We start from the raw sequence: 72,089 nt of genomic DNA on the forward strand, positions 1-72,089 counted from the left end.
GCCCCAGAAGTAAAGAACAAATGCAAAGTACAAAGAGCTTTTTGACAGCACAAAGCTCATCAGACACCCTCATTCCTTCATGCAACCCTCTCTTGGAAGGAGATGGGCTGGGAACCAGGTTGTCCTTATCTAACTCAAATATTTCCTCTTCTCTTTGGTTTTCCTTCAAACCTATGTATGTTTATCAGAGCAACTATAGGGCAGAAGCAGCCTGGTCCTCCTAGGACATGTATTCAAATTTCCAGTTGCACTGAGTAAGGAGCTGGACCAAAGCTGTATGTTCACACCTCTATGCAGACCTACAGCAGTTCCAGTCTTACCAGCAGCATTGGGTGCTGTTTAGTTCAGAGAATAAAAGGTGTCTCCAGTTTCACTCAGTCCTGATGCTGGGACAGATCACTATCCACTGCCCTGGAGGGCAGAAAACAGTGAAGTCACAGGCTCAGCATCCTCACTTTCCCAAGACCCCATATCCAGCAACTAACTTGGTCACTGCTGATTGGGGCAGGAGTTGAGCTGCATCACTTTGAAATGACTGAAAGCATCACTTCACACAGCCCTGCTGGAAAGATGCTTTACAGAAGAAATCCTTTTGAACAGACAACCTGACCCAAGCAAGCAATCAGCTTCATTTATGGCCAAATGCAAATACTCTGCTGGGCTGGACCTGCAATATTTGGGCATTCCCATGGGATAGATCATGACCTTGATCAAATTCCCCTACTGCTCCCCCCCCTCATCTCTTGGGATCACATTTTTGAGAGAATAAATTTGGGAGGATGAGGCCTTCTCACCTACTCATAGGCTCACCACAAGGAAGTGTCACAGAATCACAGAAACATCCAGGTTGGAAAAGACCTTCAGGATCATCAAGTCCAAATTATAACCCTACTCAACAAGATTCACCTTAAATCATAGCCCCAAGCACCACATCCAAATGACCCTTAAACACAACCAGCATGGGAGACTCAGCTACTTCCCTGGGCAGCTCATTCCAGTCCCTGACCACTCTCTCTGTGAAAAACTTTTTCCTAATGTTCAATCTAAACTTACTCAGTCTCAGCTTGAGGCCATTCCCCCTTGGTCTGTCTCCAGTTACCTGTGAGAGAGCAGCCTCTCCACAACGTCCCTTCAGGTAGCTGTAGATGGCAATGAGGTTTCCCCTCAGCCTCCTCAAACTAACCATCCCCAGCTCCCTCAGTCACTCCTCATAAGATTTATTTTCTAGGCCCCTCTGCAGCTTCATTGCCCTCCTCTGGACTCACTTCTGCACCTCCACCTCTCTCTTGTGCTGTGGTACCCAAAACTGAACATGATACTCAAGATATGGCCTCACCAAAGCTGAGTACAAGGGGACACTTGCCTCCCTACCCCTGTTTGCCACAGCATTTTAAATAGAAGGCAGGATGCCTTTGGTCCTGGCCCCTGCAGCATCCCTGCCGGCCAGCAGCCCCAGCTGCAGCCACACGCCTGCCGCCTCCCTGTGGCGCAGCTGCCATGGCCACCAAACCCTTAGGTAGGTCCAAACTTTGCGGGGGCTGAACCATGCCAGCCAGGAGCCTGGCTTGGAGCAGCACCAGCTGAGCCCACCAGCAGGATGACAACTGATTGTTCTCTGTTGTTTAATTCTTTATTTTATTTCCAAGGGGTTGGGCTCTATTTCTCCAGGGCACTCAGAGCTCTGCTCACCTGTCTTCTGCACTTCAAGAAACCATCTAAGGCTGTATATCCCCGATGATAAACTCCACCTAGCAATTTTCTCCTTTTCATTAAAATTACTTACACCAGAAGAACTTAACCCAAAAATCGATTTCAGCAGAAACAAAGAGGACCAGACCAAGGACTCCTGCTTTCCACTGCTATTTTTTTCTCTTCCGAAAGGCACATGCTACGTTTATGAGCTTGAGCACCACATAGATTTTAAAAGGTAACAGCACAAAACACTTGTAACAGCATCCATCATTTTTTCCCTTGACCTTACAAAAAACAGAGCTCATCAGCTCAACAGCATTTCTGACATTTTGGAGATGTTTTCTTTCACCTTCGGGACAGAAATAAAATCTTTAAGCATTTTGTGGATTGAGCTTTCAGGAGTGTGACTCCAGAGACACTTAACCAAGCCAAATGTTAGATAAGGTTGAAACCATACAAGACTTTCCACCAGCTCTAAAAAAAAAAACCCAACCCTTCTGATTTTAATTCTAATCCTCCTAAGTTATCACTTCCTCAGAGCATTTCTAATTAAATGCAACTGTTCTTTTCCCCCAGATGAAACCTCTGGCGCTGGGGTGGGGCTGAGGATGGTTTTGATGGTTCTCCCAAGAGCCACTTGCAGGCTCTTGGAAACATTAATCTCAAATCAGAAGGAAGTTGTTTACTTCTTTCCAGGACTATTGATTTTTAGACACATATCTGAAACAGCTCATATCTAGCTGTCACAAGAGGGGTCTGTAGGAATGAAAGACACGAACATATGACTGGCTCTTGAAGTCCCAGAGAGGAGGTTTGGAGAGGCATTTCCCTGCATGCTAGGACTCACCACAGTGCACAGCCTCTGCAGCTGACACCAAACCTCAGCCAGCAAATGTTTAAACCCTCGGCTGAGCGTCAGGTACGGCAGGAGAGCAAACAACTTGTAGCCTTCACAGTCTTTTCCTGGGTCACCAACAACCAGATTTTTAAACAAGGCTAACTTCAAGTGATTTGAGTCAAACATTTACATGTGATTCTCAAAAAACAACTTCTCTCTCAAGCTGAACACAACAGCAGGCACCAAGGCAAGAACAGTGTAACCTATTACCTAAACAAACAGAGGTGCTGCTTTTGCTCCTCAGTTGGCACAGTCTCAGGGATTTCCAACGGGTTGCAAAAGCAGAAAGCAGAATTCTTGACTTTTAAGATACACTTTAAACATCACATCAGTCTTTAGACTGTAACAAGGGATGAACTGATAAGCTTCAGTGTAAAAATCACTGTAAAAGCTCACCAACCTTCTCTGTTCCAGTTTGTAGCTGTTGCTCCTTGGCTTACTGCTGCTCACCATCAAAAAGAGATTGGCCCCATCCAATCTAGCCCTATCCAGACTCTTTCTAGCATTGCCCTTCATTGATTTCCATCTGACCAGCTTAGCACTGTGGAGCTACGTGCCAGACACCGTTGCTGCAGTTGCTGTGTGTGGTGAAGCTGCCTGAGAAAGGTAAATGGTTCTTAGCTGCAAATAAGAGTGGCACATCTCAGGGGTGACCTTGTTGCTGTCTACAACTACCTGAAGGGAAGTTGCAGCCAGGTGGGGTTGGTCTCTTCCCCCAGGCAACCACCAACAGAACAGGGGGGGACAGTGTCAAGTTGTGCCAGGGGAGGTCTAGGCTGGACGTTAGGAGGAAGTTCTTGATTGGTATTGGAATGGCCTGCCCAGGGAGGTGGTGGAGTCACTGTCCCTGGAGGTGTTGAAGTGCCTGGATGAGGCACTTAGTGCCATGGTCTGATTGTTTGGATAGGGCTGGGTGATAGGTTGGACTAGATGATCTTGGGGGTCTCTTCCAACCTGGTTGATTCTATGATCTCCTAGTGTTACCAGTCTCTAGTCCAGCTACAAAGTGCAGGGCAAGGTGACCTTCAGCCAGCTCAGCTCAGAAGGAACTGGGAAACCAGGGAGTCTTCCCATCCTTGTTCATCCAGCAAATTTAACTCTTGAGGGTAACAGCTACAAATTCTAGAACTTCATAGAAAAACAAACAACCAAAGACAAGCATTTAAAAAAAAGCTGTAGGTACTACACCAGTAAATGGCTCTCAGAAGTGACTTTTGCACATTCTCTCCACGGTTGCAGAGGCCCTGGATAAAAATAGTTGCAGAATCACAGAAACATTCTGGCTGGAAAAGACCCTCAGGATCATCAAGTCCAACTGTTATCCCTACTCTACAAAGTTCACCCTTAAACCATATCCTCAACCACCACATCCACATGCAGGACTCTACAAAGTTCACCCTTAAACATATCCTCAACCACCACATCCACATGCAGGACTTTTAAACACATGCAGGGTTGGTGACTCAACCACCTCCCTGGGCAGCCCATTCTAGTGCCTGACCACTCTGCAAAAAAAACGTTTCCTAATGTCCAGTCTAAATCTCCCCAGTTGCAGCTTGAGGCCATTCCCTCTTGTTCTATCACTAATTACCTGTGAGAAGAGCCCAGCAGCAGCCTCTCCACAACATCCTTTCAGGTAGCTGTAGACACAGGAATGAGGTCTCCTCTTCAAACATTGTCCTGTTGTGACCAGAATCTGTCCCATGCATTACCTTTTTACTCAAGCCCTTGGAAATGCAGAACGTGGTTTGACTGGCTCCGTTTCTGTGTGTAACCAGCTTTAAAAGTAAACTGTTTATTTTAATTGCATACCATTCTTCAGCCAAGAGCAGCTCAACCAATTCAAGTTAAAAAGCATCTGAAGGTTCCCTTCACTCTTTTTTAAAAGTGAAAAAGCGAAGCATTTGAACACAAAAACTGAGCCATGTAATTGTTTAAATGAGCATTCCTCTCCCATATCATCCTCCCTAGGAAGAAGTAGTGCCATATTTAATGCAAACAGCTATATTTGGTTACAAATCATGTTTTAGCAATTATACTACACAGCAAGAATGAACAACTCTGTAGTTTTTAATAAAACACACATGAGAAACAGGATCTTTAATTTACATTTATTTTTATCTTGCTCGTCCATGAAAAGCCAGGCTCAAAAACAACTTTGCCTTGTCTTTTCATCAGAGCAATGCAATGTGACTCCAGCACCAGGCAAGACGAGACTGGCCAGCTCAGCTCAGGACTGAGCAGGAGGTCTCCATGCAGATGTTACACCTCCATGGTCTGCCATGAGAAGAGAACATCAATAGTGCAAGGTGGAAGCACTCCTGAAATGTTGGGCTGGAAGGTACTTACATCATAGCTGAGAGATGGCAGAACCACCATCCTTGGAGGGCAACATCCTGCTCTCAGATGTGCTTTGAACTAACTTCTCCAGAGGGTTTGGGAGTTCTCAGCCAAGCAGGTCCCTGCAAATTCACACAAGTGGTACCTACCAAGGTGAGAGGTACACCACACCAAGACCTCACCATCTTCTTCCTTGATGTGTCTGATGGACAAACCAAGTTCTTCTGGTACTAAAATGGGACTGTAGAGCTAAAATTTCTCTCCTTTTGAAGGCTACCAAAGGCTCCAATTAATTCCCATTGGCAGCAGAAAGGAATCTTAAATCCACTGTGCTTCAGCCCTTAATTGACTGATCTAATCATTAATGCTAAGAGGAGGAGGAAGGCAGGCAAGTAAGGGCAGAAGAATGTAAAACAACAGAGCTACCTGGGAAACAAATGAACAAATTTCCACCAAAACACCCAAGCAATGGAAGTAGCTCACTATTGTCCAGAGCACCTTGCTCTCTCAGCACCTCCATGGTTGGTCAGACACTGGGAAGGATCCCCACCTCAACACACTTGGCTCCCACTCTAAGAGAAGCAAAACTTCACCAACACTGCTCCAGCTACCCCACATATCAAATCACAGAATCAACCAGGTTGGAAGAGACCTCCAAGATTATCCAGTCCAACCTAGCATCCAGCCCTAGCCAGTCACCTACACCATGGCACTAAGTGCCTCATCCAGGCTTTTCTTGAACACCTCCAGGGATGGTGCCTCCACCACCTCCCTGGGCAGTCCATTCCAATGCCAATCACTCTCTCTGTGAAGAACTTCCTCCTAACATCCAGCCTATACTTCCCCTGGCACAACTTGAGACTGTGTCCCCTTGTTCTATTGCTGGTTGTCTGGGAGAAGAGACCAACCCCCCCACCTGCCTACAACCTCCCTTCAGGTAGTTGTAGACAGCAATGAGGTCCTCCCTGAGACTCCTCTTACTTTAATGTTTTTCAGCAAAGATGATAAACCTGGTGAATAACTTGAGGTGGGCAATGACTGGTGGATTTGGGACCAGAGAGCTGGCCAGTAACAGCAAGGGCACTGTGTTCAGTATTATTGCAATGGCCTCTTTGGAGTTTTGCAAGCCAAAGCCCTTCCTACACTCAGAACCTCAACAACAGGGATGAGGATGCTGCAGGTCTGCTAACCCAAGAAAACTCATCAGCTGATGGAATACAGCAGACAGAAGGGCAAAGCTGTCGCGGTGCAGTTCACTTTCAGTCCACCTCGTGGATTAGCATAATTAACGAAGTATTTCGAAGCTTTTAGACTAGGAAGTGATGCCACCTAGTGAACAGGACAGCATGTGACAGACAGGAGAGACCTCAAGGCTGGTCCCAGGGTGAGGAGCCGATGCAGCAAGCTCCCACTGCTGCCGTGGGGCTCGGCAAACCACCCGAGCAGCGCATCTGTATGGCATCAGTGCAAGGACCAACCAGGTATCCTATCATCTCCACTCCCCCCACCCCTGTCTCAACAAACACAAGTTCAAAGATATTTTAACCAATGAATAATTTAAAGAAAAATGCATTTTCAGTAGGCCCTGAATTTAAATTTGCCTTCAACAAGACCTTTGAAAGCTGGAAAATATAGGGCTCAAAAATGACGGATGGCTTCAAAAGTAGAGAGCAGATTATGAGGGAACTTAGAAAGGTATTGCAGAGAATAAGCAGCACTGAATGCTGCTAAATTTGAGGTGAAGACTGAGCAAACACCAGCAATTAAACAACCCAAACAACTCGTGGCCCAGAGGCTGTCACAGCATTCAGTGGTGGCTGATAGCCATGGCAAAGCCTCAGCTGCCTAAGAGAGGGCAATGGGTTCCCGTTCCTGCTCTAACCCATTTCCCATCAAAAGATCCAAATCGTGAGCAAGAGAAGAGACTCTCCACACAAGACACTCCATGCAGCAGTTCTTTCAGAGCTCTGTTCCCCCACCTCTCAAATGAATTCCTGGTTTTGTTTAGTTATTTGCAAAACCATGTCAAGTTATAAGCATACGACCACAAATCAGACAGAAGTTACTACTGATGTGGTTTCCTCCCCTTACCCCAGCATTTGCCATGGTAATACAGTTATAAAAATAACAGTCATGATCTATGGCAGTGCAGCAGTTTGATCAGAGCAAAGACTTCTGGTATGCAAGGCTTCTCCACCAAGAAATGTTTCGGCCAATTTGTAGAATTGATGGGGCTCTGGAGTGAGCGCGCCGGAGCCAAGCACTTACACGTTGGATACAGAAGGATTTTCAGTGGGCTTGAGGGTGGGTGGAAGGGGGGGGGTGTGGGCTGGGCTGCTTTCACATACACATTCTTCTTGCAAGTGCGGTGCAGACGCTGCCCAGAAACGTGTGAGAAGATAACCACCAACGTGGCAGGCAACACACAAGCAGGAGACATCACGGCTTGGTCAATCCAAGAGCAGGGAGTTGGAGCGTGCACCAGCAGGAGCTACTCCGATGGTCCTTGTGTGACATCTGGCGGTCAAAAAGTACCCCAGAAGAGCCATCTGACTCGGGCTGCACCTGGGGTACCCCCACAGCCACGGGAAAGACCATGAGCTGCAGCTCTGGCAAGAACTTCACCAGGACCTACACGCTTGGATGTGGTAAAGTGATCCAACAGCTACTTTGGGAACTGAACTCTCTGATTTCAAAATAGGGCTGACCTCCTCAAAATAAGTCCTGGTCCCTACTATAGACTGGGCAGCCTGCCTGGACACAATCGAATGTCTACAGGAACTAAGTGGACATAAATTTAAGGCATTGCATTTCATTAGCCCTAAGCTTTTCAGAGTATTTTAGCTACATTTATGTCCTAAAGGAAAAAAAAACCCAAACACTCATCTGAAGTGCAACCCACCTGAGGACAGATGCCAGAAATGAAGCCCTGAAATCTCTTTCTGCCCATTAATAGCAGCATTTAAAGACTGTCACCTTCTACTAATTGCATGAGAAACAGAAACACTTCAGGACACAACCCTGAAACCAGATCTCCAAAGACAAGTTCCATGAATGAGAAGGGAATATTTTTTATGGAAAGATACACCTTAAAACTTCTCTGTACTTCAGACTTCTTTAAAAACAGAAAACCCTCAAACCCTGAAAGCCCAAAGAAGGCAGGAACAGAAAGGTGAGCTGGAATCAACTCAATCTGCAGGAGCCTTTGGGCAGCCCTGCTGTTTGCGGCAGAGCAGAAGCACGTTTGTCTTCTTTTCAATAGGCTGGAGCTGTCAGAGATGCTGAGGATAAATTGTCAAGCCTTGACTGTCCTAAACAAACAAGTGATGTTCAGCTCAGCACTCTGGAAGGATTTTCTTCCTCTGCTGCAGTTTCTGCCTGCATTAAGCGGATCTAAAATGCACAGGCTCGGAACAAGGCATAGTGTCCCTATGTGCACAGCAGAGCAATCATCCCTGCAGAAGGCAGCTCTTTCCCACATTTCACTCCCACTCATTCCAAGGGCTTCCATAAACAAGATGGCTTCTTGTCTGTATCAAGCTCATGCACCATAAACATGACCTGACCCACATTACCCAGTTAAATACATCTTATTTACAGCTCAGTTTCCCCCTGCCCTTCCACCCACATCATATTTATCACAAGGCGATGCAAACATTCCCCAATGCATTCTTGATCCCTTCTCCTCTCAGGCACTTCCCAGAGTTGCCCATAAAGAATCTCAAGCAACCTAAGCAGTAGGTGATGTCTGCAACCTCAAAGTGCTGCATTAGGAGAGATGGGTTGCCAGGAGTCCTGAAATCAAACAAGAATCATACAATGCTTTAGGTAGGAAGGGACCTTTAAAGGTCATCTAGTCCAACTCCCCGCTGCAGTGAGTAGACATCTTCAACCCATCCAATCTGACCTTGAAATTTCCAGGGATGGGGCTTTTACTACCTCTCTGGGCAACCTGTGTAAGTATTTTACCACCCTCATTGCAAAAAGAATCTTCCTTCTACCTTGTCTGCATCAGCTCTTGTCCTAGTGCAACAAGCCCTGCTAAAAAGACTGTCCTCATCTTTCTTATGGGTCCCCTTTAAGTAGTGAGAGACCACAGTAAGGTCCCCCCACAGCCTCCTCCAGGCAGAACAGCCTCAACTCTCTCAGCCTGTCCTCACAGGAGTGGTGCTCCAGCCCTAGGAGCATTTTTTGCAGGCCTCCACTGGACCCACTTTAACAGGTTAATGTCCTCCATGTGCCAAAGGCTTCAGAGCTGGACACAGTACTCCAGATAAGGTCTCCCCAGAGCAGAGCAGCAGACTCACCTCCCTCGACCTGCGAGCCATGCTTCTTTTTTGATGTAGCCCAGGGTGCGATTGGCCTTCTGGGCTGCAAGCACACATCGTTGGCTCACAGCCAGCTCTTCATCCACCCATACCCCCAAGTCCTTCTCCACAGGGCTGCTCTCAATCACATCATCCCCTCAACCTGTATTGATACTGAGAGTTTGAATTAAGAACTCATCAGAATTTCAGGCAGGAGCCGGAGCTGCTTTGCATATGTTCTGCTTGCTTGTGCTGAGACAAGAAATCAGTTGATTTCTCAAGATATTTCACTCAGCAGCAGTTTTTAGCTCTATAGTTTGTAATATTACATACAGCGAAAACGAAATTCAATCCCCAAATCCTTCTAGTTGGTTACTCATAAAATCCATTAAGTTCAGGCACAAGCAAACCAGACTCATCTCTTTTCCCTCCCAGTGCCTATTACATATAAATAGTAATTATTGTTCCTGGCAAGGCTCTAGTGTCTTTTATGATTCTGTACTTTAATGATCTGATTTCTTAGTACTTTCCACTGAAGAATATATTTAACAAGCATCCATGTTCCCTCCTCCATGATAGGATTTTTAAATTATGAATGTAATAAAGACAATGATGTTGCCAGTCTCATGATTAATAGCTTAAAGAGACATTTGCTCAGCCTTCATTCCCCCCATTATCACAAATTCACAAGCTGTATGGCTTTGTAGAATTCAGCAAAGACGAGATTTAACTCTGTAGTCACACCGCTAAATCAAAAAGCAATACAAAAAGGAGAATTAGTTTAGTTTGATCTAGAAAAGCAACTTAAATCCTACCTGTTCTGTTGACAGATTTGTGTTTTTTAAATGCCACCTGCGTAGAAAACGTTTATGCACCCTTATTTATGCAGTATGTGACATCTCAAATCTTGTATGTTGTCACGGCTCAAACCACAGCAAGTTTTATCACTGTGCTGCTATGGAACAGAGAGCATCATCAGCATACAGTTCAGAGTTATTGAACTAATCAACTGGAGAGGCTTCTCCTAATAACACAGATTCCAAAACAAGCTGCTACAAACACTCCTTCAAACATCACATCAGCTGCTTTCAGAACTAAAACGCAAGCAAACTGCTGGGAGAAAGCAGGGTTTATGGCAAAACTCACTTTTATTACTTCACAGGAACACGGGCTTCGCTCGACGCAGGAACACACCCACTGAACGCAGTTGCTGCGCAGCGGGGTTAAGCTTCCGCCGCTTCCCAAGGTTGACATTTTCACATCAGCTTGGATAAATGCTACAGCAGGTGAAGCCAACCAAAACTCTGAGGAAGCAAAGGCAGGTTAAGCATTATGCCAGAGATCCAACACAAGCAAGCCTGTGTGGTTTAGTAACCAATGTAAGGGAGGCATTCAAAATATCACCTTCACGCTCGGGAGGGCCAGGGAAGAACAGGGCAACAGTGCCTTAGAAAGAGCAAGGGTCTGGTCTCCCTTCTGCAAGTATCCAACAGCTCAGCAATAGGCATCTCTCTACTTACCTTGCAGGATCAAGGCCACATTTTGTCCTTTTCCCCCCTTTTTTAAAAGATTTGAATCAGCTGCAGAGTCATTTTAAAGTATAAATGAAAGAAAATGGAAACTAATCATTTATTTCCAATTGTGTTTAAGGTCTATTACAAGTCAGGTAGCTTAAATTTGTCACACTCAAGATGGAGGTTTCACCAGGTCTGGGACTATTTGTATAAATCAGCACAGCGAGAAAAATCTCTTTGGAACAAGTTGTGAAATTTAAGCATCAGCCAAACCAGTTCAGAGTGATTTATGGAATTCTGAAGATCGCATTAATGCAATTCCTAACAGCCCTAAGTACATCCCCATAAATGTGCCTCTCATAATAAAAACACTCTGCATAGTTCTGAATGTTTTAAGAACTGGTAAAACGACTACAGATTATGGAGTCCATCTCCTTTAAGGCATCAAAGACATTCTCAAGGAGGAGTTAATTAGTCCAGTTTCACAGGATACACCATTACAGAGCCTGAGATTCTGACTGCCTGTGATTAATTTCAACCCTGCACCAACAGACTTTGCTTACATTAGCTCTGTTTTCAATTTCCCCTCGTTGTTGTTTTTTTTTTTTCCCAGAGGCCTCTCATTGATGTGTTCACAGCTGGAGACTCAAGTGCAGCTCCTCTGTACTGCCCCATAACCAACTGGAACACTTGTCAGCAAACCGCTAGATGACAAGAAAGCACAGAAATACTTTCCAACATGACTCTTTCCCCACCCTGTTCCCCAATTCACAAGACAACAGACTCAAATGTAAGCCCCTTCCCCTCAAACGATCTGGTAGACACATGCACTTCCTCCCAAGCATCCCTGTTCCCATTGAACACAAAGTTCACAGGAATACTGTGCTTCTACCGATGCCATCAATAAAGGGATCATCACTGAAGTCTCCTCCCAACCTCTCATACAGGGGAAGAAGAACCTCTACCAACTAGTAGTAGGCACCAAGTTTCAGGAAAGGGCTACCTGTGGTCCAGTGCTCCAGCACATTGCTATCCAATGAGAGATTTGCATCAAGGAAGCAACTTCCCCAAAACCTAAGGATTTTCCTCAGAAGTACCGAGTCTCCCCTGCTGGTCGACTGTCACAATACACCTTCCAAGCTTCCTCACCAAATAGCTTAACTTCTGCAAATAAAGGCAACTGGCTCATGCAGTTCCCTTTCTGCATTTCACTCCCTTCCAGCAGGGAGTCATGCTTGAGAACGTAGCTTCACTTACATGCACCCAAAGCTGGCGCTGCTTTCATGTCTCCTTCAGGCCACCCAACTCTGCCTCTTTGGTCATGCTGGTATACACATTCAGCGATGAGTTACAGTGAAGTGAGAACTCCTCTGTCCTCTGGGTTAAGAGCAATCTTTTTGGTGAGTCACTTTTAATCTGGATCAGCTCAGCATGGCAGCATGGGGACCATTCACGTGATAGCAGTGCAGAGAGAAGACAAAAAGCAGTGCTGACTCACAGGTTCTACCCTGGCACACGAGAAATGACATCTCAAGTTAAACATTTCTTGGAAGTCCCCCCCTGCTGCTCACGGTCATTACCCTAACAAGGTGCTGCTGTTCACATCAGCAACACTTCAGGGAAACAGAAAACCACACGTTGTGGGGACTCTGCACCACACCATTGGGCAAATGTACATTTAGCCAGTCTGGGTCTCAAGGTTCTGATTCAGTAAGTTCCTTATTTAAATCACCCAACCAAGTGCTTAAGGCCTTCCTTTTCTTGCTAAATAAAGCCAGCCCTTGCCAGCTGGCAACAAGGGGAAAGGGGAAGGCACAAGGATACTGCAGAACTCCAGCACAGCACAGAGTGCATATGCTTCCATACTCTGGCCTGACTGTGCTTGGTGCTCCCTCCTGTAATCTAAGAGAGATTTGCACCTGGCTTAGCTCAAGCCTGAATTAATTTGCAAGACAGGAAAGTCAAAGTGGTTTTCCTCCATCAGAAGGCAAGGCTATGGACAGAGTGAAGCTGTGCAACAGATGATGTTTAGCATTGGAAATAGTTTTCCTCTGGGGTCACTCCCTTCTTTGGCAGAAAAACACAAGGAAGACATTTGCTGGTGTAGCAGTCCCATACAACAATCTCTTCAAACAAAAGGAGCTCTCTTCAGCATCCTAGATGAAGGCACTAATCCCAAAAGGCTCAAGCTCCACTGCTCTCACTTATCCATCTCCAGTGCAGTGACATGTCAAAGTTAAGTGGTGGACTCCCAGTCCTCCAGAGAAGAATGACAGTAGCTTGCTGTGTTTGTAGAGTACCCACCACACGTACCGTTACTCCCCACCATCCGTGCTACCGAACGCAAACAAAACTAAGGATGTTTGAGACAATCAAACAGCAGATGCAGCAGAAATGAATTAATTTATATTTGAACAAAGGCAAAAGCCAATGGGAGGTTAACCATGACAAGCTTGAAAGGGGCTCATTTGAAGACAGAGCTGAAAGGAGAGATGCTGAAATGGTACATTTCACAGTGTACTGTGGACTTGAAAAATAAGCCAAAGCCATCTGAGATTTAAACAGTTACAGCCAAGGAGTTTATCTTAGTATCTAAGCTGTGACTCTTCAGGGTCAGCTTTATATTTGTCCTTAATACACACATCATGGAGATTCCTGCAGCATATAGGAACATGCCATCAATCTGGCTGACTGAACAACTTTGTACTCCTTTTCATTACACAGACAAGTGCTGAAGCTTTATTTGTGCAAAGGCTGCTTTTTACCTATAGGGACAGGCTGATAATGACAGCTGGATAAGTGTTAACAGAACAGACTTTATTAGCAAAAAGGGGGTCTCCACAAATTAAATCTGCAAATGATTTTTAGCCACCCTAAGAAGTGGTAACTCATTATACAGATACGACAGGGACAATGGAACTATCCAATAGGGTTTAAGCTGTTCTTCTTCTGTAATTTATTTTTTGATACATTCAAAGCATTATTGCATCAGAAAACATATCATGCATCTTTATGTTTCCAGACAAAAATCACCTGTATTTGTCATTTCTAGCTACATCTCAAAGGTGCACCAAATCTACAGTTTTATGGTTTTAGTTGCATGCTTTGCCTATATGCATGCTGAAATAATAAATATTAAATACAGGAAAGAACATAAGAGAACCAAACTGACATAAAGAATATTTTGTGGCAGCTCTATGATATTCTGCCAGCTAAAGAGCTTGTCAAAAAAAAAAATTGAGGTAACAACAGTGGCCACACCACTCAGCTGAGAATCGCTCAAAATTCACGGAAGTTTTCAGAAATTCAAGTACACAAACACCAGCTGCAACTTGTCAGAAATGCCAGAGAAATTAGGTTGGCTGCATTTTATTAGTCTATTAGCTGGCGTTCACACAGCTCCTTGTAAATCCTTTTTCTCACTCGGGGCATATCTTCTTGGGAGAACTGAAAAGGCTGGTCTAAGGCGAGGCACTTGCAGTACTGAGGGAAAGGAAAAGTCTTGGTTCAAAAAACAGAACGTTACATGAACAACACAGGCCTGCTGATTTTTGAGAAGCAGGACTCTTACCTGGAGCACAAAAACCCCACAGTCACTGTCATTTTTCTGTTGTGGAATGCACTAAGAGGAACAGAAACAAGAAGAAACGTGTTAGACCTTTACTTATCCTTTCATTCTCCAAGTCCTGCTTAAAGACTAGAAGGAGATTCAGTGAAAGGATTTGGTATCCTGTTCTCAGAGCTAGCCACTCTGCAGCTCTATCACAGTATCATCAGGGTTGGAAGAGACCTCACAGATCATCAAGTCCAACCCTTTACCACAGAGCTCAAGGCCAGACCATGGCACCAAGTGCCATGTCCAATCCCGCCTTGAACAGCTCCAGGGACGGCGACTCCACCACCTCCCCGGGCAGCCCATCCCAGTGTCCAATGACTCTCTCAGTGAAGAACTTTCTCCTCACCTCGAGCCTAAATTTCCCCTGACATAGCTTGAGGCTGTGTCCTCTCGTTCTGGTGCTGGCCACCTGAGAGAAGAGAGCAACCTCCCCCGGGCCACAACCACCCCTCAGGTAGTTGTAGACAGCAATAAGGTCTCCCCTGAGCCTCCTCTTCTCCAGGCTAACCAATCCCAGCTCCCTCAGCCTCTCCTCGTAGGGCTGTGCTCAAGGCCTCTCACCAGCCTCGTCGCCCTTCTCTGGACACGCTCAAGCATCTCGATGTCCCTTCTAGGAACTGGACTTGTAATTACTTACTCTGCTCTCAACTTTTGCAAGGTGACACTCAACACCTTGCTAGGAAAACATCTAACATTTAGAAAAATATATAGTATAGGGCAGAAAACAAATTGCAAATCTTTCTTTCGAGTTTATTTTCTTTTACTGACCTGCACAGAACAGCTTCTCAATTAGTTTAAATAAATGTTTGTACAGCATTATCTGCTTTACACAGCACCAAACTGTATCAGCAAAGTTACACAGGCCAAGAGGAAGATTCTTCTCAGCACCCATGCTACCAGCAGTGGCTCTCCTACCCCAGCCACATGAAAGGGTCTCAAAGAACGTAAAGAGTGGTACATTGTCAAGTCACAAGACTCAACAAAGCAGCCTCTCAAATGGTAACTTTCAACCTTTGTTATTTCTTCAAACATGCTCAGTTTTGGTACACGGAGCTAACGAGTCCCACTCACTACTGCTGCTATGTCTTTGGCACTCAAAGAGAAAAGGTCCTTCTCTTTCCTCAACTCCCTGATCATCTAACCTCACAGAACACAGGGCAAACTCTGACTGCACAGGGGTGTGCACAGGTACAGAGAGGAACCATTTCATCATTCTATCAGCTTCTAAAAATAAATCTGTGCGAGAAGGGAGCTGCTGGGAGTATGTCTAGTGTGCAATGACCTGGTTTATATCTTTGAAGCCATTATGGGATGGCTACGCAAATCACACATTCCCTCATTTACACTACACACAAGTTATTCCTTTTTATTGTTGCCAGACTCTGTTTACTTGTGATCAAATGCAACGTGCCACAAACAGCCCTGGAGACCAAAGCCCTTTATCCACAGCAAATATGAAATACAGGCAGTAGCAGCATTACCCTCTTCATTCCCTCACCAAATCCCATCCATTTGGTACGGTTCAGCACAGTCCTTTTGACAGAAGTGAGGAAGCTGAGCCTCCAGCTCATTTAGCCCTTGACCTCGTGACAATATGGGCACGGGCTACAGGTCTTGCTGCATATGTATTTTACTGCCCAGAGATTACTTTCAGATCAGTCAGCTGCAGAAAGTATGAGACCTAGCAGGAGCTGAATGAGCGACAGCTCTGACTGCCATGTGGAACCACTTGTGTCACTTCTAGCACCCTCCATGTGCTCAGCATAAAACAATTTAGTACTTGTACAAATATATAGGTTAAGATGCAGTCCCCTGAAATCTCCCACAAAGTCAGACTCCAGGGCTCAAAGTGCTGCCATTTACCTTTGTCACAGCAGTCTGCCAACCCTGAAGAAACTCAGGGCGATTCTTCTCTTTTGCTTCAGTCAGCAAATACTTTTGAATGTTCTTTAAAAAGGAAAGGGAAAAAAAAAGCAGCAATATTATTCACCATCTAAAGAACAAGAGAAAGACATTGACATGTTTGCTGGTATCCTTTTGACAGCGAGGACAAATTTCAGGTAAGCATTAAGCACTGGGAGCTGAGCTCAGATCTAAAGGTAAAGAAATGAACTCTGGTGGGTACTGTGTCTATTACCACCAAGGCTCATTTTGGCCTATCAAAAGGAGCTTTAACACCCCTTACCCAACACTGGTATATTCAATACTAAACTAGCTGTGGCACTCAGAGTGCCCTCAGACAAGCAGAGAGACCCAATACAGCCTGGCATGTGCTCCCTTCCAGCTTACTTGGCTGACACCAAGACCCTTATGCTCGGCATGATGGCATTTTCCTGCCTGAATCTCAGCACACGACACTTTCAGTTCTGCAGCTAATCAACAAAGCTCCAGGGAGAGTTTTAGTGACATACAGGAAAAAATAGTCTGACAAAAGCGAAGAGAAGGAAGCAAGATAAATGAGCCCATGGTCTTGGGTTAAGCAAATCCTTCTACGTCTCTGGAAACAGGCTGCTGGTTTACAGCACAATTTAAACACACTCTAGCACACTAACACTCACCTCAGTGGATGGATCACAGTGCAGTTCTGGGTATTTGCCCTGCTGCCTCTACAAGGGGCAAGAATAAGTCTCTCATGTTTGTGAGACATTTAAGTGCAAATGCCTTGCGTGGGCAACATGGGAGAGGCCTCTTAGCAAGACTGTAAGAGAGACTACGGCTGCTGAGATTGATCCCAGGTTTAGCTGCAAGTTCAGAAGCTGGAGAGCATGAGGTCTCTTGCTCCCAGAACAAACATTAGCCTCATCCTCAGCAAACACCAGCAGGAAAATGGTATCTTCATTCAGAAGTCCTAGCTGGGAACTCTCCTGGGTACAATAATTACTACTCTTCTGTAAGCCAACAACTCCACACAGTTAAAAGTAAAGGGTTACTGCATCAAGCAAGCAATTAAGTTGACAAAATTAGCTTTTGTAAGAGGGTCATTACAATCTGCTAGTTCCAGCAAAAAAATTCTGGCGGCTTTTCTACCAGGAAGACTGATAATTTAACTGCAGTGTTCAAGCTGCAGCTTTGAAAGGTTGCTGGGTTATAATCAGAGGTACACACCCTGTACCAGAGCAGATGGAGGAAAAAGGCAACACACTGTTAACAGCAGAGTAACACATAAACCCTGCTGGGCAGCACTACAGCATCTTCAGACCTGTTTTCTCACTTAGGCAAACTCCCCTCAAAAGGACCACGATTTAGTATTTCCTAAACACAAGTCCCTCAGCAGTTTAAAGAACTGCCACATTCTCTTCCTGGCTAGTTTGGTTCCCTATGGCACTTGGCTTTGCGCCCCCTTTTCTTCATGGGAGTGATAAGACAGAGCCACAAAAGGTGTGCCGATTACATGGTCAGGCTAATTAGGCAATAGGCAATCTGACCTCAACTCCCAGCTCTGGTGTGACCCTTGAGGTCTGTGCTTTAGACTCCTCAGCAGGACAAATTGATTCTCATTTCATACACGGCAGGACAACAGACACACTGCATTTAAAGTTTAAAGCTGAAAAGAAAAAGGAGGGTGTGTGTTTTGTTTAAAAACCCCCAACATTCCAAGCTTTGCAGACACAGCCATCACTTACCTCTACACAAAACTTAAAATGAATGCCTTGGGAATCATAAAATGAAATAATTCGATTGGGGATGTTCACAGTAATGAGGGACCAGTGGACTTCCAGGTGAATGGGGATTAACAAAAGAGTCTTTTTGAACAAGTCCACCTGGCAAGAACAACAACATACATTAGAGACAATTCAACAGACAGAATGCAGTAGAGCAAGATTCTCAGTATCTAAAACTCCTTTACATTATCCCCTAACCGAAGTCTTCTTTCCCCTCTTCACAGAATCACAGAATTACCAGGCTGGAAAAGACCTCTGAGATCATCAAGTCCAACCTATTACCTAACCTAATTCACTGAACCATGGCACTAAGTGCCTCACAAAGTCTCCTTTTAAACACCTCCAGGGATGGTGACTCCACTACCCCCTTGGGCAGCCCATTCCAGTGGCCAATCTCTTTCATCCAGCATAAACCTGCCCTGGTGCAGTCTGAGGCTGTGTTCTCTTGTTCTGTCACTGGGTGCCTGGGAGAAGAGACCAACCTCCGCCTGGCTACAACCTCCCTTCAGGTAGTTGTAGAGATCAATGAGGTCTGCTCTGAGCCTCCTTCAGGTTGAAAAATCTCAGCCCCCTCAGCTGGTCCTCACAGGACTGTGGTCCAGCCCCCTCACCAGCCTCACTGCCCTTGTTCAACCACCTCAACATCTTTCCTAAACTGAGGGGCCCAGAACTGGACATAATACAATACTCAAGGTGTGGCCTAACCAGTGCTGAGTACACTCTTTCACCCCATTCTTCACATCTATCTCATTCACACTTTACTAACAGGTACAAAAATCTAGTTACAGTCCAGAAACTGACTAAGGAGCAGTGCACAGGACCAACATTAGTCACCACTGTATTTGTGGCAAAATCCTGCTCATGCTGCAACCTTAAAGCCTGTGTTGATTTCCCAAGCACTGATGGTAACACCACTGTGCTTCAATTTGAGTTAGCTACATATCTTCAGTAACAATACTCCTGCAGTCCAAGCTCACCAATTTCTGTCAGAACTGCATCATGGACAGGTGACAGATGAAGCACTTGTGATTTACAAACCACCCATTACAAAACCATCAAGCTGGTGCAGATTGACTCCCTCTGCCATAACACAGGCTCTGCAACTCATCAGAGGAAGGCAGAGGAGTGCATGATGCTTTGGTGAGCAGAAGAAAGGACAGGGTGAAGGCAGAACAGATTCATCCTTTCTTGAACTTAACTCTGTAGCAGATGTACTGTGGTCATAGGCAAGTAAACAAGGGAGAAAGTCTTAAAGTACAGAACAACTAGATCAGATACAACACCCCCAGTGTCTGGGTGGCAGATGAGCCCTTATGCTTCTGGAAGCCAGCCAAGCCAGGGCCTTTCATGATCTTCTTTATCCCAGCTCCTCTCAAAATGGATGTCTAATTACTGGGGTTTTGGCGATACAGTCCAGAAAATTAGCAAAAATAGAATACTGATCTAAATTAATTCATCCTGTGGGAAGATTTCTATGCTGCCTTTGTTTTTTTTTCTGAGCACTATGCCACTCCTACAGTACATAACCACTGCACCACCAGTAAAGGCAGGTCATTGATAGGAAAGAAAAGACTATTTTTTGAGTAACAGTAGGAAGCTAAAGACACAAAAAGGTCTGAGCATTCACAATGGTTATCAGCTGAGCCTTGCACACAACAGTACTTTGTCACAAGCATGGACAATCCTTGCTCCCACCTGCAGAAACTGCTTCCTGACCAGATTACAGCATGCTCGCTAAACAACAATCCATCATTCTTGGAGGGAAGCAAAGAGATGTCAGCCAGCAGCAAGCTGAGACCACAAAGGAAAACTGGAGTAAGATAAATGAACTGTATCTTCCATGATGTCCAGCTACAGCACAGCCATGCTAAACTCAAGGGGCCTCACGTGACTCTTGTGGGATTGCTGCAGGCATGCAAACCTGTAGCAGAAGAGTGGAAAGAGGCAGCCAAAAGCTGGAAGTGTCTCTAGTTATGCCCTGATGTAGAGAAAGAACATTGGCAACCTAAATTTGTTTCACTGGTACTGCACAGAGCCAGCTAGCAGATGTGCCAGCAGGTCAGAGCAAGAGCGCCAACCTGATCAGTGGCCAGAAGGGACAAACTGGAGCTTTGAAACCACCGCAGTCAGATGCAGAGGAGCATGTCCTTGTAGGATCCAGACTCCTGTATCCCAGCAGACCACACTGATAAAATCTGGTACAATACTATGGTGTGTTTCAAAAGCAGAAACAAGTTGCCCTCAACTGCACACTGCAGGAGAAAGCAGCAGTCTACTGAATGCTTGCAATGAAAGCTGCTTAGTTCTCATTCCTTTTTTAGAGTCCTCAAGTGCACATCTGAATGAGCGTCCTGCTCTCATCTAGACCCTCCCCACCAGCACCAGGAATACAGGTTCAGAATCTACCTTCACTTTTGGGTTTTTTGCCAAACTTGGAGAAAAAGAACATTAAAAAAACATATCTGGGAATATTAAGCACCAATACTCAGTCTCTCTTTAAAGAGATTTTAATAAATTATATGAACAGATTTTATATTTGGATAATGAGTTCATCTCTAGCATTTCACAGACGTGTGCTATTTAAGTGCTTCTGCAGAAAGATCATACATTCAAACATGGCCCTTGATTATTCTTGCCTCATCTCCCATATTAGAAAGGACAAATGTTCACAGGAAAAAAAGCCAAAAGAGAGCACTGGTCTTTGTATTAGCTACCTCAGAAAATCTGACAACCCCTGATGCAGCAGGGGTTCTTGGAAGCAAGGTGAACTTTGTCACGTGAGCAAGCATTTGGCTTATTAACTACGGCTCTGTAATTTCTGCTTTCTAGTACCTGTGCATGTTACTCTAGAGTAACAATTTGATTTTTACCAAACAGCCCCAGTTTGAGATAAAGGGAAGAAGCAGAATTAAATCTGCTCTCCCGTGGATTAGTGTACCTGGCACTGTCAGCAGCACTAAGAGACATTTCATGCAGCTGAATTAACAGCCTGCATGAACATATACAGAGATAACCTAGCGTTGAAGACGAAGCCACTTAAAGAATATTTTCACAACATAATCATACTAACTTGAATAGTGCCACTCTACTATTTTTATGAATCTCTTTTCATTCTGCATAGCTCCTTTGCAGATAACGCATTGTAACCCAGTTTTGAGGTAGTGATTTAACCCAACCCAGAAGCAGCAGAGCACTGACCGCAGAGAGTTTAAGGATACCTTTTTAGTCCATCGTTTTACCCCATTATATCCTTTGGTTACAAGCTGTCTATGAAAAAAGCTGTTAAAGAAATGAACCTAGAAAAGAAAGAGAGGAGAAATGAGCACAGATATCTTCATGCAGTGTCATTTCCCTTCCCCAACATAATTAGTTCGAAACAACTTGTAATGAGGCAATAATTAATGCAGGTTTAGAAATAAAACGCCAGTAGGGACAAACAGAGGCCTTGCTAAGCCTAAACTATTTCTGCTCATCAGCAAGCAAATAAAGCAAGCCTTGTTTCCCTGCAATCATGATGTGAGCCACTGCAGCATTTATATTTATACTTCTGTATCTCCAGGTGTATCATGTTTAATTTTTTGTTGGGGATAGACTTGGGAGTGAAACAGCAGGATAAGGCATTATAGGTTTTGTTGTTCTTTACAGGGATTAAGGAAGAGAACACTGGACTGGCAAAGTCAGAGTAGTAAAGAAGGGAGTAACTTCTGGTTTTAGTTGCTTGGAAGCTCTCATAAAAAATAGATCAAACCAGTTATGAGATTCAATCCAACAACACAGCCATTTGTATTCACCTTGAATGACCAGCTCCAAACTAAAAAAAAACCCCAAACTCCTGCTATTTAAAAGCATTTTTAAGTTACATCACATCCATTTTGTAACTAAGCACCTATATTTATGGAAAAAAAAAAAGTAGGCTTATGTTAAAACCCTCTATGTAGCTCCAGGTTAACACCATTATTCCCCGTGCTCAGCTTCTTGCAATTACAGGAACAGATTAATACCAATGGATATCTGCAACATCTGTTTTTAATAATTCTGCCAGTGTAGAGGTGGTAGTAGTCTGGAGTTATTACTTGAAAAAGAAGTTAAGAAAATTCAGCATCTGAAAACACAGCCTAACACCCATTAGCTATGCCAACAGACTTCAAAACTCCTTTCTGAGGTACCAGTACAAAATCTCCCACGAGGATTTCAATTACGCACTACGAAGAAAAAGCAGACACAAGCAAACAGATACAATCTCCAATACCACAACCTTAGCACACACTGGGGAAGTACAGAGAATACTAATGAAGAATCACCATCAGCACCAATCAAAGCAAGAACATTCTTTCTTCTGAGCTTTAAGATTTTAAGAGTTACATTCTGCAGAGCCCATCTTGGTTCTCTCTTTGTGGTCTCACCTGAAAATTGTTCAGCTCTACTAATAAACAGATGGCTTTTTATAATTGCCACTGCTGCAAATTTAGCCACAGAAGGGGGTGTGGGGGTGTGTGTTTTCCTTAATTTTTTTTTTTCCTTTTTTTCAAACTGCCACCAAGTTAGACACTCCAGTTGGAAAGCAGTAAGCATTCTGTTGAAGATGCACAAACCAAAGAGTCCTGCCGAGGAACCAAGAAGCTCTGCATCAATTCACATTCACCAGGCAGGCAGCTGACGCAGTTTGAGCTCTTATGGCCCCCACAGCTGCGAGGTGGGCGGGTGGGTGAGTGCAAGCAGCACATGTGCATGGTTCAGCTGCTACCATTCATGGTTTGTCATCTCAGCAGAAATCCATCTTCATCAGAAATTTCAGCTGAAACACCAGACTGGTGAGCAAGGGCATGGATAAAGCACTTTAGAAGTAGATGAGCTGAAGACAGAAACCTCCAAGGGAGAAAGGAGAGTGGGATGGGTGAAAACAGGGCACCTGTCTTCTACAGGTACCCCAGCAACATCAGGCCACCACAGAGACCACCTGCAGGGCTAATCAAGTAAGTTCCTGGAAGAAGAGCAAAAGCACTGAAAATTGTATTTTAGCACAGGAAAGGAAGAAAATTTGAGTAGCAAATAGCAACAAATTATAATGGAACCACTCAGAACATCATTGAGCTAAAAATCTCTATTCTCTGTAGGAAACACTGAATATTTCACCCTTCCCTCTCAATCCTTCATTAGGTACCTCTGCATAACAAGAAAAGCCCTCACCTTTTCAGGGACTGCATCCATGACGAGTTCACCATACATGTTAATTACCTGTAAGAGTTAGCAAATATTTGAACACCATCAGAATAATACTGCAGAAGCCAAATTCACAAGTTCTTGTAAAATGCAGGGCCTTTCACACTTAAAACTACCACAAGGAACTAAGCAATTATAGTTAACATTTTGATCTGAAGGACAAGCACTCTGGAACTAATAGTGACTGGCCCAGAGAGAGACTGTAATTGGCTGCCTGAATCCTGCCTCAATCTGAAATACAGTTTAATTCCATTTAAGTTTAGCAGGGCATGCCCCAGGCACTGCAGCCTTCTTGGGTTTTTGGCTGAGGGACAGGCTGCAGCTTCACTCTGCTGCCCTTGTAATCTGCTCGAGCTTGGAGCTAGAGGAATATACTAAAACCTGTAGGGGAAGGCAGTATTTTCTCAAACTACTGTAACATAATTTCTTCAGAAGGAAAGCTGTGACACCTCCTGCCTTCCAGACTTACTGCACCTGCCACTGTACATGCTGCTCACTGTTTCCTTCACTTCTCAAATGTAATGGACAGTCCACCTATAAGTATAGCAGGTAAACAAATGATACTCTAATATAAGTAGGCTAAAAACACAGGTAAGGAAGCACATAAACAGCAGCAGCTCTGACCTGGTCATTCAGCCAGTTCTGGCCATCCAGTGTAGCTAAATCATCCATATCTAGCATGTGCTTATTATAGAAGACACGGAAATTGCAAGTGGAGGGTTTTGGATGTTTTTCCCGATACTTCATGATTTCCCTGGTGATAAATGGTTTTCTAAAACAAGATTGAGAAGGTAGAAGGAGGAAAAAAAAAAAAGTCAAGGTCATGTCAAACAGACTTCTGTTGTGCTAGGTGTTAGACGTGGAGCATGCAGTAGCAATGTGAGCAATCTGTAAAGCCTAGAATTTAAAACTGCTACACACCTATGGGAGAAATCTTCATTAAAGACTTCTTTCAATCTTCCCATGACATCCTTTTCACAGAGTGGCACTAAACTGCCATATTTCTTCATAACTTCATCTAGGAATCCTTTAAAGATACCAGAAAAATGAAAGTGCAAACATATAAAACCCCTTCCAAATTCACAAGTCCAATAAAGCACTCAGTTCTTACAACTACAAACAACAATCATTCTGCATCTGACCAATGCATAGAACCACATATGGCAAGTATATAGATAAGAAAACTAACCTCAAATTGGGAACAATAAATGGAAGTAGGGTAGGGGAAGAAGGACAAAAATAGAAAAGCAGGAATCTGATCATTCAGCTTCACAGGAAAAGATCAGACTCCACTTTAGCATATACACACATACAAACATCAAACAAATACCAGTGCTATCAGGAGAATCCACTCTCCAGCCTATTTCAATGAGCATATGAAGTGATTTTAATGTAACATGAAAAGCCATCAATTTCTGCCAGAGTTTTCATTGAAAACCCAGTCACTTGCGCCCATGGTATGCTCAAATGTAAGGAATCTTGGCTGGCAGAGTATTTGCAAACTTTTTAGCTCCTCTGCTGCCACCACAGCAAACAGTGAAGACACCAGACAGACTCTCAGCAAGTTTAACTCATTTACCCTTGGTCTCCTAAGGATAGCATTTAAGGACAGATGTGTAAGACCAACATTTTCTGGGAAAACACTCGGCAACCACAACACCAGGAACAAGATATCAACTAGGAAATAATCAAGACATGAATGCTGGAGGAACTAAAAAAAGAGAATTGGATTTTTTTTCCTCAAACACCAGACTGGAACACTGGGGACATAAATCCCACCCAAGCTTTCAAAGCCACTTTGAGAATGAAAGGGAATGGAAAAAGGATTTCAACCCTTGCTGGTGAATAAAAGCAAAAAAGACCAAGTTGCCCAGCTTTCTGAAAATTAATTTTCAAATGCAGCACCAAACACAAGTTCTGTGTACAGAAACCTGTATCTGGGATCAGAGTGCAGGGAACTGCACTAACTCAAACTCCAGGACTGTTCTCAGGCTGGAGTGTGGTGCAGGGAGCATAAGTGGACAGTGCAGTGTATAATGAGCTCTCCAATTACTAAAGCTTTAAGAGTACTTCCTGAAAAGTTACAAAGATCAGGATGGGAATTAGCAAGATGAGAGAAACAGCTGATAGAAATATATGCCAGAAACAGAGCAGTAAGAGAAGAACAAAAATACGGAGATGAACAACAAAACACAAAAAGCTCAGGAGTGCAGATACAGCAAGCAAAGCCAGATGTGTGACAGAAGGAAGGGAAGACTGAAGAGTGAAATCAGACAAGAAAGCATTCTTCACAAGAAGATAGCCTTCCTCACAGCTCTGCCACACACTTGGCTAACAGCTTTCATCCCTTACATCTTGGCAGACTCTGACAGGGAGGATATTCCTCACTCTGGCTAGATTGTCTAGATAGATGCACAGGGCATGTAAGACTACCTTATTCTCTTCTAATACATACCATTTTAAAAAGCTTTTTATTCATACTCAGAGAGGAAGGATTGTTCTTGTAGTTACAACTAACAGCAATAGAGTTCCAGAAGATCTTTAGCTAGACTCTGACCTCATTTTGGCTGATGTAACTGAATAACTCAAGGAGGAAAATATGAAGTTCAGACATGGTGCAAGATCAGACACCCATCACGAACAGGATTTACCACAGAGCTCTGTTTGACATCTAATAGCACATCAGAATGCACTCAATACTACAGCCTTGTTCAGCTGCTGCAGAGAAATTCAAAACTTGAGAGCATCCCTAACGCTTGCATCTCTTTCATGCATGTACCACAGGAATTATTGCCAGGTTAGCAGTATCTTTTAGGGTGCAGATAGCTGTGAACAACACTCTAAACAGACAAGGACTCCTGTACATATTTATACCAAAATTGGAATTATTTTTCAGTTGTTCATCTGAGAAAACTCAGAAGTGCTATACTATTGGTATGAATATGTACATAGTGTAGACTTGCCTTCAACCCTCAGAAAGCAATCCTCAACTCTGAAGAAAATGGAAACAGGTCTCATCTACCTTCATGCTAAAGTTAGGTAAGAACTCTCTTAAAATTGCTGAGTATGGGAAAGTTTAATGCATTTGCTCCCTGTCTCATTTAAGTTAGGCCTCTCAAGAACATGACTGCCTATCAGACTAAAAGACTTTAATCTTTGTGACTCTGGTAAGTCTTGGTTCTTGATAGTTAACAAAGACTGGACAAACTTCAAAATTCCATTGCAGAAGTGTTCACTTTGGTACCACAGATTCTCACACAGCACCTGGTCCCCACTGGGTCACAGAGAAACACATCCCACACTACCCTGCAGATAGGGATGTGGAAAGCTACATCAGCTTCTGAGGTTTGATGTCTCTTTCTTCATGTTTTGCTTTAGAGAATGAACTGCAAAATTGAAGGGTAAAAAGGTAGGCAGAAAACTTGGAGCAAGCCAAACTTCAAACAATTCCTGTAACAGTAATTGACACAAGCTTCCAATTTACAGGAACGTATGAAGTCCACTTCTCCAAAGGAAGACTTCAGCTACCGGAACACCACTGAACTTTGAACCTTACCAGTACTAGGTGGCACAACATGTGAGCTTAATGCCTCTTACTATGTGTACTATATGCTGCTATACATAAGACATCAGTTACTATTTTTAGTATGTCCCTCTTTAGAGAGACTATCAAATGCTGCATGCTCAGCATTGAGTAAAAAAAAATCCCAAAGCCTTTTTTGCTGAACCTTTGCTAAGACTCATCTTGCCTTTAAAAAAAGTAGTCTAGTAAGATCCAATAAGCCTACGTGATGAACAGTCATAGAGGAATCCAAATGACAACAATCCTTGCCTACTAAAACTCCATTAAGTGATTTTAGCTTCAGCCTAAGACAGAGCAAGAGAAGAGAGGGCACAGCTGGGAGGAAGTATTAAAAAGCTAAAGATTTTTAAGAGTCATGATTGTCAACCATTTAAAAGTTCAGAAGTTTTAACCCCACATCATCTTCTGAAACTCTGATCAAAGACATTTTTTAATGCCTATCAAAAATTTCCCACAAAGATTCCGACTAAATTAAATTTCATGCAACTATCCCTCAGAACAGCTTGTCAGGTAAGCATTGGTTTGTCTTTCCTCCATGCAGCTCTCCTCTTTGCACGTTCGCATCATTAAGCGCTATGCTAAGCACCCTTTAAAGTTCTCAATGAAAAGCCCCAAACAGAACACTTTTAAGAAGGGAACTAATGCAACATGTATCTCCACAATACATCCAGCAGTTCCAGCAACTCCTGGAAGCCTTAAAATATGTAAAAGGTATACCACAAAGCCATGCTGCCAGCTGCTCATCATCCACCAGAGAAGACTTCTGACTGTTCCTTTTGCCTCCCTTCCGAGTTCCTGATTTCAGTCCTGTGCTTTCTGGTGAAGGTTCTTCAAGAGGATTTTTACAATAAGGATGATCTAGTAACTTTGCACTAAAATTGTCCAGGTTTAAGGAGTCCTCTACTTCCATTTGGCTAGAGCTGTCCTCATTTTGTGCCATCTCCATGGATAAAGGTCCATTTGCAAAATTGTCATTGACATCAGAAATCTGCAAGGAGGACTGCAGGGGTATTGTTCCATCTACACCCATAACCTCATCAGATTCAGTGTTTTCTTGATCTGAAACAGCAATTTCTTTTCCTGTAGTGGAGACTATGACGTCAGAACAATGATCCTCTGCCAGAGCCCCGTTGATCTCCACCCGGTGCAAGGTCTCTGCCTCTGGAGAAGCTCTAGCATGCAGTTCTGGCAAGACAGCATCCACACTGCTCTCCTGCCTACCAGATTCTGGCTCCTCAGAACACAGCTCAGCACTTGGTAACACATCTTGTGTGGGACTGTTCGCAGGTGCAGGTATTGCACTCTTCTCACCTGAAGATTTGGGTGTGTTACTGTTCATACCTGGTGAGTTGTACCGGTGCCAGAGACGTCTGCTTTTAGATTTCGAGTAGGAAAGCCAACTACACAATCTACGCTCAAAATCCTGCTGCAGCAGCTCTCGATGGTGCCTTGTACCTTTCTGCACCCACCTTGGCCTGATTTTTCCCAGTTTGCAGGTTTTGCCTTTCGCTCGAAGTTTTGGGGATTTTATAATTCTATACCAAGACCTAACCATAGAAAGTTTCTTATGCATCATAAAGGAAAATCTCTTTTTTACACTATGATGGTTAAATTTGGACCTCTTTACAGTTGTCAAAGGGCCACAAGTTCCATTCCACTCCCTTTGCAACAGCATTTCCTTTTATAGTTGTCTAAAACTATTGGGACTGCTTTGCCCTCACCATTACTGCTCTGCTCCCTGCTATATTCAAAACCACCTTTATTTACAGGTAAGGCAGCAGCATCCAGAGTACCACAGGAGACATAATGGATATTGCCAGAGATGATATTAAAAAACAGTGAGACTTAAACTCTTCATTCAAGGGATCTTCACTAGAAATTATTCATTGTTGAGCTTTCTTACTACTTCTCTACGTAAGCTTTCAGCTCTGCAATAGGGACAAGATGCTTTCTGCTCTCAGTAGCTTTGTAAGCAAAGCTGTAAGGTTCAACAGTAGGTTTTTGATAAGTCTCTGCATCTACAGGCACATCAGGAGTCCACTTGCTTTGGTGCTCAAGCGCTCTTCTGCACTGCAGACTGCTGTACGGTTTGCTGTGATTTAAGCTCACAACTGGTTGAGTACTTGGTTTTGTTCTCTTAGCTAGGAAAAATTGCTTTTGGAAGCAGTATTTTCCAAGCTCCCCAAATCCAGTGGTCCATCTCCTAGACCAGGACAGGAACTGACTTCTTCTCCAAAGCCAATGTCTTCTATGGTTTTTCATTCTTCTGCTGCATTATGATCTTGAAAAGCAGCTAAAAAGAATAAAGGAAATTAGTTTGGTTATCTGGACTGTAACATAACAGCAAAACACTAAGACACATTCCTCAGGCAACACACCTATCTATCATTCTCCAAACACAATCCCACGTTCCCTAGGACATTCTCATTTGCACCAGAAGTTGAAAAGAAGCAACATTTGCAGTGGCCCAGCACATAAACAGCCTCTTCTCATTTACCTTCCCTTGAGGTGAAATGATAAACAGGTAATCCCCACCCAGCCCACACTCCCTATCTGTAATTTCTGACTCTAGCCTGAGGTTAAATCTCTCTCAATACCCAAGCAAGCATAGTTAACTAGTTTGCCTCAAAAGGCTTTTGAAAAATAAAACTTTGAAGTCCAAGTTAGTCAGCAAGTGTGTGCAGGTACCCAATTCCAGCAGCCTGGTACAAAGCAAATGTTTATTCTTGTGCAATAAATGTTAGCAGGTACTTTGTGTGAAGACACTTCACATGCTCACACAAATTCTTCCCTTAAAGGAACAGAACGTACACACTGCCATAGAAATTTTGATTGTCTGGCTAGAAGAATGACACTCTGAAGTATCTACATTTATAGCAACAGCTGACTCCATATGACGACACCACCACCATTAGTTTCTGTAGTCAGTGTTTATCTTTGCATTAAAAAAATAACTCAAACCCCCCAAAAAAATCATTGCAGGACACCAGTTAATCACCTTAAAAAAATCACTTTGAGATGCAGGATTTTACTGGGCAAAGTGTACAATAAGGATATATCTGAGATCAGATGAGCATAAAGCCTACACAGTAATATCTATTCTTCTTCACAACATAACTCAAAATATTAATTCAAAGGCAGAAGACTCACACAACACAAAGGGAAGGTATCAGCTGAGGATGTGACATTGGACGTTTCATGCAAATTGACCCAGCCTCATCAAGTACACCACATCCTGTATTTTACAACAGCTTGGTTTATTCTCAAATTCAGAAATGAGCTCTGCTCCCCAGCTCTATCCAACTGATTCTGACTTACAGACAAATATTATAACCAGTTTTCCCTTAGCTATGTCTGTCCCAAGCACTGCATGAAGCCATCACCTAGCTGAAAATAAAGGAACCCATAAGAGGAAATAAAACATTAACAATTGGAGTTTAAAGGCAAATATGAATGCTATGCTCCTACAAAAAGAGGTATTTAAAAGTCTGACTTTAAAAGTTCTTCGACATTTTTGCTCTACTCATCTTAGACATAAACAGGAGGTGACTTTTAAAAATGTATTTGTTTTCCCATGGAGGAGGGGGAGGAGAAATATAGAAAGGATAAAGAATGAATAGCATTTAACATTCACAGAGGGTATTAACACCATGCAGAATGGAGTCCACAATTCACTGCCTACAACACAGAAAGGAACCTGGCTACACCCCCTGACAGAGATGTGCAAGACAGTACAGCTTAACAGTGTAAGCATTGCAACAGGATCTAGCTCTTTTGTAACCCCCTGCTAATTACACACAACTTAGTTATAAAAATTAGGACATAACATCTCATCATGGCAATTTTCTCATACTTGCTCTTCTAGCACTGACATATTTCTCTGTGCTAGATCCAGTTCCTGCCTGCTTTTACACTACAAACTCTACATATCTGTCTACTGCACGTGATACCTCCAAAACATGTCTTGAGCAACCCCAGCAAACATCAGCCAAACCACAGTCTGGCTAGAACAGCTTATTCCAGCCACACTTCCATCCAGGTCAAGCAAACCAACCCAGCAACACTGCAGTGTCCTCAACAGAATTATGTATCCATGGAGCTTCTGACAACATGGCTAGTTTTCAGTATTCCAAGGTGGCAATGGTTTCACTGCTTCTCAAGAGTCCCACCAATGTGTGACCAGTAACTGTGCAATACATCTGCCTGTTACAATGAACACTCCTGAACATTTCAGAGTCATCACTTTTCTCCTGGCTCTGCCACAGAAAAACCCAACAAGAACATCCTTTGCACAGCACTGCCTCAGAAGCGCAAGAAGGTTGAGCAACTGCTGGTTTTCTAAAGACAAAATACACAGGAGCTGAAACATCTGCACTTGTCATTGTTTCACCCATAGCAGACTACTTAATGGTCACAGATGGAAAACTACCGAACTAGAGTCTAGCAAAGATAAGCTCTGATAACCAAAACAACCCGAGGCGAACTGGAATTGAGACAAAGAGTGGTGCCACAGTTACAACTCAGTCAATTGCAACAGCAACTGAAATAGCTCATTTGCACATCAGCATCATGAAATCCAGCTTCTTAAACTGCAACAAAGGAAGAGTTATTCTACCCACCTGTTGCTCTGCTTCATTTTTAAGTTAGATCATTAAAAAATGCTTCACATTGTAACTTACAGGATTACAAAATACTTTGTGTTTGTCTGTGATGCACACACCAACTTCTCCTTATTGAAAAGTTTCCTCTGTAGAAGTAATTTTCTCCTTAAAATGGGGAGAAAACTGACTAAGCCATTTAATCCAAGCAAACTTTTCATACTCTCCCCTCTTCCTTTTCAAACATAATCAATTTTGAGTCTGGATCCTTTTAAAGCAAAGGCCTCCAAGGAGCAGTTAATCCCAGTCCTAGGAGCTGAAACAGTTCACTTTTCTAATAGCAGCATTACTTAGACTGACAAAAGATAATCCATATGCAAATATTTAATTAAAAGTGAAGAACTTATTTTCCATCACTGCTACAAAACTATTACTTTTTTTTTCTTGGCCATATTAATCAGCAGGGCAAAAGGACAGCTTAAAAGTGGACCCCTAGAGAAGGAACTAGAAGTGAGGAACCTGAAATTGAAAGTAAAGCAAGCACCACCCAAAGTTTAAGAACCTGAAGAGAAAGTCCAATCTTTGCCCCATACACTGACACAAATTAAGAACCTCTGAAGTAGGGGAACTTGCACCAATAAAAGAGTTGTTTGGCTAGTATGAGCCTCTGCTGCACAGGGATACTGCCAAGACTACACCAGAAAAATCTTAAACTCAGAAAAGCCCAAAATGTACATATCACAAAGACCACAAGTGAAAGAAACTTCCTGTAATTAGCCCTCACCCCTTCGGCTGTGTTTGATTTATCATGTACAAATGATTAAGTATTAAAAGGCACAAACTCTTTTGCACTGGACAAAGACAATCCCATACTGTTACAGCTCTGTACTAATGGCAGATTCTGTTTATAAATTTGCTTTGTACTCTAAGCTTTTAAAACCACATTTGGGAGCCACTCAGTTTTCAGCTTAGAGACTTAGCCCCAAGAGCTCTGGTAAGTTGCAAGTGAGCATGACCTTGTATCAACTTGACATAAAACTTACCTATAAAATTCATTAAACACCTACACAAGGGGAATGGAGCAATAGGAGGCTCTTGGTTCTTCACCAAGTAACAAACTCAGCACAGATACATGCTCTACTTTCACCAGAGCAATTAGCAGCTCACTCTGTTTGCAACTTAGATGGCTGCAGCTTCAGGGAAATAAAGAGCTGGAAAAGACACTACATGTTCACATCTTTCACCAATTTTAAGCCTGTTACAGTTTAATGGCTAATTAATCCCTGGCAGTCCTATTTATTTTTGACAAGTTTAGGGAAGGCAGGTTTAAAGTGAAAAGCACAGAAATGGGAAAGGCAATGCTGACAGAACTCTAACCAAAGGTTTCCAGCTAGCACCTGAAGTATCAGACCACAGAAATCTTCTGCCCACACATATTCTGAACAAACCCATCACACTGCAGCAGCACAGCTACTTCTTACTTAGCTCATCACAAGCTATCTAGGACTGCATCCAGGTGGCCAGCAGATCAAGGGACACATGCAGCTGGCGAGTAATTCAAATACAGCTCACTTGCTAACTCTTAAGCTCTTCTGTTTTGTTTTTTTTCCCAGATTTTAATATTGCCTAGATTTTAATATTGCCATTCAAAATATGAAAAGTTATTTTGAAGAGCATCAGTAATGTAAATAATGCAAACAGCCTTGGAAGCATGACCTTGTGTGGGCACCAGTTTAATTTGTGCATCACCAGCTCCCATGGGAGGCAGCAGCTCTTGCAACACCCAACGAGTTCAGTCTTTCACAGTGGAGATCTGGGGCAGGCTCTCAAGGACAAAAGATAAGCACAAAAGAGAAAGCAGGCCTGAGGTTAGAGAGCTGAGATACGCTGTGCAAGAAGATGCCTGTCCTCCCCCAACTATAATCCAAAATTGGAAATAGAGAGAGGAAGCTGGGGAAGGGTGTCTCTCTGCAAACCACCCCGTGGCCAGAGCAAAGCTGACAAGGTCAGGAAGTCTGAAATGATTCAATTAGCACATGCAGAAGTAACACAGGTTCACAGCACTGGGAACTATCTCCTCTTTGCTGCCTTTTCTGACCTGCCCACCACAGTTCTGTGAACTCAAAACTGAACATTTTGTCCCAGGGGTGAAACAAGACCTAGAGAAACACACTTTGACAAGCATAACATATTAACACAAGGCCATGCAGAAATGGCTGAAGTCCAGTTACCAACTCACAGGAACACTGCAAGGCACACAGTCAATGATCTCAGCTGTGACACTGCATGGGTTAAACTCTAACAGTTACTTTGGTCTCTTTCCTTCCCTCAACTAGTGCTTTTGGGAACAAATCCCCAGCTAGCTACACATGTGCCAAATTTATTTCTGGCAAGATAATTATAATACACTTACAGAAACATCCTGCTTTAAGCTAAACTAGATTAGTGGAGGTATGTGTATCTCAGATATCAGATAAAACAGCATTTATGAGAAATACTGTCAGAAATCAGTGATGAAAAAGATTCCAGAATAAAGAACCCAAAGTTACTTCTGTAACTTCTGACTTCATGAAGACATAAATAATGTTCAACATTCAGGCATTAGTATGATTTTAATGAAGTATTACTGAAGCTTCTGTCCCTTCCTTCCTCAGTGCCTCCATAAGGCAGAAGTAGTGTGGAAATAGCTGAAAAAAGTTCATCAAACTTCTCTATGGCATGTTAAGGGAACAGAACCCAAAATTTCAGTTAAGGTCCTTCCTTGCACATGTCTGGGATCAAAGGTCTCCTTGATGTTTTCTAAAGGCTTACCTTAAGATACAGTGTATTTCTCAAGTAGTAAATATATATGCCTGCAATTTTCAAAACCAGATTACCTCTCTAGTTGTGTTTGTGACACACACGGAGATAAGTACAGGTGAGACTATCACCAAATACTCTGCTTCTCGTCTGAGCAAGAAGTTTAGTTTGGAGATGGCTGTAGGGAGAGCACATCAGTTAAACTCAGCAAAGGTACACAGCTCTGCTGTTCCTGCCCGTGGTTCAGCACCCCACCTGTGACAGCCACCCCTGCCTGACCAGTGCAACCCAGTCTGGAAGGGTTCAAGGATGGAAGAGCAAATAGCACTAGCACAGGTAGGTTCTCTGTTTACACAGCAAAGAGGCTGGGAATCTCTGTGAGCAAAAGACAACTTGGGGCAGAAAAGCGGGTTCGAGAGCCCGGTGAAAAAGAAGCCCTCCTGCAACAATTAAGGATCCCTTTGTACAGCTGCCCAGCTCCCATCGACGCCCTGACTCTGCGAGTCTTGCAGCTATGGAGAGCCGATGCGTGCTCCGCAGGACGCAGTGGCACAGAAGCGGCTCTGCACTGCCCCAGGATGCTCCCCAAACTCCCTGATCCCGCTAGCCCTGTCAAACCTCTCTGACAACGCCAAGAACCAGCGCAGGACCCAGCCCCCACACGGCGGGCAGGAGAGGCCGGACTGCAGAGAGGGCCAGGAGGCAGCACAGGGGCAGAGGCCTCCTCCCGGCCGCGGCGAGCGTCCGGCACCCACGCTTCCTGACCCGCCGGTCTCCGGCCGCCGGAGTCGGGGCGAACCCAGGTGAGCGGTGCCACGGGGAGCTCCAGATCGGCACGGAACTGCCAACCGCTCTCCCGGCTCAGCTGGCGGCCGGGGCTTGGCGACCGCTGACCAGGCCGCGCTGCCCTGCACTGGCAGGGCCGAGCACACAGCGAGCTCCGGTCAAGCCACCTCCGACCGCCGTCAGGGCCCGCGGGGGCCCACCGCCCCACGCCTCACCTCTGGCCGTCGGGCCGTCTGGCTCGTCCCGGCAGCCGCCAGGGCCGCGCTCCGCCCCCCTCCCGCCGCCGCCGCCGCCACACGCCGGACCGGAGCGCGCTGCGCCGGCGCCGCCGCGTCAGCCCTGCGACGGACGGGGGGCAGCGACCGGCGGGGGCAGCGCGCCTGCGCCTTTCCGCCCGCGGAGCGGCGCCGGGTCGGCGGTCGCGGGCAGGGCCAGCAACGCCCGGCCCTGCGCTGCTCTTCCGGGAAGCCCGAGCAAGGCGTCCCAGGGCCGTGCGAGTGCAGAGGTGAGGCGGCCGCCGGCGCTCGGCAGCAGCCCTCTTCCTCCCTCTTTGGGCCCCGGCCGAGGGCAACGCTTCTCGTCCCGGAGCCCCGGCAGGCCGTGGCTGCGCCGTCCCTCGGTGCATGCCGGCGGTGGCCGCAGAAGGGAGGAGTTGAAAACACAACCTGGCTGTTCACAATAAACCATGAATTAATGTCTTGATATATGGATGTGTTTCTGAAAAAAGAAGCCAAGAGAAAGGCATTAAAGAGTACTGTGGATGCTCCGAGCTAAGCGGCCTGACAAGCCTGCCTCCGCTGCAGCTGCAGGCAGGGCTTTCCCGGGCTCCACATCGCTCTACCTGAAGCGTAGGGAGAAGGTACCGGCCAGTGTTAACTGCTGTGCTATGTTGGACAGAGACGACATGAAAACGGGAAGCGTTCCAAAACCATCGCATTCTTGTTGCTGGGTGGAGAAAGGTTACATTTCCTCTTGCTGGGTAGCCCCTGTGGGGTGAAGCTAAAGGAATTTCTCCAAGTGAAAAAGGGGCAGTGAAGCAGGAAGGTTGGGAAAGAGCCACGATGCACCCGTTTTTCTAGAGCTTTGCACAAAGTGAGCTGTTTTGTGATGGTGCAGAATGCATTATTTGTGCATTCCTCTGGGAATTTGGGTGTCCAAGCCACGGGTTGAGAAACGCTATAGCAAATGTTTGACAAAAGGGGTCGAGAAGACAAGGGGGGCGATGCCACCAACAAACCAGCCAAGGCCATGCCAAAGTGAGAGCTGCTGGCTTTTGTTTGTTTGTTTGTTTGAAAAAGCCCAGCTCTGCTCTCTTGTTAAACACTGAGCATTCCTAGGCAACGTTTTGTTCTTCCTGTAGAGCCAATCCAGCCAAAGATGGGCTAAGCACTTCGAGAGCAACAGGATGAGTCCTCTGGCCTTAATGAAACACACAGTAAACAGGGTGCAGAAGGCAGCGCTAGGGCCATGAGGGTTAAACAGGACTATTATAAATGGAAAGAGGACTCCTCCCCCAAGCCATCAGAGCAGAGTGCTGCAGTGCTCTCTGGCTCGGGATGTAACAGCACCTCTGCATCAAATCATGGCCTGACCCTGGCGGTCATTAGTACGGTCTACGCTAGGCACTTGAGACACGTAAATGGGAGCTCAAGTTCATGAGACCCTCTTTAAAAAAATCACGGTTTGACTTTTTAAATGTGCGTTTTTATGAGCCTTCTGGTTCTGCCCGTGAGGATCAGCCTTAGCCCACGTTTCTGCTTACTCTCTGTCCGCACAGCAGATCTTTAAAAAGTGAAAGCTGAGACTCAGATGAATAAACACTGTAAACACTGAGGCTTTATGGAACGCAGAAAGACAGGACACTTGTGAAAGTTAGTAAATAAATAAGTAAAAGGCAGGCTGGGCAATGCTGACAGAAAGGACTGAATACCAGCTGTGTTACTGTAACATTTTTGTGGCCAAAATTGCAGCCTCGAAGTTTTAATGATGGCAGCCTTTACTGCACTTAACAGAAGCCTGGGTTTGATTCTTTGGGAATAAAAGGCCTTTTGAATGCCCTATAGAGGCAGTTTCCTGATCTCATTGATCACTGACACAAACACCAGAACTAAATCTCCTACATCTTGAGCTAAAGCAACAATCCCATTACTTTGGACAGCAGTGAGCTTGTTTGGGAAGCAGTGACTGGAATAGGACATGTAGCATGAGCTGAATCAGTTGGCTGCTCCATGTCTCGTGTCTCCAAGCAAGAATGGGGCCAAGGTAAATCTCCATGTAACCATGTTTTATTTGGAGGCTGCTAACAGCTAGTCTGAATTCACAGAAGAATGTGAATAGCCACATCAAGAAATGCAGCAAAAGATTGTTCAAGCTGGCAGGCTTTAAGAAGGAAAATTAAATTTGTTCATTGTTGTCCCTGCCTATTTTTCCACTTCTGAATAGGAGTAAAATTAAAGACTGCTCCAAAGAGCTTGCACATTCCGTCACATAGCTTCAAGTTGTGATGTAAAGACTGCACTGGTAGAAATATCTGTACTCCTCAGCACATACTTGTTAATAGAGACATTGAAAGGATTGCTGTTAAATTGCAACAGAGTAAGAAAGCTTTTAGAAAGGTACATTCAGAGCAGGTGAACTTTAACCTGAATGCAACTGCAGACAATGAAGTGTGGCTATACTTTAGCCCATGCTTCTGGAAATTTCAATTTTCTCCCTGCCATAAGGAACTTCATGAAATTAATCTTCCTAAAGTACAGCAATAGAATGGCTGGGAAGGAAGCAATAATGCAACAGAGACCCCTCAGACTTCTCTGTGAGGAAACATCTTCATTACCTCTGTACCTTCAGCCCCTGCCCACTAAATGCAGACAATCTCCATCAGCTGGAGCAGTTTTGTCCTCACAACAGCTGGAGCTGTTGACCTCCTCACATGCTCACCCTGCCCCTGCTCCTACTTGCTCACTTTGTCCTCACAGGCAAGGTGAAGTGCATAGCAGCTTCTGAAAAGAAGATCATTTTAGCATATCTCAGAGGTGAATCTTTTAAAATTGAAACATTGGCTTCTGTCTCACAGCAAACAAGAACTGGCATTTCTTTTTTCCCTCAAATTCAATGGACTTGATAAAGATTAAGCCTCATACTGCTACAGCCATATAGATATTCACAAACCTCATTTAAAAAGATCCCCATTTTCCAAATGCTGCTCTCACTTCATACCCAAAGCTTGGGCTTGCCATGAAATGTATGCAGCAAACTCTGAATTGGATCTGCAAAGTGACCTAATTAAAATAACTCCCACAATGTTTTAAAAGGAACTTTTGTTGCTTGTTTAGAGTGTTCTCCTTGGCCATGGCCTGTGCAATTCATCCAAGGCAGCTTCGCACAAGGGTCAGGGTGAGGGGACCTCTGACATTTCCATCAGTGCAGGGTGAGGTTTTCAGTTCCTCCTCTATGATTATAACCCAATTACATAAATACAGGCAGAGCTTTTAAACTATAAAACTGCTGCTGCTTGCACACTTAACTGCATTTAAAATATCTGTGCTTTCATAATTACAACACTGGCAAGGATTTCAGAGGCAAGGCTAACTTTGTCGAGGGAGGCAGGATGCTTAGGGGTAGAGGATGATGTGTATAAACACCAACATATTGTTCTACCACAAATTCCCAGAGTGAACCTCCCTGTGTCTGACATTTCAGGACAGTGCTTCACCCCACAGTGGCCACCAGCACTTGCAGTTGGAGGCTGTTGGCTTTCTAACCCAGACTGCAGGGCAGAAAAGACTTTTGTCCACTTTGTATGCAGTTCAGAATAGCTTGGCCCACCCTCACTGGTGCTTTAAGTGATCATACTCATCATTGTGCTGAGGGATGAAGATCCACAGAACCCATCAGCTCAGCTGTGGCACTGATGGCTGCCCTCAAACAGGTGGGAACAGAAAAGCCAAAGCGACTGTTGCTGCTTGCAAAACAGGCAAGTTTCTGGAGCACTTCTCAGATCTCACTCTACAGAACATGGACAGGGCTGCTTCCCTGCCCTGGTGGCATGGTCTGGAAACAAGCAGACTGAAGTCAACAGATTGCAGATATAACTGTAAAAGGAACAGTGAAAGTGAAAGAGAGCCCTACCCCCCTCCCCAAACAGTGTTTGGATAGTCCATAATTCTATCTTGCTGTATGTCTGCACAAAGCAGAGCTCACAGAGGCCATGTATAGGCTATATTTAAGCTATTCCAGGTACCACAGTGTTGCCATGGTACCAATACAGTGCAGCCTGCTTGTAAAACTGAGAAAATATGTAGGTAACTACACTCTACTGCACTCTGTAGCTCACCAGGGCTTCTACTCATCTCAGTAGTTTAAGCTAGTTCTAGGTACACTTCCATATTTGTATTCAGCAATGAAAGCAGCTGAGGAAGCCTTTTGCCTCCAGTCACTTCGTTTTGCTCCTGTTTCTCTGTTCCCTTCCACTGTCCCTCCACGTGTGCCAATACTACTATCTCTGAAGCTCTCTGGCAATAGAATGCTTGATTTTATCCACAGAGGAGATAAAAAAATAGAAGCAGCAATACCCAGCACTTCTTTCTCTGAAGTTGCACAGGGACTACTGCAAACAGGGGCAGGCTGAAGTGGTCAAGATGGGAAAGGTAGGCAGGAATCCAGTTAGCCACAACAAAAATATGCATGGAGCCAGTGTCAGAATGGATATGCCCAGTCACTGCTCTTGTACTGAACAACAACCCTTAAGCAAGATAAATGATGCTGCTCCAAATGGTGGTGCAGAAAGGATAAATATGATCTCTTTTCTCCCAGCTGACTGCCAGTATTCTTCATTAAAACCTGTTGGTTGTGTTCTCTCTAACAGTGACACACTGGAGGCAAGATCTGGAAGAAGGCTGCCTCCTGGAAGCACTGCTGATGCACAGCATCCTACTGGTACATTCTGTCTTTTGCTTGGCAGCCAAATGTAGGACTTTCTTTTGACACTGCGCTGCCTTTCACTCATATCAGATTGTGAGGGGTTGTTTCAGCAGAAACAAAGGAGTGAAGGAGAATAAATTAGAAGCAGGACCAAGCTGTCATTGCAATTCTTAGGACTTGAAAAGAAAAGAGGTGAAAACCTCCTGCAGCAGAGATTTGATTATCAGCTTCCCCAAATGACAGCATTACTGTATTTGTCAAACTCCTTCTAAAGCAGTAGATAGCTACAGTCATTGCAGCACCAGAATTGTGCTTGAAGAAGGATGTAGAATGTGCAGTGTAGGATAGAAATAAGAATGTTGCAGTTAGTGAAAATCTTCATTATCAGAGAGACTGGAGAAGCTGAAGAGAGAAAAGAGAGTGCTGGAGGGGTCTTCCTACATGTTTTCAAATCAGTGAAAGGAAGTTGTGCTTATGCATTTTTTGTAGCCTGGGAGGACTTCAAAATGAAGTAGGCAAAGATATCAGCCTTTCCCAGTGCCTTGTCAAGTCATTCATGAAATATCATCCAGTGCTGTAGCTAAGCCTTTTGAAACAGAATGAAGTTTTCAAATTAGAACAACAACAAAAAATAATTATCAATCTCTATTAAAATATTGCTCCAAGGAAAGAAAATTAGCAATTTAGCTGCAGACCTGGCACTTACAGTAAATGTTTGTGATGACAACTTTGTTATTCAGGCACGAGCCCATTTTCTGAGTTGAAGTTACAGGCAAAAAGGGAAAGCCTCAATCCAAACTAAGGGCCACTCAAGCTTGGGAGCTGTCATCACACAGAGATGGGCACGTGTGATAGTTTGAAGCTAGCTGGAATATTTTGATGAGAAGGATTAGATTATAGACTGTGAAAAGGGAACAATGGTGATCTCTACTTCACTCATAAAAACAAGAACACAAATCTAGATAACATGAAAGATGCCTGTGCAAGGCTTAGCCTCAAATGAGTAACCAACATTGTTAGCTGGAAGCATCAGCTGCTTGCATTTGAAAGATATCCAGTGTGGCTGGCCTATGACTAGTGGCTGTAAGCTAAGCACTTGAACTTCAAACTGGTAAATGTTGAAGATTTTAAACATATAGAATATTGCTAATGACTGAAGGAACTTGGGGTTGTTTAGCATGGAGAAGAGGAGGCTCAGGAGTGATCTCATTGCTGTCTATAACTACGTGATGGAAGTTGTAGCCAGGTGGGATTTGGTCTCTTCTGCCAGACAACCAGCAACAGAACAAGGGGACACAGTCTCAAGTTGTGCTGGGGGAGGTCTAGGCTGGATGTTAGGAGGAAGTTCTTGCCAGAGAGAGTGACTGGCATTGGAATGGGCTGCCCAGGGAGGTGGTGGAGTCGCTGTCCCTGGAGGTGTTCAAGCAAAGACTGGATGAGGCACTTAGTGCCATGGTCTGGTTGATTGGATAGGGCTGGGTGCTAGGTTGGGTTGGACCGAATGATCTTGGAGGTCTCTTCCAACTTGGTTGATTCTATGTTCAAAACAGGGCTTATTAAAAAATTCTGTATTATCTTTCAGCATACAAAAAAGAATAAGCATCAAAACTTAACCAAAGCTAAACTTGTACAATGTTTACTGGATTTATGCTAGCACCAAGAAACATCAGGGATCCTACTGTGCTGAAATTCCTGTGGTATTAATCAAATTTAGCTGTGTAAAAAGGAGACATTCAGTCTGATCTTGCTGCCAGTACTTCTGAAATGAACAGCAAAGTACATGCTACTCCAGTGGCAAATCACAGGATGTCAGGGGTTGGAAGGGACCCAAAGAGATCAAGTCCAACCCCCCTGCCAGAGCAAGACTATACAATCTATCTCAGGTCACAAAAGAACGCATCCAGATAGGCCTTGAAAGTCTCCAGAGAAGGAGACTGCACAGCCTCTCTGGGGAGCCTGTGCCAGTGGTCCCTGACCCTTACAGCAAATTAGTCCCCCCTTGTATTGAGGTGGAACCTGCTGTGCTGCAGCCATCTGGATTAGAAGAGGAATTTCCAGGTGAAGAAATTATTTGTTCTCTAGTCATCCTGGACAGACCCAGACGGCTCCTACCAGTTAAAGTTGATGGACACAAATCCTACCTCTGGCAAAGAACAATTTCTTCCCTAATTTATCATCAAAGACAATGGAGACAGATCCCAATCCAGACTTGACAGCTTCCAGAGCAAGGGATGTGACAGGAGACTGCAGTGTTCTGTACAGCACAGTCACTGGCAGAGCTCAGCCAAAGCCTGCAGCCATACAATCCCTTTTTTAAAAGCAGAAGTTCATCCTTCTCTTGTACAATGAATATTTTCTTGCATTATGAAAACATTATGCCTATTGTTTCAGACAAAATCCTGACTCATTCTTATTTGACCTAGTTGAGATTTTTAGTAGTTCCTCACATTTCTGCATTGCATTACTGTCAATAAAGATCAGGGCTGAGCTCAGCTTGCTTCAAGAAGGATACCTCCAAATAATGCTGGAGACTTTCATGGCTAATGATCCCAATTCTGCACTCACTACTTTGATCTGAATGGAAGGAAAAGATGTTTATTTAAAGTATGTTAGGAAATTATTGCAACTTACATTTCTTGAACACATATTTGTGATTCACAAGATAATATGATCTAGAATCATAGAAAACTGGCTTAAGAAGAGCCAAGCACTGATCGCAGCTATCTAACATGGTAAATTGGAATAAAGTCGGATTAACTCACAAGAAGAGAAAATTCCAGGTTCACCCCAGTGACCTGAAGGGTGGATAACTGCTCAACAAAGATTTTTAAAGCTCTGGCTGCTGAGGAATTACTCCTTTGCAGTTCTAGAGGATATTCTTCACTTCCCCCAGATTCTACTAAAACTTACTAAGTATAAATAAATGAAAGAAACAAGCAAATGAAAGACCTGAGTTGAGCATCTTGGCAAAATACACTGATGGCTAATCACTGTGGAGTCCAAAAAGGTGCATTGCCATAATGTAGTCAATAATTTATTAGAGAAAGTTCCCACTGCAGCCAAGCAACATCTATTGTAAGAGATTTCTAGATAGACTGCAATTAATATCACTTACAGGAGGTCTTACTTGTCTCTGTGAGGCCAGACCAGCTGGGCAGCCTGTTGATTGACTGCAGGGATGTTCATCCAGTTCATAGTCAATGAGTAGCTGCTGCTTTCAGTTACTGTCTAAGCCTCACCAGTGACATTTTCCTGGCCACTGGAAAAGCAGCAGGCAGTCCCTCACACTTTATGCTGCTTCTTTGGCCAGCTGATGGCAGTCTGATTTAGAAGAAGGGGTCAAAAGGTGCAGACAACAATGGGAACTGCGATTCATTTTTGCACAGGAGAACCAGAGAGTGAAATAATGCCACTGCTACAAACGATAGCTCCAATCTTCTGTAATTCAGCTGGTCTTTGAGCATGTTTTGTAGCATTCATAATAGGAACCAAACACATTTTGATGCATTTTTCACAATGCATTTGGCAACAAAGTACAACTTAGTTCCCATTTGTTAAAATTGGAATATTAATTCCCTGGCCAAAGAGGTGTCCTGTAAAGGTGAACATGTTTGGGAACTTGAGTAGCAAGGATATGACTGAATGCACAGCTCTCAGAAGAGCTGGAGAGGATCCTTGCAATGTTACCTGGTCCATCCCCTTGTCACAAGGTAGGATCAGTGTAGGCAATATCTAACCTTATCCTAGAATATATTTATATGTGCTCTTCCCAGCCTGGTGCCATCTCTAGATTTAATATGGATAACCCCTTCCCAGGACTCAAACTGCACAAACCTTTGTTGCCTCACCTTCTCTGTAGCTGCTTGAAATACTTTAAGATCAGCTTCCTCTCTCCTTTATCACTACTCAGAAATTCTCACACAATTTACTCTCATCAGTATGTTGAGGCAAGCACACTCAGATGAGATATTTCTAGCAACATCATCTTCCTTTTCCTTCTGCCTATTCTCCCCATGCAGCCTGTACATACAGACAAACATAGAATCATAGAATCAACCAAGTTGGAAAAGACCTCCAAGATCATCCAGTCCAATCTAGCACCCAGCCCTATCCAGTCATCTAGACCATGGCACTGAGTGCCTCATCCAGGCTTTTCTTGAACACCTCCAGGGATGGTGACTCCACCACCTCTCTGGGCAGCCCATTCCAATGGCAAATCACTCTCTCTGTGAAGAACTTCCTCCTAACAGCCAACCTATACTTCCCCCAGCACATTAACTAGTCAATGCCTTCAAAATGCAGGTTTAAGTCTCTAATAAAACTTGTCCCCTTCACTCTGAAGCTGAATGAGTTGCAGAGCTTCTGGAAGGATAAGGCCTTGACTGCTGGAATTTTTTGAACTATGCAGCCCTTAGATCCCTTTCCCAAGATGCAAAAAAATATTAAAATTGTCTCCTGGATTTCATTAGACATAAAAGGACATGAAAGTGCAATTATGCCTTATTCATCAGCAAGTGCCCACCAACCCTAGCTCCAAGCTAGACCATTCCGGCCACTTCAAAAATGGGTTTGAAATATCCATTTCCAGATTGCCCTGGCAGGTATAACTGTGACTTTGCAAACAGCTACAGCTGTGTGTGTGCTAATTGCTTCCCTCTAAATTATTTATGAGCTGCTTTTGACTGATGAGATTTCTCACAACAGCATGCGCTAACCATTGGCAGTGTGCTCCTGAACTAGTGGGAACTCCATCACCTGCCGAGGTGCAGAAAAGCCAGCTGTTAGCAGGCACTGTGTCCCTGGGAGCATGTGCACTGTGCTGGGAGGTCAAGCTCTACCTGCTTTCATCTCCTTTTCCAATAAGTGCTCTATAGGAAATGTGTGTGTAAGCATTCTATCTGCACATAACACACACCCTTTCCTTTTGGGAGTAGATCAGAGAATAGTGGAGACTGCCTAATTTAGATAAAGCAGAATATAGGGTGTCAATGACCTGGGGAAGACAATCCATTTCACTAAACAGGACTTCTCAGGCTCTGGTCCCAGATGCAGTAGGAAGCCTGTAAAATGCAATTAGAAAAGCCAAAAATCAATAGGCTTAAATTCACCACAGAAAGGGTAGCAGCTTTACCAGAAAATTTTTACAAGGTACATAAACTGAAGAGGAATGGAAAACACAGCCAGACAGAACAAAATATTTATCATCAGCCACTGCTTACCACTGCTTTTTGCTGGAGGTCTTATTGCTGCTGTACAGTTAAAAACTACTTAAAAAGCTGTAACTAAAGGTAAGCACAAGCCCTGTCAGGTAAATAAAACACCTGGTGTGTTCCAGGGATGGGTAAGTTATCTCAGTGTTTTTCTTTTCAGATATGAATAGCTGGTAGGGAGAAGCAGTGGGAACCAGGAAGGCTAGAAATAAAACTTCTTGTCTTGAGTTGCAGGAGCTTGATGAGGAATAGCCAGAGGAGTGGAGCAAAGCAGCCTGTTAGAACTGCTGCTTGCCATTGGTGTTTTTATTACCTTCCCAGGAGGCTATTAAGGTTGCTGGGTGAGCAACCAATGTGACATCTTCATGAGTTTCACAGCTGTGTTTAAGAACTAAATTTAAACAGGATTCCCAGCCAAACTGGAGCTGAAATTGTGTTGGACCTTTTCCTAAGCACTATTTTCACCCTGCCCATCTCACAAATTTTAAGTGATTTGAATTAATCTTGTGGTCATTTATTCTATCTGCGCTAGGAGCTGCACAATGGTTTCTGTACAGAAGTCTACTGACCCCAGGTACAGGGGTTCAGACAGGGAAAAGAGGGTGACAAAGAAGGGCTGTGTGGCTTCTCAGAGGTGAGTTAGTATTTCATAGCCAGGTCAGAGATTTCTGAGTCACTCTGCTCAGTGCAGCAAAGGTACAACCTGGATTGCTGTGGGAGGTGTGCTGAGGACAGCACACCATAACCCAGCTGTGCATAAGGTGAGGACAATTGCAGTGGAGATGGCTGTGTGGCTGTCTCCTGTTTGATGGATGGCACTTGGGAGCTGGGACAAATGTCTCAAAGAGATGGGCCTCATGAACTTATTAAGCAGCATCCTGGTGATAAGAAAATGGGTCCCTTTCAGAAGAAATGGGGGAAGGGGGAAGAAAGCTGATGTTCACAGCCACCCACCACAGATGCAAAAGGAGACAGGACAGAAGGTATCTGTCTGGATCCGACACAGACTAACAGCATGGCACAGGTAAGGCAAGGAAGTCATTCATGCCTCATTTCTCCCACCTGTAAATTATTCCTCCCCCTTCACCCTCACAGACACATCTCATGATTGCTCAATTAATTAACTGCTTAAAAGAGCTGAGAGACGTTCATATGGGAGAGGAGGATTTCTTTTGTATTTCTGCTTCTCCAGAGGTTCATGTGTAAACACTGGTAACCCATGGAAGCGTTACAGCACAGAGTTTTGGGAAATGGCCTTGAGTTCCAAGATCCCACTTCCTGAGTGTCCAGCTATATACAAACAAAGCTTGACTTTCACTCCTAATCCTGAATGTGAATAGCCACAGGAGAAGGCATTTTTCCACCTAAGACCATGCGCTCAGGATCCCAAATCCAGTATATTTCAAAGCCTAACCCACTCTAGAAAACCCTAAAGAGAAAGTTAGTTGAGACAACCCAAATGGAAGCAGCGCACCCCAGGGCTCTGGCCACCACATCACAGACAGCACGCCTGCCTTTGGCTAGAGCTTCAGAAAAGCTTCATGCCATAGAGGAACCAGAACAGGTGAGCAGACTTTTGGAAGCATCTATCACTTGGCTCTCCAGCACAGCGAGTGGTAAATAAATGTATTATGAGAGTGAGACTTTCCCTGACCAAAACAATTAAAGCTCTCACATAGAAATAGAATGTTGAAAGGAAATCTGCCTGTTCTGTGCTATCATTATTTTTAACAGAAACCCCAAGCTCCTGTCAAAAACAAGAGAATAGGCAATCTCCAGCCAGCTTTAATGGCAAGATCTTTTGAAACACTCAGCCATCTGTCACAGCAGGAGTGCCTGTTGTTCAGCTCTTCTGAAAAATGTGGCCCTTCTCTGGGAACATGATGCTTTTGAAACTCCACTCTCAGGCCCCTCCTAGGAACCACTTCTTCTGTGGAAGATCCTGCTCTTTTTGATGTCTACTGGTGTCTACAAGGACTGTCCTCAATGCACTGGAACCTGTCAGCAAAACAGGCAGAGGTAGGATTGAAGTGTAAAACTGGAAAATTGCACTGAGCTAGCCCTAAATACAAGGACAAATGGGTAGGTTGAGTCCAGAACTACTTTCTTTTTAGTGTTGATTATTAAAAAAGATTGCAAACCTATTTTAGTACATTTCCAGATATGTGTATCTCATAAAAATTTCTGACTGAACATTCTTTTTCCTTTAGAATGATATATTTTCCCCCTCCTCTGATTCTGTCAGTTCTCCCTCTTGCCTCTCTCACTATGGTTGAGACCTCAACTCAGGTGAAGAAGAGATAACAAAGGATTTTGGTCACTCAGCACTAGAACAAACTGCCCCTTGCTCATAAAGGATTGTTAATAATATTGGGACCCTGTCCCAGGTTGAGGCTATAGGGTTAAACATTTTCTGGGGACTAGAAGATTGTGCCCCCCAATCTGGGATTGAAAACCAGCTTCCAAATAGGCCTCTGTGGGGGTTAGTAAAACCTACTCTGTAGACAGGAAAGTTCTGCAGCAGCTGAATCATCTCACGTGGTGGGACCGGGCAAATAGAGGAGGTATGATGCACAGCACTACATTAAACCAGAAGTATGATCCCACTGTAAACACCCACATCTGGAACTGGCAACGATTCCCCTTTACAGAACAAAGATTTAAAAGCAATGATCTGAAGACAGCCCAAGAAAGCAGAGCAGTAGCTTGGACATTTGCCCTTTCTTTTACTACTGGTGTGATAGAAGAACATACGACTGGTCCCCAGTTTAAACAAATATAGATTAAGCTCCTTGTAGGTCCCTGGGACAGAGACAAAAAAATCATGCTTCAATGGAGCAAGACCTCCAACAAACCAATGGCATATATAGGAACACTTTTTATTTCTAAAGTGGGCCAAGAGGATTTGAAGTTACATTAATATCTCCAGATAAAGAGCCACACAATCCCTCCTGGTACAAAGGAAGCTTCAGGAACATTTGGGCTACATCAAAGCCAACAGCAAAATTCCCACGAGTTTCACTGTGAACAGGACTTCAAGCCACAAATCTATTCTGGAGAGGATTTCCTACCAAATGTCTGAAAATTACTTTTTTTCCCCAAAGAAAATAGAAGACAATTGTTTTATTGTATTTTCTTTTAAAAGCCATACCCAAATATTTCATTTTAGAGGAATTCAAGAACTGTCCAGTTCCCACAAATGTCTTTATGAAGCACTGGAACTGTACTGGCTGAGATGTTCTGATGCTAAACTGAACTGACACACCATAACTTGATAATGCCAGGCAGTATGTTGTGAACCTTTCATCCCCACAACACAACAAATAAACATGATGATATTGAGGTCCTTCATTACTCCCTCCCCAGTTTGGACAGAAATACACATGGTAGTATTGAAGGGTTTTTTTGAGGGCTTTTTAAAAGCTACAGTTTGTGTTGACAATGACTGCCACCTGGCACAGCCTGACCAAAGTAAAGCAGTTACTCTGAAATAATAAAGCCTAATTCAGAACAGAATTTGGCCTGAAGAACTCCATGTCCCAAAGAGCCCAACAAAACCTTTCCCTTGGCTCTGCTCTTTCCTTTTGAGGAAGAACCCAGCGGAAGGGAGGCAGTCAGTGTGACTGCCAGTTTTGCAGAGTCCATGAAACTCTTGGGAGGCATGACCCTAGTTCTCTGGCTCTTGGATTTCCAACAGAGGACTCTGTTGAAAATTATCCTCTCCAGGGCCCCAAGATCTTCACCCTTGGCCTTTCTGAGTTGTTAAAGAATATTCAGCCTGTAATACAACAAATATAGCGAACTGCTATTTGCTACAGCATAGCAATCTCAGAAGCTACCAGAACATTATAAACTAATGGCCAAAACCTTGTTCAGCAAGGCTGAAGCCCCAGGAATTGAAAAGAACTTCAGCATTTGCTTAAGTTTAAGCAGAAGCTGAAATGCATGGCTGAATAGGAATGGCCTGAGGAATTATGCAAATGCTTAGATGAATCCGGGTCCAAATATGTATTGCTTTAGAAGACAGAGAAGCAAGCAGTGCAATTTAATCATTTTTATCTCCTTACCAAGAATGCACAAGTTCTTACAGTTAATATTACAGCATCTTCTGCTGCTGCCAGAAGCCAAATGACCTATTCTTTAACAGTCAAGCTCTCCTCATTTTCAAACTGAAGATTAGTCCATTTATGCTGAACAGTGGCACAGAATGACAATTTCATAATACACGGACGGAGCGCTATTCCGCTCCCATGTCACATTGCCTTGCTCTCTCTTCCACTGCACTTCCATTCACAATTGACTATCATGGTAATAAGGTGGTGCTGCTTCTGACCTCAAATTGTGTGCTTTCTGGGATGCTGACAATTCATTAGATACTGCCACAGAGTGACCAATCAGATCTGACCTTGAATCTGAACATCATTAAACCCCCCCCAAAATCCATGGAGATAAAACTTATTCATATTGACAGTCTGCATTACAGTTACAACCTAAGCTGAGCACTTCCTTAAAAGGCTGAATTAAATGAACCTTCAGAAGCAGCAGCACTGAAAAGGACAGCCAGCACCTCCTGGCACACTATCAGCACTGTCCACAAGTGATCCCATAAACATGAAGGTTGATTGTGAAAATGCTGCTGCACATGACTAGTCCTTACTTCTGCAGACACTGTCACAGGCTTTCAGGGTCAGATCTCACAGCTGCTTTGCTGACAGGCAGTGCAGTTAAGTGTCAAGCACAGATTCCAGTTTGCCCTCCTTGCAGAAGTATCAGTGAATCTGTAATATAATCTCTGAGAATGTCATCACAGAAAACTAATGCTTTGCAGGAGGATATCATGACCCCGACACAGACTAAAGAAAGTCCTCATTTCACTGTGATCTGAACAGAAATGCACTGGAGGGATGAAAGGCAAATTATAAATACTGGTACCAAAAAAAGGATTGTTAGTAATTACTGTACAATTGCCACAGGATGATACACAAAAGAGCTAGCTGAGAAAACATCCCAATTTAGACTGCACAACTCCAGGGACTGCTTGCTAACAAAATACAGAGTATTTTACTTCTAGGTCACTGATTTCAATCTGGCCTCGAAGGAGAAAATGACTAGAAGTTAATGCCAGCTGACAGTGGTGTGAAAGCAGCAGGGTGGATCTCAGCCCACTTCCTAGTAGTTTGGAGGACATAGCCCAAAGTATTTGTGATTGGTGAAAGTAATAAGGCTAAAAATTCAGCCTGTAATTCAGTGATACAATAAATCCAGATGTAGAACTTATAGACCAAGGAGCTGTGACAAACACAATTCTGCTGATTCCAGGTTGTTTGAAGCCTTCTGACAAGTTAACTGTGGACAAACAGGTGCGAGGGTAGATCAGATACTGTTATGCTTTTTACAGCTGGATGAAAAATCCAGGCTGTGTGTGCCAGCCAGTTCAGTGGAAGTATAGGTATGTGCCCACAGCTCATTATGATCCAAACTGTCTGGTATCAAGGGTCACCAAACCATGACCTCCAAGCTTCATCCTTCAGTGGCAGCAGGTGCAGGCTGTGTAGGAGCAGGCAGATCAGAACTATATTGTTTTATTGCTGCTGGCCACTCTCTGGGCTGGAGAGAAATGAAGGTGCTGTCTACACCTCCGTCTGTCCTGTGAAAGGGTGGAGGGTGCCAGATGGTTAGCAAGTCACCCAGGACACATGAAGCCACGCAGGCATTAAATAGCATAAATAGTGAGGCATTACATGATACCATCCCTGCTGGCACCACATCCCTGCTCATCAGTGCTCCATTCATTTAACCACTTTGGAGAGAGCAGGGAAACAGGAGATTAGAGAGATGTGCTGCTGCCTTTGATAAGCCTGAAAATAAGAGCACTGTCTGTGTTAATCCTGTAGCAGTACTACAGAAAAGGTGTGATTAACTGCAGTTGCAGGAATGGTCTAGTGCAATCTATTTTCCCAGTGAATTCCTCCATGGAAAAGATGGGCCACAGGGCACACTTGCAAAATGCATCCAGGTGTTTCTATCTGCACTATGTCCACGGCCTGTGCTCCAACAGATGGTTGGCCAAAGGATCTCTTCTCCTTTTATTTTATGTTGTTAGGGTTTTTTTCTGAACACACAGGAGCAGAACAAGCCCTCCTGCCAACAGCATCGTGAAGGCAGAGCATTCAGCAATGAAGGGGTGACCTTGATTAGTGTTTAATGAGTAGAAACCAGTTGGTTTTCAGCACATAATGAAGTAGAAAAGTTCTGCTGTGGTCTGCCAGAGTTCTTGATGCTGCTCTGAGGAATGCTGTCAGAGATGTTGTCCATACGGTCTCTGCTTCAGGCACTACCTAATCTTTGGTCTCTCCACACTTGTTATTTCCCCTGCTTTGCTGTGAGATCACTCTTAGAGAAGGTTTTGTATTGCTGTTTACTGGACATAGAATCATAGAGTCAACCAGGTTGGAAGAGACCTCTAAGATCATCCAGTCCAACCTATCACTCAGCCCTATCCAAACAACTAGACCATGGCACTAAGTGCCTCATCCAGTCTTTGCTTGAACACCTCCAGGAACAGTGACTCCACCACCTCCCTGGGCAGCCTATTCCAATGCCAATCACTCTCTCTGGGAAGAACTTCCTCCTAACATCCAGCCTAGACCTCCCCCAGCACAACTTGAGACTGTGTCCCCTTGTTCTGTTGCTGGTTGCCTGAGAGAAGAGACCGACCCCCACCTGGCTATGACCTCCTTTCAGGTAGTTGTAGACAGCAATGCTATTCTTTAATCAGCAGCACAAGTATAAGGACATCCCTACCTGACTCATACCTTCAGAGAGAAGCAGACAGCTTTGGTTTAGATCTCATACTTTCTTTAAAATGATTGTATTCTGTAGGTAGTGTCTGCCCCTTGTTGCTGACAGCAATGGAGAACGAGCAGCCCTGTAGATAAGAAAATAAGACATTCTGGATCCACTGATATCAAAGGAAAATATCCTTGCTGAGTGTTCCCCTCAGAACTCTACACCTTTGGGAAAGAATCCAAAAGAGGTGGGATAAGCTGGTGTGAAGAACTTGCAAGATCAACTGTGGCTTGGAAAAGTGCCACTGAGAATAGAGAAGAGCTAACATAATCATTGAATGTACCCGTCTAGTCTTGGGGCAAGGAAACCTAAACAGTACTGATATCACTTGCTGGTAGCAATAATAAAAGCAGGCTGTGATGAGGAGGGAAGAAAAAGTGTTACTCTTTTCTACTGCATAACAAGGAACAGTGCTAGCAAGAAGGCTACAGTCCCAGTTCACACTGGGACTGCAGAGAAAAGTATCCCATCCAGCCCACACTACACACATTGGCAGAGGCAGGGAGAAACAGAAACCATGAAACCAGAGGTAGCAGTACAGAAACAGAATAAACCAAGGAGTTTCCACAATATTGAAAAGCTCAGGGCACTTGCAGGGCAAAGACTTTCCTGGGGGCATGGGAGGGGGTTAAAATCTATGATTTGATAGGGAGAGTATTCACAGCTTATAAAAAGGAGGGTGGGAGTCACAGATCTGGAAGGCAAATGCATACAGAGTTTGCACTCTGCATGCAGAGGGGAGGAGTGTTGTAAATGGAGGGAAAGATTTTGCATTCTTCAGGGGTTTCTGAACTCTGCATTTCCATAAGGTACTGAGAGCTTCCTCTCTTCCATTTCCTGGAGAGGAAAACGTTAAGCTGTTAGCATTAAAAAAAGAAGAAAAGTTACAATCTTTCTAATTTTAAAAAGAAGAAACTTTTTTATAGCTGCAGAATCAGTTACAATTTGCCTGTAGTGTTATTGTCCATGTACTGTTTCCTTAGGGATCTATTTGCATCTGTGTAAAAATCTGTTTTAATTATACGATGCTGTGGGGTATATGACACTATATGGACAAGTAAAAATACAAAGAGATGAAGGTGGGGCAGGAAACAGAGCCACCACATTTCCATCAGCAAAAATGACTGTTGCATGCATTCATGTGCACAGGATGGGGAAGGGACAGTCATGTGAAATAACTTGCTTCAGTCCTTTGTGTTCCCGGAATAAATTCCTTCTGCCTCACATCTCAAACCCAATATGCTTTTCTGCTCCAGACTGTGGCAATACTCTTCAAGCCAGAGATTCTGTCTTCTCTAGACTGTGACCCTATGCCTCTTCCATTTCAGAAGCTTACACCTCACAGCAAACCCTTTCTGTCCCATCCCATTTCTCCAGCTCCTCAGTTATCATTTATATATATGTAAACATTGACATTATCTATACAAAAGAGATCAGGAATTTTTGGCATCTGAAATATCCCAGATCACTCTTTTCCCAGTCCTAAAATGTTCCTGCTTCTAACCTAATTTGCAAGCCATTAGAACTCAGTTGAATGGAGGTGATAAAAAGAACCAGGATTGTTCAACCCCAGCAGGAGCAAGCTGGAGAGAGATCAGGGGGGCATGGCCTGACCACGACCAGATCTCTGAGCAGCACATGCTATTTATCAGACCAGGCCGGTCATGACTGCATCTCTTCCTGACAGATGCATCCTTTCTTTTCTCTTGCTTTTCTGTCAGCAATTGCTGTACCCTTCCAGCAGCTCTCCTGAGACAAAAACAGTGTCAGCCTACATAAATTAGCTATTTCCCAATCATCTTTTTTAGCTGCTCTGCACCCCCTAAGCTCATGAAGATTTTGTAATGGTAGTTCTCAGGTCTCTTTGTGGAGTGAAACCCAGCAAACACCACCACTGATGGAGGCTTGGGTTCACAGTGGTAAAGCTGTCCTACATGAGAGAGGTGAAGGATCCACCTGAAAAACAGAGCAAGGCACAGGGAGAAGCTTGCAAAAATAGAGTTAACTCTAGCAGAAAGACAGACAGTCAGTGACATGAGTAGGCTAAAACAGCTGCCAGGAAGCTCATTTTGACAAAGTTTGGGTCTAACTGTCAGCATAGCACATCCAATCACTTTAAGTCAGCTTGACAATATCTGGATTTGTAACTTTAGAGGTTCTCTTACAGCTTGAGACAGTCTTGGGTGGAAAGGAGTATCCACAACTGCAACTGCAAGGGCCCAAAATTAAGTACAGGCTGAGATTTGACTCCTTAAGTACAGACTGCTTTGACTCCTAAGCATGCTTGAACTTTGTTGTAACTATAGAAAAAAAGATGTGCAAGGTAGAACTAAACAGCTTGAAAAAAGTATGTTGTGGGTCACTTACAATTTCATAAAGATTTAATGCTACCAAGGTGAGAGGAACTTTGTTGTAACTACAGAGCAAAAGATGTGCAAGGTAGAACTAAACAGCTTGAAAAAAGTATGTTGTGGGTCACTTACAGTTTCCTAAAGAATGATTTAATGCTACCAAAGATGAATCCTGCTAAAGAGTAAAATAAAATAAACTGGGAAGACAGTACTAAGATGCTCCATAAAGAAAATACTCTCTGCAATTACCAACAGACAGGATATGGATAAGCAGTTTTCAAGAGGAAAGCCTCTCTATCTCATTAAACAGCTGCTTCACTCCTGCTTTTTTTCCTTGTTCAACTCTTCACCTTTAATCTGCAATACTGAGCTATGCTGCACACACCAAGAATGCAAAGCTGACAAGCACAGGAGGGCCTCCCTTATCAGCTTAGGATAAAAGCAAGAGATCGAAAGGATGGATTGTCTGTGATTTTTCATTGCAGACTGGTAGATACCTTCTGCCTGATGCAGACAGGCTAAAGATGTGGAGACCTGAAGATTCATTTATCTTTTAAGATTTGAAGGAATATTGGTAGAAATTAAGATATGACCTTCCACACAAGAAAGAAAAAAGTGCCATGGTGTTCACACCACTAAGCCGTGCAACAGAGCAGGGCTGTTGTTGCTGTGTGGCAGGAGTTGGGGATGGCCTGGCAATGCTGCTGCTCCCCTTCAGAGGACAGAGCACTCCTAGTGCTGGCTGACGATAAGGGCAAGATAGGAATCAATGAGCCTTCCCTTCCCGCAGGGATGCCAAAAAAGGGCATCTGTAGGTATAAAGTATGCAGCAATACACCACCAAGGGAAGCTGCCTCCTGATCTCAGTGACTGCCTTGTGGCCCGTAGAAAGAGGATTCCAATTTTTCCCGAGGACAGCAGGTAACACCAGAACACTGCTGAGCCACTGCAGCAGGCTTATGCCTGCAAGAAGAGCACAGAGACTCCCAGGAGCTCTCTTCCCTGCTGTCTGAATGAAGCTGCTGAGTACAGAAGAGACAGCTTGGTCAGGGCCATCCTTATCCTCCCTCCCTGCTGTGATCACAGAGAGCTCCCGCTCCAGCTCTCTGATGTGTTGGCAGCCTCTATAATTTAGAGTAGCGGTGATTTATGGCTTGGACAGAGCCCATATTTAGGGAGTACAAAGGTAGGGCTGGCCTGACCAGTATGGCTGTGTCGTTGCTGGCCCTTTGTATTGATCAAATGAGTGATGGAAGTGAAGAATTCAATTGTGTTTGCTGTCTGTGAGGATCAGCAAAGGGACAGAGGGCTGTAGGGGAAGCAGGGATTTAATTACCCCTCACACCCAGCACCAGCAGCCAAAAGTGTGATGATGACACTGTGTATTGATGGGGGAGAATTGCTTTCAGCCACCTCCTTCTGCACCTCCTCTCTCAGTGAAGAAGGAAGCAGAAAAAAGAATGAGGAAATTTTCTGAATGCTTCATCCTGCATTAATCACATACCACATCCTCCTTCTCATCTAGTCTCTAGGGGAATGTCACAGGCACTGGAACAAGAGAAATGAGGGAAGTTTACAGTTGCTAAATCTAAGAAAGAGAGGTGTTTGTGGCATGCAGCATGTTACAGCTCCTGCAATAAATTCATGGGCAGATTTCCAACGAGTATTAGGAAGCTGAATCCAAACATACTACTCTGTGAAAGGCTTGAGCAGCCTTTAATCAGGCTCCTAATTGGCCTTTCCCTCCGTTTCAACGTTTGTCATTTGAGGAAGCCAACAGCAGTTCCCAACTGAGCTTTTTAAAGTAACGTTCAGGACATAATCAGGTCTCTTTGAAAAGGGACAGTTCTAAATTCAGTCATAAATGTTTGATACTGTTGTCTGCCAAGTTTAGCAAATGGTTTTAGTGGGGACCTGTATCTATCAAATTACCACCTTCAAGACAAATGCTTATGGGGAATGCATTATGCTCAGTCTGCCTAGACCTTATTCTGCTAATGAGGGCATGCCCCATCTTTTCCAACACACCACTTCTTAAACAGTGGTCCAGTTTTCACATTACAGCCACGGCTGCCTCGTACTGACCGAGTAGCTGTCATTTAGATTCCTCCTATCAACTCTGAATTCCCTTTCATCTAGGGTCTGTGTTATATGATGGCAGCCCAGAGCAGTGACCTATGACTATGGTTGACTTCTTATCTCATGACATGTGGACTAACTTACAAATGCAGGTAATTAGTTAAAGATGTTTCATGACAAATTAGACTAATGGAATTGTAATGGTTAAATTAACATCTTGGGGTCAGTTTTAAGGTCCCTTGTTAGGGGTGATAGTTCAAAATGCAAGCTGTCAGGCTCTGGGAAGTATCTTGTTTCTTTTAATAAAGTGCTTCTTTTGCATGTGAAAAGCCAAGGACATAACTGCTGAGATAGGGCCTGATCCAAGAGAAACAATCTGGTTGGCAGTTTCTGGATAAGGCAGTCTCCAAACTTTGTCCTGTAGGCAAGTGGAGCAGAGCAGCAAGCATGGAGAAAGATCAAAGCAAGCAGCTTTGCACTGCTACGAACACTGATTTCTCACTCTCTCCTTGCACGTTTCAACTGAGAATTTCATGTGACATCTTTCTGCAGGGAGGAAGTTAATTTTGTAGAATCAAACAGTCTAACATAAATTAAACAGCTAAATCATGTCCTGTTACCGGCATCCTTCCTCCAGGAGGAGCCTATGAGGCTCTCCCTCTAGGCTCTTCTAACAATAGAACTGCTTGTTAACTCTCTCACACAATGCTAAGGACAAACTGGAAAGGAAGAGACAACAAAATGGAAAACATCATTCTGCAATTTTGTCAGTCCCTGGTGTGCCCATGGCTTCAGCACTGCATGCAATTCTGGCCGTGCCATCTCAAAAAGACTGAAGAGAAGCAGCGAGAACATCAGAGATACCAAGCAGCTTCTAAAACTGGAAAGACTTCAGAGACAACGACTCATTTGCTTATCAAACAGACAGCTGAAATTGGGTGTGATTGAGGTATTTAGCATGGAGTGGGATAGAGAAAGCAAACAAGGAATAATTACTCTTTGCTTCGTATAACACAAAGGAAACACTTTTTACGCAGTGGGTAGTTGAATGTGAAGGTCACTGATGTAGAGTCCAAAGGAATAAACAGGTTAAAAAAAGAAGTAGGTAAGTTAATGGGAATTCCCCAATAGCCACTACATAGAGCAGCTCAGATACAGCCTGGAGCTCAGGAACTACCTCCACACATAGCACTAAAAGCTAGGAAGACATATCAGAGAAAAGACTCTTGTGTGGGTGTTCCTTTTGTGCTCTTCATATGCATCGGTACTGCACTCTCTGAGACAGGACAGCAGGCTGGGCAAGGCTTTGCTCTGACTCAACACAACCACTACCATCACCTGATCTTGGGTCTCCCCTCATTGGAGCCAACTAATCAGTCACAGATAAGTTAAAGTCTCCTTTCCCTCAAAGGCAGCCCTGACCTCTGATGGCCATGTGAAGGGAAAACGTGATTTTTGGAGAACTGCCTCCTGCCCCAGGTTCCAGTGCAGATGAGGGGCAGGGGTGTGTATGTGTAAGTATATGTACATACATGTGACTGGGAATGAGATGAGGTCCCTCATCATACAGCCTCCATTCTTAACTCCGAGCACATGCTTTGATCTCGCCTTGTCCAACATAAACACAGAGCAGAGTACACATTTAGACAGACGTCCCTGCTGAAACAAGCTGCACTACTCCCTGCCTGGGCAGAGAGCATGACAGCGAATGACACAAGACAGCTGTTAGCTCCACTGCTGAATCCACACTCTTTGGATATAATGGCAAAAAGCACAGTGCAAGGACCCTGAAGAACAGGAAGAGTAGTTTCTGTATTCAGGTGTCATTCCAGAGCCAGCTTGGGCAGCTCTGCCAGGCACAGCACCCTGAACTGCTGTTTATGTCTTGAAACTGGGATCACCTTGAAGTCACCTTTATAAATTAAGATAAAATAAAATTCCATGGTAAAAGAGCAGAGCCTGCTATGATTTGGTACCATCTGCTTGGTTGTCTGCCTTTTAGCAAGCACTGCCCTCCCCAGTCCCACAGTGGTAGCTGGCGGCAGCAGATAGAGATCACTGTCCAGCCATGGTGTGTCCTCTTCCTGATGCTACCCTTGCAATGGGCTTAGTTATGGGTCAGCCCTGTAGCAGATCCTTCTTATGGCTGTGTAACCCTCCTGTGGAATCTACACACCCAAGGAAACCACTCTCCTTTAGATACTCCACAGGACAGCATATTGTGCACCTTTCTCTGCACTTCATGAGTTCAGTAGCTGAGGGAAAAGTGGAGTCCCAAGGGCAGTGCATTACCAGCTTGAAGAACACACAAAATGAATCAACTGCAGTTCCTCCTGGGAGCCACGGTGTCAGACTCCTGCTGTGCAGCTTACATAGTTGGCTCTGGAGCTCCAAAGGTATCAGCCAAAGTAGTGCTGTCATTGCTTTTCTTCTGCTTTACCCTCTGGAGACCATGACTCAGGTGGAAGCCTGAAGGCACCCAGCCTGTACCCAGCAGGAGCAGCCAGGGATGGAGAGGTTCATTTCACTTTCTCCCAGCATACACATGTGCAGAAAAACAAGACAGACCTTTGTGCCTAAAAGGAACATTCATCAGGTGAATTTCAAAGGAAGATAATTCTTGTTTGCTACACTTGTTTCTGTCTTATTCAGGACAAAACCTGCAGGAATGGAGAATTTAGGTATTTAATATGGAGGTAAGATAGCAGTTGTAAGATGCCAGGAGGAATAGGGCAGGACAAACATCCACTCAATGCTTTGACTTGCTGTATCTTTCATTTCCCAGCTTCCTGGCACATGCCATTAATCTCACAGCCCATTAGTAGAAGCATGCAGAACCCATGACAGTGTATATCCTTGTGAATATGCATGCATGCTCTTTGATATCAGTGCAGATACACAATATAGTAACAAGTGGTAAACACAGAAACACAAAATGAGAACCTGATGTTATTACTACAGTCCAGTCCTTGTTCTTCATCTGAGAGCCTTTGGCATTGATAGCTAGAAGAGCACACACAGGTCACTCTATGCTTTAAGAGAACTAATAATGCTCTGGTGGTTTCTAGTGCAGAGCTAGGACTATTTGGACCTTGAACATAACACAGAAAAGTGGATAATGATTTATCTTTAATATATGAAAGATAAAATACTTCCCATTAGTGGAATAATGACAGCTGTTGATTCTGCAGAGCATACATGCATTAGACTGAAAAGTCTGTAGGCAGGGAAGGTATTTCAGACTCCAAGATCCTCAGAAGACACTGATCAACTGAAGCTGTATTTTGGAAGATGTTTGCAAAGTGGATGCCTGAGAAAAGCAGATTTAGATGGGGTGTTAGGAGCAAGTTCTTTACTATGAGGGTGGTGGAACACTGGAGCAGGTTGCCTAGGGTGGTGGTTGAGGCCCCTTCCCTGGAGATATTCAAGGTAAGGCTTGGCAGGGCTCTGAGCAGCCTGGTGTGGTTGAGGATGTCTCTGCTGACTGTGGGGGGCGGAGCTGATGGACTAGATTACCTTTGGAAGTGCCTTCCAGCCCAGATCATTCTATGACTCTATGAATTTTTTTGTTTAGTATTATTATACAGAAATGATGGAGTTATCAAATGAATAGTACGCAATGCACATAATTAACAGATAGAAAAACAAAGCTTAAAAGTGAGTAATATATCTAATGTAACATCCAGCCTTCATGATGCTTTGAGAGAGACAGAAAGCGAGGCTACTCAAGAGTTTGCATTTGCTAGGACACTTACTCCACACTAGTAATATAGGATAATAAACACTTAACCTTGTACATTTTTGCTGTGAAAAGATACAGATATTTTTAAAAATAACTTTGATATTTCCATGTAGAACAAAGCTAATTAGAATCACAGAACCACAGAAATGCTGATTGGACTGGAGGTCTCCAGGCCAAGCTTCCTTTCAAAGCAGGAGTACTGTCAACACTAGACTGTGTCAACTATGGCTTGGCCATATGCAAAAGATGAAGATTTCACAGCCAGTTTGGGTGACTTGTTCCAGTGCTACAGCACTCTCCTGATGGAGGAATCAAGCATGACAAAGGTTACTAAGAGTTGTAGTATTTTTTACAAGTCTAATGAAGGTCAATCATAGTGGAAGAGACTGTCCCTCTCTAAAGGTCTTGCCTCACTGGTAACTGCCACAGAGTAAAACTCAAGAGTAGCATTTAAATGGTCAATCCCTATTTTAGCTCTGAACAGCCAATAACATGGAATATTGCAATTTCTTGGCAGTGAATAAATTCTTTAAATCACCTTCTGATGGTATGGAAATGTTTATAGCTGTATCTGATGGAAGGAGAGCTGAGGTGAATCAACACTGTATATTCAGTTACACAAGATGCTGAAAACAAACCCAGATTTCCTATGCACTACTTAAATGAGTTAACCACAGGAATACTCAGTTGTTATTCAGTCTTCCTTCCCAACAACCTACTGCAAAGGTAAATTACAAAATGTTGAAACAACCCTCTCAGGGCAGCATGAGCGATCTGATGCATTTTGCCTCCACTATCTAAGAAAGAGGTACCCATTATAATCACTACAAGTATGATGCTCCCCAGGATCTCAGTCTGGCTGTCTTTGGCTTCATCTTCACTTTATAATCACTACGTGTATGAAGCTCCCCAGGATCTCAGTCTGGTGCTCTTTGGCTTAATCATCAGTGAGATGAACCCTGCAGTTCCTCCTGGAATGCTGCAGAAAGGGAAGGTTCAATGCAAGCCTGTTCTCTCCTGTTCTAGGATAAGGGAAGAGCTGCAGACTCCTCTGTTTGTTTTCACATGGCACTTCAGAGTTTGCTGAGAATTTAAAGATGCCACTGGAATCTCTAGGAAGGATTCAGTCTTTGAAGAAATACTTTAAAATAGCAAGCAGGTGATGGAAATTGAAACATAGCAGCATGGGTGCAAAATGCAGGGTTCAGTGTGTATGTTTACAGTCTTAAAACAAATCATCTGGAATGCCATTGAGCATCTTAGCTGAAGGGCAAAAGAAAAGCCACACTCTCTTCCTATCATTTCATTTCCTAACATTGTTGTGCCACAGTATCAGCTTGTCTGTCAGTAGGAGCTGACTTCATGGAACCAGGATTTACTCCTGAGAATGGGACCACTCAAGCCCCTGCAGAGGTGCTATTCTGTACCTACAAAGGTTCTTTGCGTTCATCTTGAGAGTGATAGCTGAAAGATGCTGGATCCCATTACTATCTCTAAACATACAGTCCTCTGTTAGCCGAGATCATGCAGTGCCCCTTTTACTGCAGCAATGTAAACATTTACCAAGAGAAGACAGGGAAATATGATCTGACACAGGAAGATTAAGCTGTATGGGTTTTTCACAGGAAGCCAGGTTCTTTAGCTGTCAGAGAGAAACCACAGAGTGATGCCTATTGTTTCTTAAAGAGTAATTACCTCTGATTGCTTCCGAGTACACTAATTTGTCTTGGTGCAGAATGACAGCGTCACCCAGAGCATTGGATAACTGCACTGCTTTACCTGTGTACAGGTTTTATGGGGCTGGCAACTACACCCACACTGCTTGCAGCAGTAATGCTTTTTGCTAGGACATTGTACATCCACTTTGCAGGCAGAAGCAAAACCTGCCACGAGGGCAGTGCCCTGCCGTAGTGGTGAGGAGAGATCTCTGAAACTCATGGCTGCTGCAGGCAGCAGCTGCAGTATTACTGAAAGACAAAGCAGAGGAGACTAGAAACTGGCAGTTTCTGGAAGGGAACAGTTAAACTGGATGGATGGATGGATGGATGGAGAATGCTAGGACTGTAATTGCCAATTTTCTAATCTGCTTTTATTCTCTTCTGTACATTATATATGCTACTCCTTGAATCCACTCATGCACCTATGAAAAGCCTCTTGCTAATTTCACACAAAGAAATTCTTGCTGCTAGTTCAAGGGAGGCACAAAGAAAGAGATAGAAAAAAAAACCTTGCAGCTTCACAACACTGTTGGAAACATTAGAGCATATCCTGACCCCCAGGCTAAGTCCTGTTCCTCAGGGATGACTTTGCTATGTCCCAATTTTACATGCTTGTTGTAGAGCAGGAGGAACCTCTGCACCAATCAAAGAATCCTGCTGTGTCAAAGCTTTGCACCTGTGGTGCAGTCAAACAAGAGAGACTTGGAAATGTTACAAACTGAAAGCTGAGCAAGATGTTCAGGTTAGGTCAATCAGGAGGTTTTGGTGTCATTATTTTTAAATAGTTTGTTTCCTTTTTTTTTTTTTATTTTTTAAATTTAGGTTTTCTGAGCTCCATTTGGTCAAAACTTTAAAGTAGAAAGTGACTTCAACTGAAAGAAAAATAGGAAAATGTCAGGCTAAAAATTTCAAACCATCTTATCATGCACGTTCTGAAGAAGCATTTCCCATGCTTTGGATGAGTTAGAAGAGTGGTGGAAGAGGATCCCAGCTTAGGAATTGGGGGAATGCAATGCTAGAAGGAATAGTAATGGCCAGTCTGTGACTATTTGTTCTTGGTTCCCACAGCTTCAGGGAGAGGAGAGAGAGTGGACACCTGGTTAATGAGAAAAACAAGGCGTGGTCTATGTGAAAGACTGGGTTGCTCTTGCCTGGATTATGCTGATGTGTAGGTGTGTGCTCTATGCTCCAGACTGTATAAATGGAGTCAGAAGGAACAAAAAGGTCTCTGTTGGGATTCACACTGAGATCCATGTGGTATCCCTCGCTAGCAGGTGGTGACCTACAACACGTTCCTGAAGGAAGATTTGCGACCAAGAAGGAATCATTTCCATTTTGAAAACTTGGGAGTTTTTCTAAAGGGAAAAATAGCAACAGTGAAAAGAATTGCTGATTGGTCCTAAATGAAGATTCCCCCTAGGATAGCATCTAGCCATACTGTCTGTTTGCAGAAAAGAACATTTTAACAGTCACTGACTGTAGTTTGCAGTGACTAATTGTCAGTTTAAATTTCCAGAGACTGAAATAGATTTGATAGAACCAATAACAATTTTTATAGAGTGCCCTTCCCTCTTCCTCCTCCATTTCCAAAAGAAAGGGAATAGATGGGGAGAGAGAGAGAGAGAAGTAAGCACACCCAAATAAATGAATCTCACTTGATTTGGAAGCTAAAAAGAAAAGTTTAACAATAACTTAAAAAGGTATCTGAGGTAGGGAATTTACAAAAGGTACAGGGAAGGGAAAGCAAATACAAAAGGTATAATACAACCCGATTCTGGTGGTGATGGCCACGTGGTAAAACAAAGGAGAAAACAGGAACAGGATGGTGATGGTGCTAGGAGCGAGGCAGGGAGCGCAGAGAAGTGCAGAGAGAAAGAAAAGGGAAGCCCCCCTGCTTTTATGGATCTTTAGACAGGAAGGGGGAGTGGGCTAACCATCACCTGGTGGTGTTCAGACCCACCCCTGGGGAGGGGTGAAGACCACCTAGGGTCAGGTTCAGGGTTACTCCCCCTGGAGTGTTAACTCTATACACTGACTGGTCAATCAGAAGCTGCCTAGGACTTGAAAGTCAAAAGCTGTCATGAGGGGTCACAGAGCTGACCATCATGTTCCCAAATTTCAGCTGTCCTCCAAAAATTCAAAAGGCAGAAAGCAAGAATTTCACTAACTATTTTTCCACCCTCTTGGCACCCCTCAGATTCTCCTTATGCCACTTTACAAGCCAGAACAGCTCCCTGCTGCTATTCACATTTTCTGACACTTTCCTAATAATTCTGATCTTAAAATCTCTTCTTTGCAGGGGGTGCAGTCAAATGGTTTCAACACTTACTGCAACATAAAAAAGGAAGGCTCACCTTACATTACCTCTGTGATAGTAAAATTATTAATGTTTAAGATTTGAGAGACCTAAGAGGTTTATCCTAACTAAAAGAACATTCCTTTTGACTAAAAGCTAACAGACTATGATTGATTCCAACTCCCCACTTCTGAGCTAAGACAACACTTGGGTGTGCCACTCCTATAAACTCCATCAAGAATCTCCATATGGTCACATTATTTACTGTTTGATGGAATCAAACAGAAGTCATAGAATCATAGAATCAACCAGGTTGAAAGAGACTTCCAAGATCGTCCAGTCCAACCTAGCACCCAGCCCTGTCCAATCAGCTAGACCATGGCACTAAGTGCCTCATCCAGGCTTTGCTTGAACACCTCGAAGGACAGTGAAATGTGGCAGTTTGCAAGCTATTTAAGGAGTCCATCCCTCCCAGGGATGGATCCTTGGCTTTGTTTGCATTTAAATGATTGTTTTTTTCACCTGTTCTTATTTTTCTGAGAATAGTGTAAAGGCCAGGCCTCTGCAATCACTTGGCAGAGAATGGGGGAGCAGAGAGGGAGGTGCTGTCCAAATGTTCTTTCACTATGATCATGGTTAACAAAGCTTCTTTCTGACTTGTCCTAAATTATGCCCTTGGAATCCCAGATTCTCCAACACCTCTTACGTGGGACAACAGAGACACTGCAATGGGAGACAAAAACTCATCAGAAAACGCATTGGCTGGGCACCACATAGACCTCTAGGGGTCTGAGAGCTGCACAGTGGGCTGCACGTGTATGTGAGGCAGTCAGACCCAGACCTTTCACCAGTGGGATTTCACTACAGTAAATAACAAGAGCTGGGATAAATAAGGCCTGTGGAGGATTCACAAATCTGATCCGGAAAGTGAATGCCATAGAGATCAGGCAGCAGTCATGGCCACTTAATCTTTCCTCATCCAGAACTCCTGCTGCTTGCAGTGCAGTCCAAGAACCTAATCTCTGAAGTCAGAGCAAACTTAGGTACTAGCTGTAACTGGAAAAGGATTAGGTCTGATGGTTCAGCACACACCTGGTCCTCCATCATCCATCAGCATGTCACGGCCATGCATCCCAGTCAATACAGGCCCCAACAGAGTAAAATGTCATCTTCCTATGCTCCAGAAGTGCCCAAAGCACAAGCAAGCAGAAAAAAAAGTAGCCCAATGACTTGTGCAAAGAGGTTTTTGGAAGTTATTTCCATGTGTATGGATGATGAAACTCACCAAACCAAATTCTAATTACAGTCAAGACAAGGACCTGTCCATTGTGCAGCATCCATGGTGTGAAGCTCCAACTCCAGGAGCACACAAACTTCAGTTATTTACTCTGAACATTTTGTTAGAGTAGCAAAAGTCAGCTCAGGAAAGCATAAAAGGAATCTCATGTGTAGTTTTTTGGTATGAATTTATTGATCTAATTCTGTCTAGGACTAGAACAAGAGATTTAATTTTCCACTGGACATTAATTTTGAGAGTTTTCTGAATCTGAAAACAGTGAAAACAAAGACTCAGATGTGACCAGTTCTTAACCTAAGCTACGGTAAATAAAATTGGAGGAAAGTGTTAAAAATAAAAGCACTATGTTGGAATTATGCATTGTGAAATAAAAAAGAACTTCATAAACATCTCTCCTCATTTATATGGGATTTGTGATAAAAAGAACTGACAGATAGGTTGAGAGTAAAAAAAAAACCCAAAGCAACAAGTGCATGCCAGGGTTTGGAAGTCTTGCTTTGCATTGTGGAAGTAATAAGGTAATAAATCAGCATTAACATAAACACATTTACTCCTCCTCTCCAAAGGAGTTAATTGCTTTATGTTATCAATAAATATGCAACATTATTGATGGCATTTTCTTTTCCTAAATCAACCCTGAAGTCGTTCTATTGATTTCAAATTACTTCCCCAAGAACAGCTTAGACCTGCTAAGTCCATTTAAATATATACCTCTGGAAAGCACCTTTCCATACGAGCTGGAGGACTACTTGCCATTAGTCAGGGTTTCCAAATACACTTCCACCATAAAAGTTATTTACCGGCTTCTTACACTGCAGTTTATCACAACCTTCATTATTCCCTATAGGAGTGGCACTAAATCACCCAGCTGACAGCTCAAGTGATCCAGCTCTCTGACTACTGGTGCTTCTGAAATAATCAAGGTCCAAACCGCCCTCTATAAAACCTCCATTTAATCAGTGCTGACATGCACCTTAGATTGCACTTCGGAAGGTGCCAGGAGCGCCTCCAGGGTTCTGTGGCTTATCACCAAGAAGACAGAGAGTTATTCTGCTGGCAGGTCACAGCAGTGAACCTGGCTGTTCACACAAAAATCACAGACTAGCAGGGGACCTTGCTTTACCTACCAAATGTGCCTGCACCTTTATCATTTTAACCCAAGTAGCTGGAGAGTGGGAAGTGGTGTGGTTTGGTTTACCAATTGCCACTGGAATGGGCTGCCCAGGGAGGTGGTGGAGTCACCATCCCTGGAGGTGTTCAAAAAAAGACTGGATGAGGCACTAAGGGCCATGATCTCATTGACTGGATAGGGCTGGTTGATAGGTTGAACTGGATGATCTTGGAGGTCTCTTCCAAGATGGTTGATTCTATGATTCTATGATTCTGATACTATAAGGGAGTAATAAGAGCAGGATATCCTTTACAGAGCTAGCCAGGAGACAGGACCAGATAGTGTGTCTGGGCCCTTGCCTAAAAATTGCCTACCTGGGGTTGTTTAGCCTGGAGAAGAGGAGGCTCAGGGGAGACCTCATTGCTCTCTACAACTACCTGAAGGGAGGTTGTAGCCAGGAAGAGGTCAGTTTCTTCTCCCAGGCAACCAGTGACAGAACAGGAGGACACAGTCTGAAGTTGCTCCAGGGCAGGTTTAGGCTGGATGTTAGGAAGAAGTTCTTCACAGAAAGAGATTGGCCATTGGAATGGGCTGCCCAGGGAGGTGGTGGAGTCACCATCCCTGGAGGTGTTTAAAAGGAGACTGCATGAGGCACTTAGTGCCATGGTTTAGTCAATTAGAAGGTGTTGGGCGATAGGTTGGACTCAATGATCTCAAAAGTCTTTTCCAACCTGGTTAGTTCTGTGATTCTGTAATGTGTGTGGTCATACATCTGTCTTGGTCAGAAGCTGGATATTTTTACTCTTCTGACAGAAGCAGTGTCAGCAGAAACTGGTTTTCTACCAGACACAGTTTATGTAGTATGGGAAACTAGTTTGAAGTATATTGGCAAAAGATTACAATTACTTTGCCAGTATAAGCCATGACTCCACTAGGGAGCTCTGCCCCCACTCCTCAACCAGTCAAGAAGCCCTGTGGGCAGACTGACATACATGCAGTGGAACTGCCTTGCTTTCCATGGCGCTAGTATGGATTTAACCTGGTAAAACTGTGAAACAGATACTGGCCCTCTGCTCATTCTTTGGCACTTGAATGCTATTCTGAAGAACCACAGGAGTCAGTGCTACAATAGCAACCCATAAAAACAGACAGAAAATATAAACACGTCTGTCCCTGCGTCTCATAAAAATTAACAACATTGCACTAAAGAAATACTTTCTACAAGTTTCAGGCAAAAAATAAATCCCTTGAATGATTTTTAACAATAAAAAGTGAATTTTCCCCACTGAACACAAAGGATTTTGTCAAGAATCCAGTTTTCCACTGAAAACTGTGATAGAGTATCCCTTAATAATCATAATAATGACAGTTGCCACTGCCTGTGTGCTACAGTGAAGCAATAAAATCTCATGTTCTCTAGCAGAACAAAAAGAATAGGCAGCTTGCCCCAGTCACAGTGCTAATATCAGTTTTTGATCTCGCTACAGCAGTGTTTCCTGCTAGAGAGTACAGCTGACATGGAGCACCGCGGGCTGCTTTTCAACACCTTCACACTTGCTGCTCTCACTCAGAAAACTGTTGAGAGGGAAACCACCACATAGTGCAGCAGGATGAATTTTAATTCCAGTTTTATGAATTTGCATCAGAAAACAGAGAAGGGCTGATGGAAGGAGGCTTATCTGTTTCAGGAGTTACTGTCAAAGGAAGATAAGGTGGAGCTGGAAGTGGCTTCTTCCAGCTCTTGTGCAGAGGGCTGCCATTTGCAGCAGAGAGAATTGTCAAAACCAAATACATAAATCACGACATATCAGTCTTTTGGGTATGGAAACACATGTGCAGGAAAACAGACAAGGTTGGGAGCAGAAGATGAGGCAGAAGAATGGAGTTACTTTTCAGCAGGCGTTTTCTCCTTTAGCTAAGGTACCAGCCAAAAAGGCAGAGCTGAAAAAGACTGCAGGACTCAAAAGTCCTGAAGTGAACTTGCAAAGAAAAACTGATCAGCTTACGAGATGGTGGCAAAGAAAAAGAGGGAGGAAATAGTGATTTTTTTTTTCCTTCTCTTTTGGTAGATTTTTTATTCTTTTGGGCTACTAAGTAAAAAGCAATAGTGCAAAACAGGTGCAGTCTGTTCAAGTTCATATTCTTGCCTGCTGAAATGGAAAAGCCCTGAGCACCTGCATGTGCATGCAGAGGGACCTTGACAGGCTGGATGGGTGGGCAGAGGTCAATGGGATGAGATTCAGCAAGGCTAAGTGCAGGGTTCTACACTTTGGCCACAGCAACCCCAAGCACTGCTACAGGCTGGGGACAGAGTGGCTGAGAGCAGCCAGGCAGAAAGGGACCTGGGGGTGCTGGTAGATAATAGCTGAACATGAGGCAGCAGTGTGCCCAGGTGGCCAAGAGAGCCAATGGCATCCTGGCCTGGATCAGGAGCAGTGTGGCCAGCAGGACAAGGGAGGTTATTCTTCCCCCTGTCCTACTCAGCACTGCTCAGGCCACACCTTGAGTCTGTGTCCAGTTCTGGGCTCCTCAATTCAAGAGAGATGTTGAGGTACTGGAATGTGTCCAGAGAAGGGCGATGAAGCTAGTGAGGGACCTGGAACACAAACCCTGTGAGGAGAGGCTGAGGGAGCTGGGGGTGTTTAGCCTGGAGAAGAGGAGGCTCAGGGGTGACCTCATTGCTGTCTACAACTACCTGAAGGGAGGCTGTAGCCAGGTGGGGTTGGCCTCTTCTCTCAGGCACCCAGCAACAGAACAAGAGGACACAGTCTCAAGTTGTGCCAGGAGAGGTCTAGGCTGGATGTTAGGAGGAAGTTCTTGCCAGAGAGAGTGATTGGCATTGGAATGGGCTGCTGAGGGGGCTGGTGGCATCACTGTGCCTGGAGGTGTTCAAGAAAAGCCTGGATGAGGCACTTAGTGCCATGGTCTAGTTGACTGGACAGGGCTGGATGCTAGGTTGGACTGGATGATCTTGGAGGTCTCTTCCAACCTGGTTGATTCTCTCCTTCTATGTCTGAGTCTGGGAAAATCTGTGCACAAGTGTAAGCAAAGTCCTTGTGCCAGGGCTGAGCACTGACTCCTCAGAGCACACGCTCAACACCCAGAGTGACTCAAAACTCAAGCCTCTCCCAGAGCAGCCTAGGAGAAGTTGAAGGAAGGAGAGCTCTGTGGTACTTTGTGGGTGTGACAGAAGCATTTGAATATTTGAAGTGCATGAACATTTAAGCAGGCTCAACATATAACAAAGTCTTCCAGATTATGCACTGGAAAAGATTGCTGAAAGATTCCACAAGTGCCATAGAGTTGTGAATGAGCACAGCTGATGGTAGTGCGGTGGCTTAACTAGTCCCATGGACACGAATGACATGGATCACAAGGGAGCTGATGGGCTTTTCTCTCTGAGGTGAAGACTGTAGCAGGAAGTGCTTGACACAGCTGTCAGCTCATTTTCTGTGATATAACTGCTTGCTTTGGTGCTTCCTGCAAAATTTGGATGTACACAGTCTTGTAACCCATTTCACCTGTTGACAGCATCAATAAATTGTGACTCCTGTCTCTTCAGAATATCCTGGAGTACCCAGTCCAGCTCCATATGAAAAGAGTGAGTACTTCTCCAGTGACTCCATTAGGAGGTAGAATGAGCTTAAAGGGGAGAAAAGAGGTGGATCACTCGGTGGGTCTGCTTTTAAAAATGCCGTCTAGTCAAGGGAGGGGCACGACTGTTATTTCAGCTTTACCGATGGACACTGCAGTATAATTTAAGAGGAGTACTGCAGTGTGGTGTCTAAAGGGAGGTCTCTGCAGCAAATATCCTTCTACCAAAAAAATCCACACGCAAGTAAAGACCTAAGCACTCAGAGGCAGATACTCAGAAGTGGCAAGCAGCCATAATTCCTCCTGAAGTCACTGGGGTTCAATGGATGGAACTGAGGAAGCACTCTTTCCACAAGAGTACTTGCTGACAATAAATCAGCAGCAAGTGTTGCAATTACTGCCCCACACATTGTGATGCCTTTGCTCGATGCTCCTTCCACAGCAAAGAAATTCTATTGATGGTACTTCTCACAGTGGCACTGGAAAAAGAAGTCAAACAAAACCAACTTCACAGCAGTTTTGGCACAAGGAAAGATTCCAGACAACTGCCAGTCTGCACTTCAATACAACATTCTGACCAGGAGGAAAATGACTCATGCAAAGTCTGAAGCAAGACATGGTATAATGCTTTCATATGGCCCCAGACACAATTATAATTCCTCCCATCAGCTCTTCCTGCTGACATCAGCTTTCACATTGGTTTGGCCTAATAATTAGAAAAGTTCTTAGAACTTAACCAGAACATCATTGTTCCCATGGAAAACACCCCACTGCTCCTGTGAATGGGAAATAGCTTTTTTCCTCTTTCCTTTTGAAAATTTTATTGCTGATCTGGCTAGGCCAGGCTCCAAGTCTAAGCTAGGTTTCAGTGTGCTTTTACAGCGCTGGCTTCACATCGGCATCTCCCACTGCTTCTGAAATCAGCCCCAGAAAATGAGCCTTTGTAGGGAGCAAGGGGAGATGTGTCAGGAAAACAGACGAGCAGCCTGGACTATACACTGAAACAAAAGTAGGTGGAGGAAAAGCTTCTCACACTGTCCTCTGCCTCAGGTCCTGTCCCCTGGTTCCATCCTGCTGGAGAAGAAGGAACTTTAGTGCCACAGCAAACCCATGCAAGGGTGATGGTGGCCATGGAGAGAAGAAGCACAAGCAGTTAACTGTTGTCACTTGACACAGTGTGAGCTCTTCTGGGGCTCCCTGCATGGCATGCAGAGAAGCGATCAGAGGTAGCATCAGCTAACAGATGTGGGGCAATACTGCTCCAAGACAGCCCTGGCATGGTGGAGATGAGGGAAGGAAAGATGGCCTCTGAGGAAAAGATTTCCTATCTGCAAGAGGCTGCTAGGAGATATTCCTGCAATCACGGAGGAATGATTTGGGTTGGGCTTCTGTGAACAGGGTTAACTCCAAAGATTTCAAGCATGAGAGACACTGCACTGCAAATGTTCAGACAGACAGCAAAAGGGTAAGATGCCCTTTGGATACAGAGAAGGTAAGGGCTGGGCCCTAACTGTGTCTGGTGGTGTGGACGTAGCTGCACCCAAAGCTGCTGTGGTCAAACTATATTTGTCTCAGGTGATGACAGGATTTGGTTCTGTGCCTTCACAGTCAGGATTTTAGTGTCAGAAGCTTGCATGAGCTTCCAGCGGGTAAGTTATGACAGTGTCTGTCAGTTAGCTGTCCCATTTACTTTTGCATGATGTTATAGGGATTTGGAGACTGAAGCTCCCAGCTTTAAGATGGTAATAACCCTTTTGCAGCTTAAAATAAAAAACAGTAAACCCAGTAGAGGATACAGTTAAGCAGTAAACCAGCTTAAACTCAGTATGTTTAATTTGCTTCTCTTGCCATCCATCATATCATCTTGGGAGGGCTGAAAGCATCTTATAATAACTGAGTGAGAATTT

The 72,089-nt window shown here is 44.0% G+C and overlaps 2 protein-coding genes across 2 annotated transcripts; both read right to left on the reverse strand.

Moving 5' to 3' along the window:
- Positions 1 to 13,135: 13,135 nt before the first annotated feature.
- On the reverse strand, positions 13,136 to 35,306 carry SENP5 (SUMO specific peptidase 5). The gene is made up of 10 exons (XM_064165484.1): positions 35,231 to 35,306; positions 27,550 to 29,125; positions 24,171 to 24,276; positions 23,874 to 24,021; positions 23,217 to 23,264; positions 21,248 to 21,325; positions 17,991 to 18,128; positions 16,231 to 16,314; positions 14,323 to 14,373; positions 13,136 to 14,234 (listed from the first exon to the last, which is right to left on the reverse strand). Exons 2-10 carry the CDS (start codon positions 28,505 to 28,507, stop codon positions 14,124 to 14,126), a joined length of 1,722 nt encoding a protein of 573 aa, XP_064021554.1. The 5' UTR covers positions 28,508 to 29,125; positions 35,231 to 35,306; the 3' UTR covers positions 13,136 to 14,123.
- LOC135186728 (uncharacterized) lies at positions 35,195 to 36,201 on the reverse strand. Its single transcript, XM_064164704.1, has 2 exons — positions 35,857 to 36,201; positions 35,195 to 35,732 (listed from the first exon to the last, which is right to left on the reverse strand). Exons 1-2 carry the CDS (start codon positions 35,919 to 35,921, stop codon positions 35,195 to 35,197), a joined length of 603 nt encoding a protein of 200 aa, XP_064020774.1. The 5' UTR covers positions 35,922 to 36,201.
- Between the last annotated feature and the right edge of the window lie 35,888 nt (positions 36,202 to 72,089).

Source organism: Pogoniulus pusillus, chromosome 26 (assembly GCF_015220805.1).
Source record: "Pogoniulus pusillus isolate bPogPus1 chromosome 26, bPogPus1.pri, whole genome shotgun sequence".
Taxonomy (NCBI): Eukaryota; Metazoa; Chordata; class Aves; order Piciformes; family Lybiidae; genus Pogoniulus; species Pogoniulus pusillus.

Excerpts from the sequence above, each read along its gene's own strand:
- SENP5 (XM_064165484.1), bottom strand. The coding sequence starts at position 28,507 with ATGCTGTTGCAAAGGGAGTGGAATGGAACTTGTGGCCCTTTGACAACT. Across the intron at positions 24,277-27,549 it reads GCTGGCAGCATGGCTTTGTG|GATTCCTAGATGAAGTTATG; the intron begins GTATACCTTTTA and ends GTATCTTTAAAG. Across the intron at positions 21,326-23,216 it reads TGGATGCAGTCCCTGAAAAG|GTTCATTTCTTTAACAGCTT; the intron begins GTGAGGGCTTTT and ends TTTCTTTTCTAG.
- LOC135186728 (XM_064164704.1), bottom strand. The coding sequence starts at position 35,921 with ATGTCGTCTCTGTCCAACATAGCACAGCAGTTAACACTGGCCGGTACC. Across the intron at positions 35,733-35,856 it reads ACCTTCTCCCTACGCTTCAG|AAACACATCCATATATCAAG; the intron begins GTAGAGCGATGT and ends TTCTTTTTTCAG.